Here is a 68458-nt window from a genome sequence, read left to right as displayed (position 1 = left end):
AGTTGGATGTACAGAGAGAGATGAGTCCACATCATCTGCTCTTGAACCAGAAGTCCCTGGTGTTATTTTTTCGTTTTACTTACGTAACTATTTCTTCAACGTATTTTTACAACGGCTTTCTTAAGATATAATTCACATACCATACAATTCACTCATTTAAAATGTACGATTTAATGGTTTGTAGTGTATGTGTGGGGTTGTGAAACCCTCACCACTCAATTGTAGAACACCATCATCCCCAAAGAAACCCCATACCCATTAAAAGTCAGTCCCCATTTCTTCCTCCCCTGAGGCCCGACAACCACAGATATGCTTTCTGTGTCTATAGATTTGCCTATCATTGACATTTCACATAAATGGAATCATTCAATATGTGGCCTGTGGGCATCTTTCCTTTGCGTAATGTTTTCAAGATTCACCCATGTAATTTCAGTACTTTGTTCCTTTGTTTGTGGACACATAACATTTTATCCGTCTGTTCATCAGTTGATGGCCATTTGGTTTATTTTCACTTACTGACTATTGTGAATAACATTGCTGTGAATCTCCCTGTACGAGTTTCTGTGTGGACATGTGTTCTCATTTCTCTGGCGTGTATGGCCAGGAGTGGAATTTCTGGGCCCTATGGTAACTCTCAGTTTAGCATTTTGAGAAACTGTGTCCAACCATCTTCCAAAGCAGAGGTACCTTTTTGCATTTCCTCCAGCAACATGTGATGGTTAGTTTCCCCATATTCTCACCAACACTTGGTATTATCTGACTTTCTTTTTTAAAATTTTTTACTTGGGAGAGAGAGAGAGAGAGAGCGAGCGAGAGAGCATGTGTGAGCGGGGAAGAGGAGCAGAGGGAGAGAGAGAGAATCCCAAGCAGGCTCCATGCTCAGTGTGGAGCCCAACATGGGGCTCTATCCCACGGCCATGAAATCATGACCTGAGCTGAAACCAAGAGTTGGATGCTTAACCAACGGAGCGATCTAGGCGCCCCATTATCTGACTTTTTGATTCCAGCCATCCTAGTGGGTATGAAGTGGTTTCTCTTTGTGGTTTTGATTTGCATGTCCCAAAACACCAATGATGCTGAACATTTTTTCATTTGCTTATCGGTCATTTGTGTATCTTCTTTGAAGACGTGTCTATTCAAGTTCTTTACCCATTTTTAATCTGTTTTTTTTTTTTTTTTTTTTTTTGGTTGTTGAGGACTTTGGCTTTTATTTTGAGAGAGATGTGGAGCCGCTGGAACGTTCGAAGCACAGAAGTGGCAGTATCACTTGTGCTGCTGTGTAGAGAAGAAGTACATAGTTTCACAGGTAAAACAGACACTAGTTAAGATACTGAGATAATCCAGGTGTGAGATAATAGTGACTGGCCCTGGCATAGTAACAGGAAGTCATGACACAGGGCTGGTTCCAGACACATTTTGAAGGGAGGGCCGACAAGATTTGCTAATGGATCAGATGTGCCCAGTAAGGCAATGCCTCTCGCGCAGGAAACACGGGGTTACCGTTTACTGAGAAGGTGGGTTAGTATCCTGTGGCTGCCATAACAAAGTGCCACAAACTGGGTGACTTAAGATAACAGAAATGTATTGTCTCATAGATTAGAAGCCAGCACTCCCTCTGAAACCTGCAGGGCGGGATCCTCCCTGGCCTCTTCCGGCTTCCGTGACTGTGAGTCTTGGCATTCCTTAGGCTTACAGCTCCATCTATCCAGTTTCTGCCTCTGTCTACATGGCCTTCTCATGGCCTGTGTCCAAACTTCCCTCTTCCCATTTTGACACCAGTCATTGGATAAGGACCCACCCCAGTGACCTCACCCTCCCTTGATCATCTGTAAAGACCCCATTGCCACAAGGCCCAATTCACAGCTACTGGGGTTGGGATGTCACCGTATCTTTTGGGTGACCCAATTCAACCCATGAGAGACGGGGGAGGCAACAGAGGAGAAGTTTGGGGATGAAGGCCGGGAGCTGAGTATCAGGCGTCTTGAGTTTGAGATGCCTATTAGACATTGTAGGGGGATACTGAGGGGAAGCTAGATATAGGAGCCATCAAAGCATTAGTTTCAAAAAGTTAAAAATATGACTCCACAGCTCTAAAGTGAGAATGCGTCAAAGATTTATTTAAATCATTAATGAGGAACCCGGCGCGATGATGAGGCTAGTTTCAAATACTGAAGACGGAAGGAAGTATTGACAGTGGCTGAAGACGAGCTTGCTTGAGTAAACCTGCTGATTTAGATTAAAACCGGGTTAATACTCTGTAGGGCCGTAAAACTGCAACCTCTTCTAGTTGTAATCATTTTCACCAGACAGAAATCATTTCTATCACTTACTACTGAGCAAAATTCATTTGCATTGTTATCAGACAAGGATCATTTTACCTAGCTGTGTGTTTTCTACAAGGTGAAGTCTACCCTCAATGAGTTGTAAAAAAAAAAAAAAAAAAAAAAAAAAATCATCATCGATAGTAAATAGCAAGTTGAACAGGTGCACATTCTAGAGAATAAAAACAAATTTCCCTTGGCAGTTCTGCCAGACGACATTCAGCCTCCCACCAAGGGACCCGCCACCATCCTTCTTACCCATTCTTAAGTTTTGGAAAAGTTTTATTAGTCCCTACTTGTGATGATAAATTCTCTACGAGGGTTATTCTTGACCACACAAAGCTGGTCTTCCCGTGTTTGGCCTTGATTCACCTACACAGGTGCTGTAAGATGTGGTAATTAACGTGTATGAGCCTCCTTTTTGGGCTGGCACATCTAAGTCATATGGTGCTACCCAAAGATCAAGGCCAGAAAATCAACTTCTGTTTGGAGATGTCATCATTAGGAATGTGAGGTTGAGCCTCTATTATGCCTGAGATTTTTCTCTCATTTGCCCTTCTATTCCTAGGTTAGGAAATGGAACCAAACTAATCTCCCTCTGATTTGCCTGCAATACCTGTGCAAATAGGGAAGTTCGTACCTTCTCAAAGACCATGGTGTCTGTCATAGTTCCCATTTTCCTTACTACTTGTACGACTAAGACATGGTACACCGTAGGACAGGCACCTGAGCAGTGCGGGGCAGAGGATTCTGTGGGCATTGACCCAACACAGATGCTACAACCTTGTGCCTAAGGTGGGTGGGTCATACTGAACGTATTCTCAAATGAGACACCCGCATAAAGCCTTGGTGGCAGTTTGTTTAATTATATCTTGGTAAAAAGGACTGATTTTTATTGAAACTATGCAAATAACTAAATTTTATTAAAAGCGTCAGTAGAAACTATTTTTCCTGAGTTCTGAAGTGAGACGTTCTGAGTATGTTGTGTTTGTTTACGGAAGCACAATCTACTATAGAGATAGATCAAGCACAAAGAGAAAGGGTATTATCTGACTTCTGCCAGAAAACAGAACATGACAAAATAACACCAATGCCCTCTCCTTGCTTTTGTGGGGCTCAGGCTTTCGGCTGTACATCTTTCGGAGGTGCATCGAACAGAGGCGGGGTGGGGGGTGGTGGTTGGTGTGTCTTGGGCCAACTTTCCGGCTGGTACAGCCTCAACACACGTGGAGACAGCTGTGAAGTGAATGCGTAGGTTTTTCATTGTTGAGAGAGTTCGACAGAAAGAGAGGATGGAATGAAATCTGTTGGATTGGAAGTAGAGCTACCAGTGTGAACGCTAAGGTTTGTTAACAGGTATCAAAAAAGATACGGGGTTTGTGGGTACATACTTAGCCACATATTTCCTACCTCACTCTGTTTAATTGTAAATGGAATCACACTCTATATTACAGTCCTGAGTTACTCCCACTCGGCACCGTGTCTGAGATTCAGCCACATGGCTCAAGTGGTACAGTTCATTCACTGAAGCCATCGTGTGCTGTTCCATTATATGGACGTACATCACCTTGTCTTATCGTCCAGGGACATTTAAGGTATTTTCCCTCCCAGTATTTTTGCTACTAAAAACAATACTGTTTTGAACTTTGATGCACATCTCCCTATGAACAAGTGCAGGCTTCTTTGGCATACTTTCAGGCACGGAAGTACCTGGGAATGTATCAGCTTAACCCTCGAGCTGGGAATTGGTGTGCACATGTGCTCATGTATTCCTTCCTCTTAAAATAGGACTTTGACACTTCTATCCCCAGGAAGCAGAGGTGTCTCTTGAATCCGGACAGGCTTGGCCAGAAGTGATGCTATGTGACTTCTGGGGCTATGGTATGAAGAGTGATAACAGGTCCTTACTAGTTCTCTTAGAATTCTTGCTCTTGGAACTTGGCCACCATCCGGCTCAGCCCATAGCCTGAACCGGCCTAGTGGCCATGCATGCACCATCTTGGACACGGACCCTCCAGTCCCCAGTAGGGATACCCTAGTACCCTAGGAGATCTGTGTGTAAAGGGAACGACTATTGTTGTTTTGAGCTATGAAGTTTTGCAGGTGCTTTATTATGCAGCAATAGATAACTGATACACGTGTCCAACTTCACTGGGTAATGCCTTATTTTTCACTAAGGTAATGGTACCACCTGACATTCCAGCCAGCAGGGTATGCATATTTGTTGATCTACCTTCCTGCCATCCCTGGGTTTAGTTTAACATTTGTGCTCATTTGGTGGTTTTAGTTTGCATTTGTGAAATTACTGGTGAGGTTATTGGCCCTTCCACATTCTTCTCTGCAAGGACCCTGATTATGGGTTTTCCCCGTCATTCGATTGGCTTGTCTTTTTCTTTAAAAAAAAAAATTAATTTTTTAAAATTTTATTTTAAGTAGGCTCCTCACCCGATGTGGGGCTTGAACTCACAACCCTGAGATCAGGAGTCATACACTCCACTGACTGGGCCAGCCAGGCACCCCTGGCTTGTTTTTCTCTAATGGATTTGAAAGTATTCTTCATATATTCTGGACACTGAATAATTTGCAAGGTATATATGTTGCAAATATCTTCTAGGTTTTGTTTTTGTCCATTCTCTTATGGTCTTTTGAGGAACAAGAGTTGTATGATACATACTTTCTATCCTTTTATTTTCAATCTGTGTGACTTTCTCAGATATATTTTTCTGTAAATAGTATTTAATGATATATGCCATTTCGAGAGTCTCGATCTTTTAATACATGAACTTAATGTAGTCATGTTTGTGATTACATGAATGCTTGGATTTCTTGTTGTCATCTCATATTATCTTCCTTTCTGATCATGCATTTATCTTTTTCTCTTTTCTGATTTTTGTTGATACTGTCAGTCTTCATTTCAATTCCCCACCAACTCTGAAGTCTTCTAACAATACAAGAAATTTAGCGTGCTTTTTCCTTCCTGCTCTGACCTCCCCTTGCCATATGTCATGTTGGACTCATCTGGGATTTTCTCTCCAGCTGTTATATGATTTTCTTTCAACCATTCCAACTGGTTTCTTTGCTGGCATCCATGTCTTACTCTTGGATACGCTTTTTGTTTTGCTAGAATCTATCTTCCAGCATTTTTTTTTAATAGACTTTGTGTATGGTGAACTTGGATGTTCAGACTGTGAAGACACCTTTATTTTGTGGTTCCACAAATGAGTTTCACTACTAGGAGTTCTAGGTTCAATTCTCTTACAATTTTGACAATTGTGCTCCCTTGCCAGTTGACAATCAGGTTCAGTCTGATTAAAGAAGATCCTTCTTCTCTGCAGGTTTTTGAGTTACTCTCTTTACCCTTTGAATTCCAGAATGTCACTCTGACGTGCCTCTGTGGGTGTTTTTTCTCCACGTGTCCTGGGCATTACTTGTCATTTGAGAAGTTTCCTGTGATCATTCTCCGTGTCCTATTCTGTGAGGTTCTCGTCGTCTTCTTCGTGAGCCTCTTACTTTTGCTCCGTGTTGTAAGATACTCCAGCCTGTCCGTTTGCATCGGGTCACCCCAGGTTGAGGACAAGGGATGCAGGCCCAGCTCGCTTGTCCTCCACTACTGGATGCCCTGGTGAGTTCGGATTGCGGTAAGCAGACATCTGCAGAGCAGAGGAGGTGTTCGTGGTGCCTGGGTGCACATGTGGTTGCAGCCCCCCCCGGCAGGCCAGCCCCTTCTCCACCCAAGGGTGTGTCTGGAGGGGGCACCGGCTTCAAGGGGGGAACCTTGGCTGCAACCCTAAGCGACTCTCCAAGCCGTGGCCTCTCAACCTACAGGCTGGGTGCAGTGAAGCTCGAGCAGCAGTCAGCAAGAGGACACGTGGGTGGTCAGGGCCAGCCCGCCCACTCTTGGTAAGGCCTCTGATGGACCCTGCCCTGTTTGCCCATATGAGGAGAAGACCGTATCAGCTCACAAGGACCCAGCCTCTGCCCTGGGTGGGGGGGTGTCCCTCTCTTCCTGGGGGCCTCCCCTGCAGCCACAAGCTGGGGGGCCCCTGCCAGGTCCTTTCCCCCAGCGCCCCAGGGTCCTTTCATGGTCACTGTGCTGACCGCCTAGGCTTCTCCCTGGACACCTCAGGCTCACCTCTGCCCAGACAGTGCCCCTCAGTCACCTCCACCTCAAAAATCCTCTCCCTCCCAGCCCAGGGTCCCCGTGCCCCTCCGTCCGCTCACCCCTCAGGCCCCAGCCCAGGGTCCCCGCACCCCTCAGGCCCCAGTTCAGGGTCCCCTCAGGCCCCAGCCCAGGGTCCCCGCGCCCCTCCGTCCGGTCACCCCTCAGGCCCCAGCTCAGGGTCCTCTCAGGCCTCAGCCCAGGGTCCCCACGCCCCTCCGCTCACCCCTCAGGCCCCAGCCCAGGGTCCCCGCAGGCCCCCAGCCCAGGGTCCCCGCGCCCCTCAGGCCCCAGTTCAGGGTCCCCTCAGGCCCCAGCCCAGGGTCCCCACGCCCCTCCGTCCGGTCACCCCTCAGGCTCAGCCCAGGGTCCCCTCAGGCCCCAGCCCAGGGTCCCCGCGCCCCTCCGTCCGCTCACCCCTCAGGCCCCAGCCCAGGGTCTCCGCGCCCCTCAGGCCCCAGTTCAGGGTCCCCTCAGGCCCCAGCCCAGGGTCCCCGCGCCCCTCCGTCCGGTCACCTCTCAGGCCCCAGCCCAGGGTCCCCGTGCCCCTCAGGCCCCAGCCCAGGGTCCCTTAGGCCCCCAGTCCAGGGTCCCCGCAGGCCCCCAGCCCAGGGTCCCCGCGCCCCTCCGTCTGGTCACCCCTCAGGCCCCAGCCCAGGGTCCCCGCGCCCCTCAGGCCCCAGTTCAGGGTCCCCTCAGGCCCCAGCCCAGGGTCCCCGCGCCCCTCAGGCCCCAGTTCAGGGTCCCCTCAGGCCCCAGCCCAGGGTCCCCGTGCCCCTCTGTCCGGTCACCCCTCAGGCCCCAACTCAGGGTCCTCTCAGGCCCCAGCCCAGGGTCCCCGCGCCCCTCTGTCCGGTCACCCCTCAGGCCCCAGCCCAGGGTCCCCGCGCCCCTCAGGCCCCAGCCCAGGGTCCCTTAGGCCCCCAGCCCAGGGTCCCCGCAGGCCCCCAGCCCAGGGTCCCCGCGCCCCTCAGGCCCCCAGCCCGGGGTCCCCTCAGGCCCCCAGCCCGGGGTCCCCGCGCCCCCTCCGCCCGGCCGCCCCTCCCTCCCCGGCCGGCGCCCCTCAGCCCGCCCCTCCCCCGGCGGCGCGCGTCATGGCGGCGGCGGGCGGGGCGCGTCTCGCACGCAGCGCGCCGGGCGGAGCGCTCGCCGCATTGTTTGCTTCGCTGGGGAGCGAGCGAGCGAGCCGGCCCGGGCGTCCGACCCTCCCCGCGCCCGCGCCCCGCGCCCCGCCGCCGCCGCCGCCGCCGCCGCCGCCGCCTCCGCCGTCGCCGCCGGCCGACCCCCCCCCCTCCCCGCGCCGGGCCTCCCCGCCGGGCCCCGCACCGCCCGCCGCCGCCGCCGCCCGCCCGCGAGACCCCGAGAGCCCGCGAGCCCGCGGCCGCCGAGCCGAGCCGGGCCGGGCGCCGCCGACAGGAGCCCGCGCCCAGAGCGGCGGCGGGCCGGGCCTGCGCGGCCGTTGGCGGAGGAGCCGCGGGCGCCATTAGCGCCGCCTTGGCCGCGCCGGCCCCCCGCGCCCGCCGCCGGGCTCCCGCGGCCGCGGCCCCGAAGGTGAGTGGGCGGGGGCCGGGGCCGCCGCCGCCGCCGCCGCCTCGCCTCGCCCGCCGGCCTCTCGGGTGCCTGTGCCGACGCCATGTTTGGCGGCCGCGGCGGGCGGCGCATTGTCCGCGGGCGGGCGGGCGGGCGGGTGGGCGGCCTGAGGGCGGCCTGGAGGCCGGGCCGGGCCGGGCGGGGGCGGGGGGGAGGGAGCCGAGGTGGCGAGGAGGCCGGGGCGGGGGAGATCGGGGAGGCCGGGGCGTCGGGGAGGCTGGGCGGGGAGGCCCGAGAGTCCGGGTGTTGGGGTCGGGCTGTTGAGGAGGCCGGGGTGCCGGGGAGGCCGGGCGGTGGGGGCCGGGGCGCCGGGGCGCCGGGGCGCCGGGGCCCCCGTGTCCGGGAGGCCGCCCCGTGCCGGCCGCCGCGATGGCGGGCGGCAGATCGGGACCCGGCAGCCGGCCCCGCGTGTGGGCCGTGGGTCGGGCGCGGCGGCCCCTCTGCCCCAGAGTCGGCGTTTCAACGCGGCCGGGAGTCATTGTGCCCGAGCGGGTCGCATTATGTAACAGATACAGTCGGTTTGTTTTGCCAAGACAGGAAACTCCCTGTAACAGGGCCGGACTTTAAACGTTTCCCAGCAGAGAAGCCGGGGAAGCCGCGCGGGTCTGGCCGTGGGGAGGTGGGTGGCCCCGGACCGGGCTGCGGGGACAGTCGGTCATCCCTTCGTCCCTCCGTCCCTCTGACTGTGGGGAACTGAGCCCCGCTCGGCTCCCTTGGACCCTCGTAGGAGAAGTGAGCTCACCGAGGTGTGATTCGGGGAAGACACAGCCCCTGTTAGGGCACACTTGAGTTTTGACACAAGTACGTCCGCCCAGGAAACTGCCACGCCCATCCCGAAGGTTTTCGTCACCCCGAAGTTTCACCCCTGCCTGGGTGGGCTTGGGGAGTTAGGGTGGTATATGCCCTCACCTGCTCCGCCAGGCGCTGCCCCGAGCGCCTCGTGGGAGGTCGGGCAGTGTTCGCACCAGCGGGAGCCGCCTCTGGTCCTGTTTCTGCTTTAGCGGGAGCAGGGCCGGGACAGTTGAAGTGACTCGTTCCCAGCCAGGCAGGAAATGAACTGATTTGAAGACGTTTGCTGCTCCTTAGCGTGCAGGCCTCCTCTCTGGCGGCCCACGCGGCTTTTCTGGGTGTATTTCACTGAATTACGGCTGGAAAGGCTTCTGGTCCTCGCTGACCACGTCCTGGTGGGACTGCTTGTCCCTCTGCAGAAGCGCCAAGTGTGCTTGGAGCCACATGGCAGTGACAGAGGGTGTCGGGAAGCCAGGAGGCGGGAGCAGTCGGTCACTCTGTGCCGCTAACTGCCCTCCTTCCCCGTCACGGTTCCGTCTTCAGACGCTGGAGCTGCCGTGACCGTTGTTAGGCGAAGTTCGTGTGCAGAGTGCTTGAGGGGCCCATCGGGAGAGCGTGGGTTGTGGAGGCTGGTTACAGATAGAGCTACCTGGTACTTTGGCGGCGAGGAGAAAATTACGTGTTTGCTTTTAATCCGCTGAGTAGCCGGTTGTCACTTGGACCCCGTGACCCCATCTCAGTAATGACGTGCATTAATGTAAAAATTAAAGTAATGACGTCCGTCCCGGGGGGGCATTAGGGTCCCCTCCGTGCTGACACCCCGGGGGCTGCACCCAGCCCCCTTCCGCGGGCACTGCTGGTGCAGGACTGGCTGGTCGGTGACTTTGTGGCCCATTTCTGGGGGGCCCGGGGTTGAGTGGGCGCCTGGAGACCCCTGCCACGCAGGTGAGTTGGGTTTTGGCCGGCCAGAGTGTTTTCCGGGCTTGCCCTTGCAGGGAATTCTTGTCAAATTTCAACGTAAAACGTGGGTTTGTATTTGACGAAGATCAGAAGGGTCTGTCTTCAAAAGCGCATTTAGGGTTCGCTGGGATTGCCTTTTGGGGCTTACCAAGCGCTCCTTGAGGACTTTTCCGGAAGATCAGCTAGGCTGCCTTGAGGCAGTCGGGTCCCGGGGGCGCCCCCGTGCCGGCTTTCCCAGTCTTGGCGTGCGTAGCAGTGGGCCTGGGGCTCCACTGTGGAATGTTCATTTGTAAGCCAGTCGCTTAAAGTCATTTTGCTTCCTGTCAGTACAGTGTAGTTGTTTGGAGGGCGGAGTCCTCATCCTCGGCATCATTTCCCAAGGTGACACTTGGCTTGGCGGGTGGTGGTCCAGACCCCGGAGTCTTCACATGAGGGAGACTGAAAATAGACTCGGTTACTGAGTCGGACGGTGGAGCTCTGAGAAGAGCAAGTTCTCCTAGAGCTCCGAGGCCAAGATTTCAGGCACCTGAGCCCCTGCCGGCCACCCCGGGGTGGGGGTTCCCCGGGCAGCGTGTGGTTCTCAGGGGCGGCCCTCAGTGTGGCGCGAGGGCAGAGGTGCCCCCTGTGGTATATGGCACGTCTCGTCTGGGTGTGCCGGAGGACGAGGAGGGCACGGCCCGGTGCCACCGTTGGGGCGGCAGCTGAGGAGTGGCCTTGTGGGGGCGGGGCAGGCTGGCTGGGCTGCGGGGGTTTCTGTGGTGGTCACTCTGGAAGCTGGGCGGGGGCCTCCCCGGGTGAGGTCGGCCCCCCGGACCAGTACGGGGCTCCTCTCTCTGGTCCCGATGTGCTCGAGTCGCCCTGTATCTCCACGTGGGTGTGGAGGGCGCGTCGTGGAGAGGACGGACGGCTGTGCTCTGTGCTGTCACCGCCTAGGCTCCCGGCACCCAGCGGGGCTGTTGCACTGGGCTGCAGGGGAAGACCCTGCGAAGGGGAGTGCTGGTCAGGGGCGAAGGAGCCGCCGAGCACGCCTGCCCTGCTGTCCTGCCTTTGGCGCCTGCTGGGGTCCGTCCCTGTGTGTGGGCTTCTCTGGGCTCAGGGCCGGGGCTCCCTACTCGTGAGGGATGTTGCAGTCATCGTGGTGACCTGTCAGCTGGGTCCAGGAAGGTGCTCGGCGAGCTGTGGGAATCACAGGGCGGCCCAGAGGCTCTTGTCCCTCTCAGAGGCCCCTCCTCACTCCTCGTCCTCTCCTCTGGTCCGGGAGGGACCTGGTGGGGAAGGTTGTCGGACACGATCGTGAGTCCCGGGGACGAGTGATCTGGGACTCCGCAGAGAGGTGTTAGCTGGGAGTTTCGTTTTGATTGAGCTTGGGTTGGTCGGTTAGCTCTGCCCCCGGCGCGTCTGGTGGTTTTCTCGTCCTGTGTCTTCTGCACGGAGCTAACTTGGCCTTTCCCTCTGTTTCAGGGAGTCAGTACCAAATGAGGAGGAAAGGACGATGTCATCGCGGCGCTGCAGCGAGACACCCTTCCTCCCCGTGCAGTACTAAGCACTCCCCCACGCGAGAGACCCTGACCTACGCGCAGGCCCAGAGGATGGTTGAGATAGAGATCGAGGGGCGCCTCCATCGGATCAGTATTTTTGATCCCCTGGAGATCATACTGGAAGATGACCTCACGGCTCAAGAAATGAGCGAATGCAACAGCAATAAAGAAAATAGCGAGAGGCCACCGGTGTGCTTAAGAACTAAGCGCCACAAAAACAACCGAGTCAAAAAGAAAAATGAAGCCCTCCCCAGTGCCCACGGCACGCTGGCTTCGGCCAGCGCGCTTCCCGAGCCCAAGGTGCGGATCGTGGAGTACAGCCCGCCGTCCGCCCCCAGGAGGCCCCCGGTGTACTACAAGTTCATCGAGAAGTCGGCCGAGGAGCTGGACAACGAGGTGGAGTACGACATGGACGAGGAGGATTACGCCTGGCTGGAGATCGTCAACGAGAAGCGCAAGGGCGACTGCGTGTCGGCCGTGTCGCAGAGCGTGTTCGAGTTCCTGATGGACCGCTTCGAGAAGGAGTCCTACTGCGAGAACCAGAAGCAGGGGGAGCAGCAGTCCCTGATCGACGAAGACGCCGTGTGCTGCATCTGCATGGACGGCGAGTGCCAGAACAGCAACGTGATCCTCTTCTGCGACATGTGCAACCTGGCCGTGCACCAGGAGTGCTACGGGGTGCCCTACATCCCCGAGGGCCAGTGGCTCTGCCGACACTGCCTGCAGTCCCGGGCCCGGCCCGCCGACTGCGTGCTCTGCCCGAACAAGGGAGGTGCCTTCAAAAAGACAGACGACGACCGCTGGGGCCACGTGGTGTGCGCCCTGTGGATCCCGGAGGTGGGCTTTGCCAACACGGTGTTCATCGAGCCCATCGACGGCGTGAGGAACATCCCCCCGGCCCGGTGGAAACTGACGTGCTACCTCTGCAAGCAGAAGGGCGTGGGCGCCTGCATCCAGTGCCACAAGGCAAACTGCTACACGGCCTTCCACGTGACGTGCGCCCAGAGGGCCGGCCTCTACATGAAGATGGAGCCCGTGAAGGAACTCGCGGGCGGCGCCACGACCTTCTCTGTCAGGAAGACCGCTTACTGTGACGCCCACACGCCCCCGGGCTGTACGCGGAGGCCTCTGAACATTTACGGGGAGGTGGAGATGAAAAACGGTGTCTGTCGGAAAGAGAGCTCCGTCAAAACGGTCAGGTCCACGTCCAAGGTCAGGAAGAAAGCGAAAAAGGCGAAGAAGACGCTGAGTGAGCCCTGTGCGGTCCTGCCGCCCGTGTGCGCCCCGTATATCCCCCCTCAGAGGTAAGTGCGTGCCAGCGTGGGATAGAGGAGGAGGCCGGAGGGGGGGCCGGGGCGCGGCGCGGCTGTGTCAGAGGATCTCGCGCCTTCTGCTTACGTGGCCCTCCGCTGGTCCCTGCCACGCGGGGCTCGGGGAGCCCAGGGCCACGCTGACTGCAGTAATTAGGGTCGGGGGCCCCCGAGCACTGCGGGTGCGGTCACCACCTTTGACGCGGTAAGATGCCGGTCCTCGCTCCGCTTCCCCACTGAGTTGGAGAACCTTGTGGCGCTTTATTTGGCTTTGTTATTATTATTATTTATTTTTTAACCTTTGTTTTTATTTTTGAGAGAGACACAGAGCACGAGCAGGGGAGGGGCAGACAGAGAGGGAGACACAGAATCCAAGGCAGGCTCCAGGCTCTGAGCCATCAGCGCAGAGCCCGACGTGGGGCTCGAACTCAGGAACTGCGAGATCATGACCCGAGCCAAGGTTGGACGCTTCGCCGACTGAGCCACCCAGGCACCCTTTATTATTATTTTTTAACGTTTACTTATTTTGAGAGAGAGAGACCGAGAGAACGAGAGAGAATGAGAATCCTAAGCAGACCCCACGCTGTCTGAGCAGAGCCTGACACGGGGCTCAGTCTCACGGACCATGAGCCCGTGAGCTGAGCCGAAACGAAGACTCAGGATGCTCAACCGGCGAGCCACCCAAAGCCCCCGAGAACCTTGTAGCGTTTAAAATGAATCTGTCGTAAAGTGAAGGAGGGTAAGACAGGCGCGGAGATCAGAGTGGGGCTGACGGGAGCTTCGCGGAGGGAGGCGCTGGTCTCCTTCCTGTTGTGACAGCCTTTCTGGGTTTCCTGGCCATTTCCTTCGCGGTGTGGATGTTGCCCGGTCCGTGTAGGGCTCTCCAACAGAGCAGTCTGCAGTGGTTGAGGATCGCAGCGGAGGGGGGGTTGGGGGGGTGGTAGTGGGGTGGTAGTGGGGTCAGGCCCTTGGCCTTGCTCTTACACGTGTCACAGAGGCCAGTCCCCGCCCAGCTGTGCCCACTTAGGTCCCTGCCCTTGTTTCCTCCTTGCTCCTCCTGCTGCCGACCCGCTCTTACTTCGTTCGGAATGTGAGGTAAGTCGTTTGGTCTTAGGCCAGAGCCTGAGGGTGGGACAGCAGACCCCTCGCTCAGACGCTCCTTGAGCTTTGAGGCTGCAGCACGCTTGATAATAGGGCACGAGGGCTTTAAAACCCTTCGGTGAAGGAAGCGAAGCGTTGAGGTGACGAAGTCCGCCCCTGAGAGCAGCTCGTGGGGTACCTGTTGTTGCTGGACTGCGGATCGTTGGTGAGTGAGTCGCGTGGGGATCGGACCTGCGCATCTCACAAATTGAGCGTGTGACAGACTCGCGGGTGTTTCAGTTGTTGAGAAGTAGAACGTTCAGCATATTGAAGGGTAGCTTTTGGTGTCGTGCTTCTGCGCATCTGCGGTGGGAACACCGGCACGTTGCGATTGGACATCGTAAGGTGGTTTTAACGGGTCCTGAGTTTCGTCGAGCTCACCGGTTCGGTTGTAAGGGGCAGTGGGACCTCACGTTGGAGTGCTGTTCGATCCCAAGACTCTGGGCACTTACTTTGTATTAAGAGTTAGAGGTGCGTTTTTTTTTTTTTTTTTCCCCAAGTGAAGTCTTCTAGAGCAGCACATACTTCTCGTAGAATCAGATTCAGACAGAAGTGACCAAAACTGCTCGTCCTTCTTATCCGGAGGAAACCATTGTTGAAACCAAGGTGTGTCTTTGCAGATCAGTCAGCTGGACTTTTAAAAAACCATTTCACTTGCGTTTCTAGCTGTGGGGCAGAGAGTGTGAGATTTGCGTCCAGAGCTTCTGTGGAAGAGCCCCGGGTCTTAGCGTTTGCTGTAATGGAAGTAAATGAAAGGGAAGCCACGTGACCTAACAAATTGAGAATCCAGAAGGGTCTGGTCTCCCTTGGCCGTGCCCAGCGCCTCGTGGTTGCCCGCTCCTGATGAGCGGTGCTGAGGAGGGGCTGGCCTGTGGGGCTGCGGGGCCACTTGCAGGAGAAAGCATTTCCAGTTGGAAAATGTGGGCGCTCGCAGGTCCTGGGTGACCAGCCCGACGGACAAAATGCCGGCTTCGGATGTGAATCTTTGAAAGCGGGTGATGTAGTTAGTAAACCACGCACTGAAAGTGTAGTCTGGCCCCTGTTTGTTTCTTTTCTTAATTTAGGAATAAAATTGGTTTCGGTTTGGAGTAGAGATAAAAGATGTGGCTGGGGAGAGATTCGTGGCCTTGCCGTGTGGATCGCCCAGACCTGCTGGGCGACCTTGATGTTTTGGGCCACAGCACCATCCTTGGGAGGTCTTCTGGTCGCCCTCGGCCGGTTGGTAAGCTGTTGTTGGACCACCCTGTGGGTGGTCGGGGCAGGTGCTGGGGTGGCCCGGGCTCGCCAGCCGCTGCGCTGATCCTGCCGTGGCCCACGGTGTGGCCGGTCTGGTGGCCCCCGTTCCTGGGGGCGTGCGCGAAATCCCACTCCCCTCCCTTTTTGCCTTCCCTTCCGAGAACGATCAGCGTCTTGGCTGTGCTGTGCTAGCTCTTGAGTAGCCGCTTTTCCGATTAGATCCTTCTCTGGTCCCTCCTCCGTTCCTCGCTGCTTCGTGGGGGAGGGAGGGACCGGTTGAGGCTTGTGAGGCGAGGGTGCAGGTGGGGGGGCGGTCAGGGACTCACTGAGTTGCCCCAAAGCTCCAGAGCTGGTAATTCTCTCTTGTTGCCCTTTGGTGGGAGTCGCTCTTTATATGTGGAGGAGAGTGGCCTCTAACGAGCAGAGGCTGATGTGCTGTGTTGGTCCGGACGTTAGCCTGGTCCTCTCGGCCACTTGGGTCGTTTACGTGTGCGTTGCTCGGGGCACGTGCGCCCCTAGTGAGTTACCTGAGTCAACGAGAAGGGTGGAGGGAGGATCGGGTCCACAGCCCGATTTCCCGGAGGGTGCTGCGCCCTCAGACACCGGGTGAGGACGGAAATGGGAGAGTGAATGCTTAGTAGCCATTCGACCGAGGGATTTTATGTTTGCTGAATAGAACTGTGGAAAGTCCGGACTTGAGTTTTGTATGTCTTTTTTTCCCCACGTTTCTGGCCCTTAGCGTGACTATGATTTAGAAAAGTTCTGTTGGGCTGTGGATTGGGGAAGTGAGGGAGGGGGTGGCTCGGCCCTTCCGGGCAGGTGGAGGCCCTGCTCTGGCCACCCCACAGCTGCACGGGCCCCTGGGTTTGCCTCCTGGACGTGGTGCCGGAGGCAGGTCACGGTGCCCCTGCCGGCATCGGGGGCGTCGGGGTCCTCGGGGGAAGGGCCTGCATGGTGTCTAAAGCAGCAGCTGCTCTGGAGAGAAGCACCGAGAACCAGACCGGAAAGCGAAGCGTTTGGTTTGTGAATCGAACGCTACATGGAAAAGCAGGGTGGTCGTCTTTGCCCCCCGCCGCTCGGAAGCTGGCACGCCGAGAAAGCGCCACGGTGGTGGGCTTCCCACGCGCTCTTCGAATATTCTCGTTCCCACCCGCCGTGACTTCACGAAGTGGACTTCCCCGCTTTCCTTGGAGGTGAATTCGGATGGAGGCGCTGGGCGTCTCATCCCGCGAGTACGTCCGCCCCGGGGTGCGGCTTCCCCCCGGCTCCGGGCGCCGCAGCCTGCGGAGGGTGCTCTTCCCGGGAGGCAGGATTGCGGCTGCCGTGCAGACTGGTTCTGACCACGTTGCTGGGGCGGGTGGGAAGAGTTCTGGTGGGGACTCGGTGTTTCGCGGCGTGTGGGCAGGTGTTCCAGCACCTTGTGCTCGCGAGGGCAGCGCTGCGGGCCGCGGTCCACGGTCACCCGAGCGTCTGGATACCTCGGCCTCTGCCCTGTGCGGCCCCTGCCTCGCTGGCCCTCGTCCTGGGTGCCTTGCTCGGTGGTGGTCTCTGCAGGGAGCTGCTGTGCTCTGCGCGTGCGTCCTCGCCGTCTCTCGGGGCCTGGGTCTCTCCCTCAGCGTCCCGGGCCTGCAGAGCAGGCGCTCAGTCCGTGGGAAGAACCAGCCGGAGTAGCGACTTTGGTCCTTTCCGTTCACATGCCTTGTGTTTGCTCACTTTGGGCAGAAACAGGATTGAAACTTTTTAGAAGTTTTCTTTAATACTAGCCGTGGACGAATGCCACCCAGTGTCACCACTGCCGCAGCCTGGGCGTCACCTAGGCTGATAAAGTGCAAAACGTGAACGGTGCGCACGCCGAGTCCGGACCCGTTCACCGCGGCAGGTGGACGGATGGTGTCAGGACTGCTGACGGGGCCTCACAATGGCGCGCTCTCCACAGGCACACGTGGAGACTGGGTCGGGTTGGGGGTCATCGTTTCGGTTTTTTATTTGGAAATAGCTCTAAATTTATAAAATGCTACAAAAATAAGAAGGAGAGAGACACTCAAATCCCAGGGTTCACCCTGTACACAGAGGTGGCCCACGTGTCCGCACGTGTGTGCCGGGACAGGGCCGGCCTCCGGGCGAGCACATGGTGAGGCTCGCCGTAGCCTCCCTGTCCTCCATTCGGGCCCCGTCCCGGTCAGGCTGGCCGGCTGTGATCTGGATGCTTCCGGAGCTACTCGAAGGTTCTGAGACTGGCCATTTTTGGAGAAGACAGCCCTTGTGCCTTCGCAGAGCCAGTGAGCATTGTTCTGGGTTTGTCTGGTGTCCGTGGAGGTGCCGTGTGCCCCCCCTCCCCCCGGAGGTAGTGACATCCCCCGCTTCTCAGTGACCAAGGTGTTGCTGGAGTCTCCACGGGACAGTTTCTGCTTTTGTGTTCTCCCGGCTCGCGGCCTGAGGTCTGGGAGGCCCTTGGAAGTGGCGCCAGCTGCCCGGTACCTCTTCACACTGGCCCAGGGTCCCGCCTGTTGGTCCTGTTCCCCAGGAGGCCCGGAGTCGACCACCTCAGCCCTCCAGTTTCTCATCAGTGGGCTCCTTCCCCTCTCCTGACCTTGTGATTTCAGAGGTCTGTCCAGCAGGACCTGGATGGGTGGGAGGGGAGCATCTGGTGGGTGGCCCAGCTGGCTGTCACTGGCAGCCTGACCTTGGGGAACTCGGCTCTTGGTTAGTTAGCTGCAGACGGCCACCTCACCGTGACCTTGGGTGACACATGCGCCCCAGCCATTTCTGGGCTTTGCGAAGGGGTCCCGAGAAGGGTCTTGACCTGTGTTGAACCGTGCAGGAGCTTCTCCTGGGAGCCACATGGTGCAGAACCACTTCCCTCCCAAGGCAACTTCTGGCCTTTGCAGGTCACAGGGGTTGGATTTCACTCTTGCCACCTTGACCTCCATTTGACCTCTGAGCTGTTGCAAAAGTGAGTTGTGTCCCTTGTAAGGACTCAAGGCTGTGTTCTTTGGGAGGGTGGGATCTAAAATCAGACTCTTCAGGGATGGCCCCAGGGCGTCACGAGCACCGTCTTTCAGTGACTGCCACCTGGAGCTTTTTAGTTGCATTTTTTTTGTTTCCCACAGTTTTTATATAAAAAGTTTTAAAACCAAATGAGAGGGGCACCTGGGTGGCTCAGTCGGTTAAGCGTCTGACTTCGGCTTAGGTCATGAACCGGTGGTTCATGAGTTCGAGCTCCACGTCTGTCTCTGCTGACGGCTCAGAGCCTGGAGCCTGTCTCGGATTCCGTGTCTCCCTCCCTCTCTGCCCCTCCCCTGCTCATGCTCTGTCTCTCTTCTCGCTCTCTCAGAAATAAACATTAAAAATAATTAAAAGAAAAGTGGAGACTGACACGCGTGTTTATCAAATGTAGCATTGAAAAAAAAATGCCGTTAAAGGAACACTTCCAAGTCCCTTTGGGCCCTTCCGCCCCTCACGGCAGCCACTCACTGTGAATCGGGGTGACTTCCTCCGGTCCGTATTCTGGTCTTGGTGTGCTTGTGCATATGTGGTCTGCTGCTGATTTACACGCTGACTTTGAACACAGTGCTGTCGTGCGTCTCATATTTTGGTGTCACCCTGGGTCTGGAGGTGGGTGGGTGGCATCACGGACGACCACGCTGCTGGTGTGGGAGTTCTCTTGGCTGGCTTCAGAGCCAGGCGTTTTTGGGGACTGGTGCGAGCTGGTGTGTCCTCTCGGCTGCAGCCTGCGGGGACGGTGGGGGTTGCGCGTGTGCGTGTGGCCGTGGAGGCCTGCGTGGCGAGGCGGCTACGCTGTGCTCATCGCGGATCTCCACTTCTCTTTCCCTTGACTTCTCATTCTTATTTAGGTCTGTAAAAAGTTTTTTTTTTTAAATGTTTACTGATTTTTGAGGGAGAGAGTGTGAGCAGGGGAGGGGCAGAGAGAGAGGGGACAGGGGATCCAAGACAGGCTCTGAGTTGTCAGCACAGAGCCTGGTGTGGGTCTCGAACCTTGAACCCTGAGATCATGAGCTGAGCCAGAGTCGGATGCTAAACCGACTGAGCCATCCAGGTGCCCTTGTCTGTAAAAAGTCTTCTCAAATTTGGAAATCTGCAGAGCAGGGAGAGCCTGCCCCCAACAGTCACTGTACTCGCGGCCACCCTTGCCTGTCTCTTCCTTCCCATCGTTTGGAGACAGACCCCGGTCATCTCGTTTCATCCATTAACACGTCCGTGTAGAGAACAGGTAAGAATTCTTAAGAACACGACCGTGACGTGCTGGTGTCTTGATGAACTGAACTTTGTTACTTTTACCGTCTCGTCCTGGGTCTGGCCTGAGGACTCCCTCCCCACCCCTGGACGTCCTCCAGCAGGGAACCCTCCGTAGCCCTCCTGCAGCCTAATGTTGGGGGCGATGGGGTCTGGTTTTGGGTCTTCCCCCAAGTACGAGTCCTTCCCGGCTGGTCACCGGGGCCAGTTCTGACGGCTTCCGGCGCTCACGTCCCGTCCTTGGACCTCTGGCCGTCCTGCCTGACAAGGACACCATATCGCTGCTGAACCCTGATCCGCGTAGGGCCGGCCCACTTGTTATTCAGTACCCTCCCCACGTGCGGGTCCAGGCCTAACTTCTCGGGATGGCCACGTCCCTGCTGAAGCCTGGACTCCGTGCCACTGGTCTCCCGTAGACACGAGCAGGCCTGCCTCGCTGCCTCACCAGGGCTGCTTTAATGTCTTGGGGGAGTTCATGGTGTTCTCATAAAAAATGTAGTGTGGTTTTTTTTTTAAGTTTATTTTTTGAGAGAGAGAGCAGGAGAGAGAATCCCAAGCAGGTTCCTTGCTGCCGGCACAGAGCCCGATGTGGGGCTCAAATCCGTGAACTGTGAGATCATGACCTGAGCCGAAAAAGAGTCCGAATGAGCCCCCAGGTGCCCCAGTAGTGTGTTTTTTCCAATTAGCTGTGTTTTTGCTGTTTGTATAGGTCCAGGTTTTTGTTTTTTTGTTTTTGTTTTTGTTTTTGTTTTTAACTCTTCTGGATTAGTATAATATGTTGTGGTTTATTAGATTATTTTTGTGGACAGCGTCCGAGAAGATGACGGTGTGAGCAGGCTTTGCCACCCGTTGGTTTTTCCGGTCTTTATCTGACTTCGGTGCAGACCAGGTCCGCCAGCCCGGAGTTGATTTGAGGGGGTTGGAGCGGACATGCTTGCCTCGGTCCTGGCACTTTACAAGGGCTTGACTTTTATTTTCCATCGGTGTGTATTTGCTTTATTTTATGGTTTGTGCCGTCATATCTTGTTTAAATAACCCTTCATTTCCCTGGAGACCTCGGGGTTTTCTTCTAAAAGCTTCCACACGGCTTCCCTGTCCATGTCCCTCCTGTCTCCTCTGGCCCCAGCGCTGACCAGTCTCCTGATTTGTTGGCTGTATCTTGGCTGTGCTTGGCCTCCCTGCAGGGGGTCAGCGCCCAGGGCGGCCAGTTCCCCGACGTGTCCCAGCACGTCCGTCGAGGCCCGGGCCACCTGTCGGATCTGTGTCTCTCAGTCCACGTCTGCAGTCACTTGGGGGTGCGTTTCTTAACGAGGTATGTGTGTGGCTCGATTCGTCACCGTGGAGAGCTGAGTTTTCGCTCGCCGTTGAGTAATTTCTCCTTTCCCGAGAGGTCCGTGAGCTCTTCCAGCCCCGGGCCAGTTTCCTCCGGTGGGCGGGCGGCTCTGCTCCCTCGGCCACCTGCGGCTCCAGGGCAGGCTCTTCAGATGCGAGTGTGGCTCTTGGTCACCTGTGGTTCCTTCGTGCACGGTTTGGAGGCATCTTGTCAGGTTTCCTGACGGAGCCCCTCGGGATTTGGGAATTCCACGGAGGGTGCAGACCGGTTTGGAGGCGATCTGTGTATTTCTTATGCCTCGTCCTTCTCTTGCCAGCACTGCTGATCGTTGAGCGTCTCCGCGGAAGTCTTCCTCGATGCCGCTCAGTGACGTTTTACACTTTTCTTCCCTCGGGAGGGCTTGCACTTCCGGTCCTTCGTTTGCCTCTCGTGCCCGCTGTTCTCGCGGGAGCCGGTAGGGTGGGCTTCTTGGTCTTGGTTCCCATCCTGGGAAGCATCTCCCTGCGTGCCTGTCGCTCCGGGTCTGGGGAGGAGCCTCTCCCAGCCCTGCCGGCGGGCCCCTCGCCCCTCGCCCCGCCCCTCACTGTGAGTCTTGGGTCGTGGGTGGTGGTTGACCTGCTGCTTTTCCGCACCTGTTGAGATCGTCATGTTCTGCCCTCGAGTCTGTCGCTGTGTGAGTCCTGATAGAACTTGTAATCTCAAGAGCACACTGGCTTCCTGGGACAGACCCCCTTGCTCGTGGCGGGCGGTGTCATTTTATACCCGAACGGACCCGGTTTGCTGCGTCGTTTCTGTTTCGTGAGTGCGTTCGCCCGTGAGCCGGGCCTCTGCCTTGCCCTGCGTCCCTGTGTCGGGACGTCCGCGTCCCTCGCCCCCGGCTGTCGGCAGGGGCTGCGTTGCCTGGTCCTCCAGTGGCCGAGCTCTTCTGAAAAACTGTCTGCTTTCCTTTTCTTTTGGGGGCGGGAGGAAAATGTGAAACTGTCAATTCCGTTCCTAAAATCAGTACTGCGATCGTGCTGAGGTCGTCTGCGTGCTTCCGCTCTGTTTTGGGGAGCTGTGTTTTCCTGCGGGTGCTTTTCCCACATCCGTTGCCACGATTGGCACTTTGACCGGGTCCCGGCTCCCCTGCCCTGTGCGCCCTCGTGCCGTGCCCAGGCCCTCCTGTGCTGGCCGGGCCGCCGGGCACATCCCCCAGCCGGGTGCTTCGCGCCTTATGGGTCAGCCTTTCTCCTTTCTGAGGCGTGTCACCCGCCAAAATAGTTCTGAAGAGCATTGTAGTGCCGTCCACGTTTTTGAGTTGAAATCCAGCGTTTTCACCCTAAGAGCGAACAGCAGAGAGGTGCCACCTGGCATATTCAACGTAGGCGCGTGTTACGAGGCTCATCATTTCTGAAAGTGAGTCCAGTGGAACCTGGGTCGTCGGGCCTCGTGCGTCGGTATCTTCCCGCCAAGGGCGACTGCCGTCCCGCGGTTGTCGCCGGGCCTCGAGCGTGGAGGTTTCTTCCTGATCGGCTGGCGTCGCGTCTGCCAGCACGCGCTTCAGCGGGATTCTTCCGTGAGCGGTATGTGCTGGGCTCAGCTCTGAGGAAATGGGCTGAGGTGACTGCGTGTTTCATGGAGGGATGTCCTTCCTGCTCCGATGAGACACGCTCTCCCTTAATTCTGTTCCTGCTTCCCGCTACCGTGGACGGGAGTCTGCTTCCTGGTCACATACGTAAGTAGATGGTGTAAGAGCAGTTTTATCGTAGCAAGGTGCTCACTTTATTTATTTAAAACAAACTTTTTTTATTACATTTATTTATTTTTGAAAGACAGAGAGAGGCAGAGCACAAGCAAGGGTGGGGCGGGGGGGGGGGGGGGGACACAGAATCCGAAGCAGGCTCCAGGCTCCGAGCCGTCAGCACAGAGCCCGACGTGGGGCTCGAACTCAGGGACTGCGAGATCATGAGCTGAAGTCGATGCTCAACTGAATGAGCCACCCAGGCACCCCCGAGGCGCTCACTTTAAGCTGATGTTTCGTCATCTGCCCTTCGTTGGGTCCTCCCTCAGTTTTTCCAGAAGCCTGGTTATCTTTCATCTGGAGGCACGTTGTGTATGAGATCTGTTCAGAAAGGCTTGAGAAGATCAAACTTTTGATCCTTTTGATGCCCCCTTGCCAAATACCAGATTTCTTAAAACAATATTCAGAGTAAAAAACAAAACAAGAAAGAAACATAAAACAAGTGCATAATTACAGGGTAGACACCCTTGTTACCACCGTGTGCTGGAGAAGACAGAGCAGCCCCCCAGCCCTTCCCGCAACCCCTTCCTGTCCCCGGGTCTACCCCTGTCTTCGCCCGTGTGGTGCTCAACTTCTTACCCTCTTTCTGAACCCCAGGCTGGGCTGTGCTTTCAAAGTCACACGAATCCTTTCTGTCTCTCCTCTCGTAACGGCCCCTTTTGGTCTCTTTCCCTTCGGAGTTCCACTGTTGAGGGAGGGGGGCCCCGTCCCTTGCAGGCTTGCGTGGGGAGCGTTTCTCGTGTGGTTTAGCGCGTCCCTCCGCCCTCCACTTGCTGTGCGCCGGTCGTGGGGCCGGGGGCTCGCCGGGTGCAGGCCCGAGGGGGGTCTGCTCGGGGCTGGCCCCGCTGCGTCCTAGGAGGCACGTGCTGGGTGCCTGTGCCGCTGCCTCGGTGCCCCATGCCTGCCCTGCTTCTTTGGGACTTGGAGCTCGTGAAGCAGAATCCGCTCAGATTGCGGTTTTTCGGCAAATACCCTGGGACGCCTTGTGATAGGTTTTCATCAAAGCCTTGTTGCTCAGGTCTGTGAGCTGATTGTGGCTCAGAAATCCTGAGTCTGGTGGCTTGTTTCGTGAAGTTCAGAATCTTCATGAGCTGTTGTTAAACAGCATTTCTTTCTGTTAAGAAATACTCTTATTTACGTTGCCTCGTTTGACCGTTGAAATAACGGAGCGTGTGCTTGTGTCAGAACACCTGTCTGCGTATGTACAGATCCTCTGAACTGTGTCCGTCCGGTCCGTGCACCTCACTGCATCGGATCACGCCTCCGCTAAGGGTGGTGAAGCAGACAAAGACCCCGCCCAAGACGGCACCCACGGGGTGCCCGGGACTGCACAACCCCACCTGCGGACGAGGAGCGCTGCGGGTAGGGCCTTGAGCAGAATCCAGGTGCCCCCCAGAGGCTTCTGCTGGCGCCCTCGGCAACGTCCGAGATGCTCTGGGCTGCTGCCGACAGCTGTCCTCCTCCGGCCTCCTGCTGAGGCCGTGAGACCCAGCGTCCTTGAATGTGCAGACCCGTGGCCCCGTGGTCACGGTCAGGCCGTGGACAGACCCGAGCTCGGGTTCTGCATCTGCTCCCAGAAAGCTCTCGGTGTCTTCCTCTGGGATTTGACAAGGCCGCTCTGGCAAAGCCCCTGGCCTGTGTCTGACACGGGGTCCCACACGGGGACCCGATACCGGTCCCCTAAGCCGGTTCCTTGGTATCGGGTCCCCGTGTGGGACAGACACTGGAGCCGCGCTTTGCAGTTGACACGGTACTCGTTCTCCGCATGGCGTGTGGGTCTTACGCCAGGAGGAGGGCAGCCGTGCAGGAGGCGTGCCCTTCGCCACCTCGGCACAGAGGCCGACCGACAGCGTGATTTGGAACGGTCTTGGAAATGAGCTGGAACTATTGTTTTTTTTTAATTTTAAAGTTTATTTATTTTGAGAGAGAGAGTGGGGGAGGGGCAGAGAGGAGAGAGAGAATCCCAAGCAGGCTGCATGCTGTCGGCACAGAGCCCGACGTGGGGCTTGAACCCACAGACTGTGAGATCATGACCTGAGCTGAAACCAAGAGCGGGACCCTTAGCCGACTGAGCCCCCCGGGTGCCCCGTAGAGCCATTGTTTTTAAGGGAAAGACCATTGTGGGTCTGGACACAGCAAAGCTGGGGGTGTTCTGACTTTTTGTCATCGATTATTTTGTAAAACTTAGATTTGCATTCTATAAAAAATGCAGCCTTAAAATTTCTCGTTTTCGTCCTGACATTTTGATGTTTGGTGTTCAATGAGGAACATCTTGTTTCATTTGTATTTTCATTAAGTGTTTAGTTTATGACCGAATTTATATTCTCTTTCGGTGTCCTTGTGAGTCAAATTGATGAATCATTGCTTTGATTCAGCAGGAAGGATAACAGGGCTGTGGAAACGCTTTGGCCTTTGGGGGTTTTGAAGTGAGCACTCCCTCCACACAAGTGTTTTCACACACCCTTTGCATTTTATGGCCCCTGCAAGGGTCCTGTCTCCCGACGGTCCTGCAGGTGCCACCGTCAGCCCTGGCCCCCAGCTGTCCCCTCTCTTTCCCTCTTGAGGTGACTGGAGGGGACACCCGTGCCCCCCTCACCCCCGCCCTTGGCAACAGTTTTAATCGGTCGCTGGATGCGGTCGGCACGTGTGGCCTACATAACGCGTCAGGACCTGAGAGGTTTGCTCGGCGTATTTCCGTGTCTGGTCTGGTAGGCCCTCGAGTGAGTTAGCAGCGGGTGGAGGCTGTGGGCGGCTGCAGGTCGGGCTGGGCCCAGCAGACGGGGGACAGCATGAGACAGCAGTGTGCGTGGCTGAGAGTGGCCGCGAAGGTGTGGACGGCGGTCTGTGAAGAGCGACCCCGTCATTTCTAGTTTCTACGATGAAACGTTCATGCGCTCCTTTGAAGCTAAACTCTGAGTTTTTCCGTGTTTTAGATTAAATAGGATTGCGAATCAGGTGGCCATTCAGCGGAAGAAGCAGTTTGTGGAGAGAGCCCACAGCTACTGGCTGCTCAAAAGGCTGTCGAGGAACGGCGCCCCCCTGCTGCGGCGACTCCAGTCCAGCCTGCAGTCCCAGAGGAGCACGCAGCAGGTACGTGGTCGTCTGCCCTCAGCGTCGCCTGCCCTCCTGATGCGCTGAGCGGTCCCTGCGACCCCCGGGAGCAGCGCCTGCTGGAGGCTGCGCGTGTTGCCAGCCCGTCAGGCCCCAGGCCCCAGGCTCCCCGTCCGCGAGCCCCGGTCCGGGCCGCTTCTAGAAGTGCAGGAGGACCCTGTGTGCCCTGGGCTGTCTCAGCTGCGGGTTGTGCGAACGACTCTCCTCTGTCTGTGTCACCTCGTGTGTCTGGACATGTTGGGGATGCCCAGGGAAGTCATTACCGTGCTGGCCACGTCGGGTGGGAGCCACAGGAGGTGAGGCCTGGGCCCCTCGGACGCATGCCTGTGTGCTGGGCTGGGAGTTGGGGTTTGGATATGTGCAAGGAGTGGTTCGTTTTCAGGGCTTTGCTCTGAAGGCCGTTTCGCGGTGACCGCAGTGGGCGGGGAAGGAGAGGAAAGCTGGGTGAGTGAGAAGAAACGGGGCTTGCTTTTTTTTCTTAAGCTTCTTAATTTATTTTTTGGAGCGAGACAGTGCGAGCAGCGGAGGGCAGAGAGAGGGAGAGAGAAGGAATCCCAAGCAGACTCCGTGCTGCCAGCATAGAGCGCGATGCGGGCCCCCAGCTCAGGAAACCGTGAGATCATGACCTGAACTGAAACCAAGAGTCTGACTGGGCCCCCCGGGTGCTCCAGGAGTTGCTTTTTTTTTTCTATTTATTTATTTATTTTTAATTTTTTTTAATGTTTATTTATTTTTGAGACAGAGAGAGACAGAGCATGAATGGGGGAGGGGCAGAGAGAGAGGGAGACACAGAATCGGAAGCAGGCTCCAGGCTCTGAGCCATCAGCCCAGAGCCCGACGCGGGGCTTGAACTCACGAACCGTGAGATCGTGACCTGAGCTGAAGTCGGACGCTCAACCGACTGAGCCACCCAGGCGCCCCAGGAGTTGCTTTTTAAAAGCAAAATGAAACAGGCCGTTGAATTTTAGTAAATTTGGTTTGTAGAACCATCTGATAGTGTGAAGCAGTTCTGAGAGAATGAATTTAGAAAGTAAGAAATTGGCTCTGTGAGATGTCACAAAAATAAATTGAATACAAAAATGGCTTTTCGGCGCATCGCCCAAAATTTTGGGTTGGCGCACTTGATGTTGAGGGGAGCGGGCGGCTCTGTAGGGGGGAAGAGCTGTGTCCGCGATTGGCCTCGGGCTGCGAAGCCCGGAGGACGCAGCAGAGAGCGGGCCCCCCTCGTTGCCTGTCCGCCCCTCTGGGCACGTGCGGGGACTGTCCTTCCAGCACATTCACGCCGGATGGCTGCGGCTGCCATGCTGCCGTCACCTCGGAGGCTGTCTGCATGCTCGCTCTCTCTCTCGATCCTGGGTTGCCAGGTGGCTGAGTGTGTCGGAGGGGACACAGATGCGGTTGGACACCGGATCCACCGGGGTCCCGGTCGGTGGGGTTCTCCGGGCTGGAGTCAGCCCCTCTGCTGTGCTCTGGGCTTGGGCCACAGCTTCCCGGAGGCTGCTCGGCCGTAGCAGGTGCGAACCCGTCCCTCCCAGTGCGGTAGAGCCGCGGCCTGGAGAGCGTGCGGCCGTGGAGCGCGCGGACAGCTCGTTCGCCCTCTCCCCTCCGGGGAGAGGCCCTCCCGTCTCTGCCGATCCTCCTTCTGGTCACGGCCGGAGACCCGGGCGAGCGTGTCCCTCTCCACCTCCCTGCCCCTGGCCTGGGGGATGGGGCCGGCCCTAGGGAGCCCGTCATCTGGACTTTTTCTGATCCTATGGTGACACAAAAAGGTGAAACGTGAACACGTTTAAATGCTCGGTTAAAAAACCTTACGCATCTTAACATCTTTTTTATACTTTCGAAAACCACAGCTAAATCGAAGATTCTGGGCCTCTCTGGGGTTGCTCTTGACCCTCTTCCATCTGGGGGAAGGAAGGGTGTGCTTCTTGGGCCCGATGCCCTTCTGAGGGTGTGGTGGTCCGGGCCAGTGCCTGGTGCCTGCAGCGCCATCCGAGTCACGTCCATGGACGGTCCCGCGTGGCTGGGGCAGAGGTGCTGGGTCGAGCATTCCAGTACACTGAAGGGGGCCCACTTAATCTGAAGTCTTGGCTACGCTGGGCGCATGTGCACGTGAGGCCCGGCCGTGCGAATGTCCCGAGGTGCACTGGGGTCGCGGACCGCTGTGGATACATCCCTTGTGTCTTAAGCGTGCTGCCCACCCTGGGGACCGTGTGCATCCCACACACGCTTGGGTCTGGGGGTCAGGATCCCCGGTTAACCTTACGTCGCACCTGGGGGTCTTTGTTAGCGACGGCTGCTTCGATCACATGCTGTGTGTCCCTCCTCCCTTTGGGAATGGAGTTGGTGTTCCCCTTCGGGGCTTTGTGCCCATGGGACGGGTGAGCCAGTGGAAGCGACCGGCCTGGGGCTACCACGTATGAAATCAGTGTGTAGGGACAGGAAGATGACATGTGGGAGTGTTCGCGTCCTTGGCATGAGGAACCGCGTGGATTTGAGTCTGTATGACTCCAGCGTTGACCCCCTGGAGCGCACCTGGCTTGGCCTGCGGGGGCGAGTTAGTGGCACGGTTGTCGGAAGCTCCCCCGTGTGGCTTGCACAGGCACCCCCGTTTGCCTCCCTTTGCTCCCAGACGGTGCTTTCCTGCGTCACCCTGTAGGGGCTGACTTCTCTGCAGGGTCCGGAACAGTAATGTTCCGCACAGAACATGTGGGGCTTGGTGTGATGTTCACGTGGTTTTGAAAATTCAGAAATACTTGATGTCAGGGTTTAACTTTGTCTGTATTTCTGGACAGCCGCTCTGAGCTGGGCTGTGGAGGAGGTCAGGGGCAGCCCTTCCCTCCCGTGGCTGACCTGGTGGGGGACAGATGGGTGGACGGGACGAGCTGGTTTGAGGGTGAGGTCGCTCACGTCCGGGCAGACGAGGGGCGTCAGGTTGGCCTCCCGGGTGCTGCTGGGCACGGCAGTCTTCGAGGATCCGGCCGGGCTCTTCTGGGCTGGCCTTGAGCGCAGGGTCCCTGTGGGCACCTTCCTGGGGACCTTCATGGCGACCCCCTCCAGAGCCTGTTCTCACTGTCCTGAGATCCTGGTTTGGGTGAGGTTCAGTGGGCAGGGGGAAGGCGAGGCTCCTGTCTGTCTTGTTCTCAGGCTCTGGAGCCAGCAGTGCCTCCTGCTGTCACAGGTGCGTCTCTGGTTCCTCTCTGCTGGCTTTAGGACAGCACAGTCCCCCTCCTGTGCTGGGGGCACGGCTTCTCGCCACCCATCCTGCTGCTGCAGGTGTGAGGCTCAGCACTGTGACCTGGTTTCCTCCGTGCACCCTGCCTTAGGGGCAGGGAGCCCTGCCTCTTTGGGGTCTTACGTCCTTGGTACCACCCTGGGACTCGGGTAGATGTGCTGGGGCCCTCACCCCTTGGGGCTGGCCTGGCCTGCCCCCCCCCCCCCCCCAGGTGTCCTCCCATTTGTCAGGTGGAAGGTGGCTAACGTGATCCTCTAGCATTCTCTTTCCTGGTAGCGTTTCGGTACCAGAAACCACTTGGCCTTTCTCCTGCTTTCTGGAGTCTTCCGGGATAGGTTTTTATGTAGGAAACAAAGATTGCTGAAGAGCAGAGTCCAGAAACTCAGGCCCTTTTATGTAGGTGAAGCCGTGCGCATTGGGGTCAGGTCCTGTGCTGCAGGCCGTCGTGTGAGGAGAGCGGCCCTCGGCGGCGGCCCTGTCGTCCCCCGTGCGGGGCATGAGTGCAGCAGGGACACGGCAGGTGGCACCCACCAGCTCTCTCCTGCTGCGTAGGGTCACCAGGCTGAACACCCTTTTGGTTGATGTTTTCAGACTGTTCATTCAGACTAATGGACAAGGTGATTTTCAGATGCTTTTGGGGGATTTGGTTTTCTAAATCTACTTTTTTATTTGCTGACCAGCTGTTTATACAGCTGCTGTTAATGTTAACTTAATGCCTGAGATTTTTACAATTTTTTTTTTTCTTAAAGTAGGCTCCAGGCCCCACGTAGGGCTTGGTGGAACCCACATCCTCAAGAAGAGACTCTCTTTCTACCAGCTGAGTTAGCTAAGTGCCCTGTTCCATGCCTGACGCCTTTATTTAAAGTTTCTTTATAATCTCTACACCCAACGTGGGGCTTGAACTCACGACCCCGAGATCAAGAGTCGCACGCTCTTCTGCCTGAGCCAGCCACGCACCCCCACCTGAGACTCCAGTAACATTAAAAGAGGTTCTGTGATTCGCATCTGGCGGATGGATGGTGAGGCAGCCTCTCCCTAGAGCCAGAGAGCGCCTGGAGGGGAGGCTCCGGCCCAGCCTTCTTGTCCCCTTGCTAGTGGGGAGAGTCTGCGTAGCTTGGTTGATGGTCGTCTGCCCACAGGCCCTGTGGTTGGGGCATCGTGTCGCAGCCCCGTGCTTGTGGCCTCAGAGGCAGGTGCTCTGCGCTCGGACAAGGAGGGAGGGGCATCCAGGGGATGGAGCCCTGCCTGGTGGGTGTGCTGCTTTAGCTCTGTCTGGGTGGGGGGGGACTCCAGGGGCAGAGTGGTCCAGAGAGAGCGAGAAGGGGGTTCGATGAGCGTGGAACACGCTCCGGAATCTGATGGTGAGCACCCTGCCCGAGGCCGTGGGTGTGCGTCCGTCCGCAGGAATGGTGAGGTGATGCCAGCCGAGGTGGGGACTTTCTCTCGGCCCAGGTCACACGTATGCGGTTGCAGTAGGCGTCCTGGGCTGCTGTGGCCTGGAGGCCCCAGGCAGCTGTTGGAAGCCCGCATGGGGACAGATGGGAGCGTCTTAGTGGAGCTGAGGTTCGGGGACAGGTGGAGGGGTGCCCTCGCCACGCCCCGACCACCTCTTCCTCCGCCGCCTGCCCCGGGCCTGCCCGAGAGCTGTGATCTTCAGCTGAGGCGCAGACCGAGAGGGGTCTCAGCTCCTGGCACGTGGTGGTGCTCGCCGTGTGCCGCGGTGGAAGGTGGGGTCTGTAGGTGAGGACAGGAGGCCGCCGCAGGAGCAGACGGTGGCCCCTCGGCCTGGGCAGACCTCGAGGGACAGGGAGGGAAGGGTGGGCTGCGGGGGAGCCTGGAGGAGGGCCCGGCGCCGGGCCAGGCAGTGAGGGACACTTGGATGGGAGCACGGGGGGCCTTGGGTTGTAACTTTCTGGAGGTGGAGTGTCCCCCCAACCCCCGTGCGGGGAAGTCCTCTCTGGCCGTCACGGGGACGTCCTCGGCTGCCACGGGCCTGCTCACTGGTGGCCCTGTCTGGTGTCGTAGCCCGAGCGTTTCTTCCTGGCGCTGCGGTCGGAGGTGCGCCGGGCAGGGCTGCCGTCGGTGTGCTGTCTGCCGCCTTCCGCCTCTTTGCATTTTGGAGGTGGCGTTTCTGTGTTTGAAGACGCCGGAGTAGGGATGGTCGTCTGAGGTCGGTGGCACGTGTGTTCCTCCAAGGAAGCACCGAGTGGCGACCACGGGCCGCCGGTTTCAGAGCCGTTGGGCGTGGGCGCCCCCCCACTCCCCTGCAGCAGTCTCGGCCCCGGGCTCTGCTCCCCGGGCTGTCCCGGCCACTCCCGGTTTCCCATGACCCCTGCTCCGGTGCCGGGGTCGGGATGCCCGTGTCCGTGCGCGCGCGCGCGGAAGCTCCCCCTGGCCCAGCGGGGCCGGCAGACGCCCCTTTGGCCCGCGGAGACCCCGTGGCGCTCCGCGGGGCGAGTCCGCGCTGGGTGGGCGCCCCGGCCGGCTCGCGGGGCCGGCACGGTCGGCGGCTCCCCCGGGAGGGTCTGAGGCCGACTTCCGGTTAATTTCCTCAGAGAGAAAACGACGAGGAGATTCAAGCTGCCAAAGAGAAGCTGAAGTACTGGCAGCGGCTGCGGCACGACCTGGAGCGCGCGCGGCTGCTGATCGAGCTCCTGCGCAAGCGGGAGAAGCTCAAGCGGGAGCAGGTGAGGCCCGGCGCCCCTCGCGGGGTCCCCGCGGGCAGCGTGAGGGCTTCCGGGCGGCGGGGCGAGGGGGGGCGTCGGCCCCCAGCCTGGAGGCGGCCGGGGGCGGGGGGGGGGGGGCACCACGCGGGGCGCGCCTGGGGAGAGGCCGCGGTGGGGGGTGGGGCGCGGCCTTCCCCGGCGGGCGGTGCGGGGAGCGCGACCGCGTGACCGCGGGCCGTGTTCGCAGGTGAAGGTAGAGCAGATGGCCCTGGAGCTGCGGCTGACGCCGCTCACGGTGCTGCTGCGCTCCGTGCTGGACCAGCTGCAGGAGAAGGACCCGGCTCGGATATTCGCCCAGCCGGTGAGCCTGAAGGAGGTGGGTGCTCACGCGCTGGCGTCGGGGTCGCCCCGCGGCTTCTCCGGTACCCGTTCCCTAGGTAGCGCGTTAGCCTGCTCAGCTGCTAGGCGTCGGTTTCTACTGGACGCGTGTTTAAGCTCTGTCTCGTTAAGACAGTGAAAACGAGAGGTGAAAGTCGCCTCTCAGCGAGCAGCCGGGCAGCAGCCGGTTGGCGGCTGTCCGCGCAGATGAGCGCACCGGTTGCCGTGTGTTGGGTTTAAGGAGCTTGAGTGAGCGGGGCCCCTGGCGGGACGTGGGGTCTATACGTGGCGCCTGTCGGCGCCGCCCCCGGGGGTGCGAGAGTCCCCAGGGCCGTGCGCGTGTGCGTGCGCGTGTCTCGTGTGTTACGTGGCGGGTGTATTGCTTGTGTAGGATGAATAAGCGTCCTTCTTTGTTTGTAAACGATTATTTTTCCTCCCTGAAATTAGGTACCAGATTATTTGGATCACATTAAACATCCCATGGACTTTGCCACAATGAGGAAACGGTTAGAAGCTCAAGGGTATAGACACCTCACTGAGTTTGAGGAGGATTTTAATCTCATTGTAGATAACTGCATGAAGTACAATGCCAAGGACACGGTGTTTTATAGAGCCGCCGTGAGGCTGCGCGATCAGGGCGGTGTTGTTCTGAGGCAGGCCAGGCGCCAGGCCGACAGCATCGGCTTCGAGGAGGCCTCGGGGATGCACCTGCCCGAGCGGCCTGCTGCGGCCCCTCGGCGGCCTTTCTCCTGGGAAGACGGTAAGCACCAGCCCCGGGCGCGGGCGCAGGCGGGCGAGTGTCCTTCCCCGCAGGCTGTGTCCGCGAGGCCCGACGGGGCTAGCGCGCGGGCCGCACGCGTACTGCACGTTTGCTAGTAGCCTTGTGAGGAGTGGAAGGAATTGACTTCCTAGACATGTTTTTAACCCAGCACTCCCGAAGTACCGTGCTTTTAGCACGCCATCCACGTAAAAATTGCCGAGCATATTTTTCACGGGCGTTTACTTTGTCTTTACCACGTGCTGTGTATTTTGCACGCCTAGCACCTTTCTGTTCCCAGCGGGCACGTTTCGGGAACCTAGAGGGACCCGTGTGGGCAGTGGGGACAGCCTAGGTCTGCCTGCTACAGGCCGAGAAGCAGGTCAGCTGGGGTTTGCACCCTGGGCGGGCCCCAGTCTGCTTCCGAGGATGCCTGCGGCTGAGGAAAGGCCTCAGGAGTGGCCGTGTGCCGAGCCCGCTGGACTCCGGCCGCGCGGGCTTCCGAGTGCGGGCGTGTGGCCCAGGTGCGGCACGGTGGTCTGTCTGTTCACTTGTTCCCGTCCTTGGGGACGGGGGCTGGTCCCTGTGCCTTGCTCTGGCCATCACGCCGCAGCCGCTAGGCCACCTCCCTGGAATAAGAAGGGGCTCGCAGGCTGCCGCGGATCGGGTCTTTGAGGAGACGGGCGAGTGGGTGACTGGTGTTTCCTCAGCAAAAGTCTGACAGTCAGGTTTCACTAGGGGTAAGTTCATGGCTGAGAAGTCCTAATGTGTCTCCTCAGCGTTCGTGCGGGGAGATGGCCGAGCTAGCGGGATGCACGTCACATCCAGTCTGCTTGGGCAGCGGCCGATTTCACGCCGTGCCGACGCCCACAGGCCAGGCCATTATCTTTAGGGCTTCAAAGGACGTGATTTTTGTTTACGTGAATGGTTTTGAGGCTCTGTCATTTGTGAAGTGGTGCTGGAGACAGCAGGGCTGCAAGCCGGCCTGTTGTGCTTCAGGCTTCCTTACGTATTTATTTCACGGTACCGGTGTCTCGTTACTTCGTGAAAAGCACAGACATTTTAGCAACACTTGTTTGTGGAGGAAGGTGCCGCTTGCTCCTGGTGGTTGTGCCGTGGCTTCTGTCTCCCTCTCGCTCCCCGTTTTATCTTAGATCTAAAGAGTGGTTTCTTTCTTGGCCACCTTTCACTGATCTAAGGTAATTTTGTGCTTCATAAGTTTTGTCGTTTTGTTGAAACCAAGAACCCTAGGGATTTTTGTAGTAAACGTGCCCGAAATGGAAAACTACCAGCGTATGGCGTGGCCCAGTTTTAGTAGAGCCACACGGCGGTCTGGGTCCAGAGGTGAGCTCAGACAGGAGCTGCGGTGGCCAAACAGAGTCTGCACGGGTGGCCCCGGGCTTGTGGTCAGCGGAGCCCGCCTCCCTCGGGGGCAGCCCTGGTGGGCCTCTTCCACCGGCCTTCACCAGACAGCGTGGTTCGGGCGCGCGCCGGGAGAGGCGCTAGCCCTCCTTCCGCGCACTGTGGCCCTGTGTGCCTGGCCAGCCAGCCACAGGCGTACGAGCTTTCCTCCAGGGGAGTCCGGACAGCCACGGGGTGAAAGCTGGTCTCCCTGTGGCAGTGCCCGTCGCGGGTTTGGAGTGAGCGTGGAGGGGCTTGTGGGGCTCCCCGCGGGCAGGGCCTGTGCTGGCGAGGTGGTCTCGGGGGGCACCGGTAGCCGATGACTGACGGGGTGTCCTTCGACTTCAGTGGACAGGTTGCTGAACCCAGCCAACAGGGCCCACATGGTCCTAGAGGAGCAGCTAAGGGAGCTGCTGGACAAGCTGGACCTCACGTGCGCCATGAAGTCCAGCGGGTCTCGGAGCAAGCGGGCCAAGCTCCTGAAAAAGGAGATCGCGGTCCTTCGGAACAAGCTGAGCCAGCAGCACAGCCAGCCCCCGCCCGCGGAATCAGGTATTGGAAGCTTTGAAGAGGAAAGTGCTCAGCTGGGGCAGGAGACGGGGGAGGAAGGTAAGCACACGCTCAGTGTCCGTCCCTCCCTGCCCGGGGTCCCCACCGGGCTGGTTTCCTGTCACAGTCGGTGCCACCGTGCTGCATCTCGGCCTTTAGGTGGTCACAAAGTTGAAGACCCAGAATAAGCCCTCTTTTTCCAACTCGTTGCTGAAAGACTATTTAGAAACGGTGGTTTAGGCCTCGTACGCCTCCCAGAATGGTCGTAGGGTAGACGTGGCTTCTGTGACAAGAGTGATGGCTGTTTTTGTTGGTCGTAGCAGCTCCCGAGAGGGCCGTGATGCCACTGTCACGTGAATCCTCCCCTCTGGCGTCCAAAGGGTGGACGGTGACGCACGCGCCGTCGCCAGGGAGCGGGGAGCTGACCTGGAGCTGCCTGGTGGGCCTCCGACGTGTCACACACACAGCGGTGACAGCTGGCGACCTTAACTGGGGCGTACGTCCGGGAGAGGAGCTGGACACTGGGGACGGGTCCGTGGATAGGAAGTAGTTGGGAAGAAGCGCGTCCCCCCCCCCCCGGTGCTCACGTGAGCCTCCGCCCAGGTGGCTGTAGGTGGCGGGCCTTGTGCTCGGGACACGCGCCGTCGGTGGTTTGAGCACCTGGAACCTGGTGGAACCTGCTAGAAGCAGCTCCTCGCTGTCCTGCGCTCTCCTGATCGTAGAGTCCGCCCCGTTCGGTGTCCCGGAAGGGAAGGCGCAGTGAGATCTCACACCGGCTGCTGGCGGTTCGGCTCGGAGTCCGAGCTTTCTCTCGGCGCGTCCAAACTCGGACCGCAAGAGCAGCGGGACGGGCGCGCGAAGTTGTTCTAGTTGGCTCGTGGGAAAAGGGCTCACGCGGGCCGTGGGCGTCTGTCGGCGGGGGCGGCCCCGCGTGCAGCCAGTCCCAGGAGGGGGCCGTTGGTGATGACCTTCCGTCCCCCTGAACCTGACCCGGTCCCCCTGTGGCGCTGCCCCGCGGGGCGGCTCCGGCCCTCGAGCTCCTCTTTCTCCTGGGAGTGGCCGCTTGTGCGCACAGCTGAGACTTGTGCGGCTTCCCCTCACACCAGGCCTGGTTTGTTTCCGCTCGCAGGGCCTTGGCCTGGGCCCCCCGAGTGACAGATGCAGGCTCTCGGTCCTCCCTTGTGGGGGACGAGAGGAGGGGCCGCGTTCTTCGCCGGGGAAGGAAGGACAGGTCTGAGCACTTGCTCGCAGGGGCTTTGCCCCCCCCCCCCGCCCCCGCCCCGCCCCGTTGGCACCCACATTGCCCTTGGGGGTCAGGGCAGCCGCAGTCCTTAGGCCTGCAGTGGGGTGTGTGTCTTCCTCCCTTCTGTCCACCCCCTCCCGCTGCCCGACAGGCGCTCCGGCTGAGCTGCTCTTTCGCTCGTCGTGGAAAAACCACTCTTGGCACGTTAGTTGCCCTGAACAGAGTGAGTTGGGGGAAAGCTTGTCGACCGGTCATTCACGGTCGTCGGGAGGGCTGGTCCGGACGCGGTGTCTTCCCCAGTCGGCCGGCCGTCTCGGTGCACGGCTCGGGGTCCCCACCGGGCGGGCGCCCCCCCACTGCAGCCCACGTTTGCTGCTCTGTGGTGCCGGGGTCATTCTGAAGGAAGACGGCGGTGAGGTCTAACAAAAGACGGCCTGGAATCCGTGTGGAGCATCAGGTCTCTTGTTAAAAGTGCGTAAACACGCAGAAAGGGTGTCTCCCTCGTGGCTGGGGGGAAGGGTGCTGGGGAGGACGAGGCCGCCTTCAGGGAGGCCCTGAGGAAGCAGCAGGGCCTCTGGACGGGGGTGGGGGGGTCCTCCCGCGGAAGTTGGAGAAGACGGGCAGGGCAGACACCGTGAGCGGGGGTAGAGGGCAGCTCGCCATCCTTCCCGTGAGGCCAGAAGCAAGCGTCTTCCGAGAGACCGGGTGCGGGACGTCGGTGGCATCCGCACACCTCAGGACGCGGTCTGCGTCATAACTGGGCGGGGGTCGTGCCTGGGTCGGGCCCGCCGAGGCGCCCCCTCTGAAGGGGGTCCCCGGGGACGTAGCCCTTCCTCCCACCCCCCCGTTTTGGGGCCAGGGCCCCGGCCTCGGCTCTCCGTGCCGATGGCGCAGCTGGGTGGGCCCCGTCCCCGCCGCAGGCCCCGTCAAGGCGCCGCTGGGCTCGTGAGCTGCTCGGGGCGCTTGGCCCGCTTCTACCCGGAGTCTGGTTCCAGGTGACTGGCTGGGTGCAGAGCAGTGAAGACCGCGGCTTTGGGAGGACGAGCTGTGGGGCTGGAAGGGCTCAGGGCGCTGTCACCGAGCCGCCGACCGGGGCTCTCGTGTCCCGTCACTGGGATCTAGGCCGTACTTTGAGCTCTGTCGTCACAGGCCAAGGCCGTGCCTTTCTCTCTTCCCGAAGATGCAGCCGGGGTTCTGCTCGGCCGCGGGGTTGCGCTTTGCGGGGCCCTGCTTTCCCTACACGAGTGACACTGGAGCGTGCGAGGGCCCCGTCGCGTTTGCGAGAGGTCTCCCTTGGTCTGCGGTGTTGTGTCTTTTGCTTTCTTCCCTCTGGGATCGCGAGCGGAGGAAGCCCGAGGCAGGGGTGCTGGTCAGACGGCGCGCGGTTGTGGGTCGGAAGCGGCCGATGCTTCACACGGGAGTCTTCCCGAGCTTCCCGTGGCTTCGATGCAGACGCGTTCGGCCGGTGTTGCCGGGGAACAGCTGGTCTTGCAGACGTAACTGCGTTTTTGCTGATTTTTCCGGAGTAGCTAGTTTCAAGTAGGCGTCCTGAACGGGGAGCCGTTGTGTTGTGAATGAGTGGTCGCTTAGGTTTACAAACGGAGAGGTGGATAGAGTTCATTCTAGAAGGTAATTGAGCATCTCTCAGATGCAGTAAGATGATACAATTCTTAGCAGCCCGTGAGCTTTCGTGAGAACATTCGTATTTGTTATTTTTTCAAAAGTTTGTTTGTTCGAGAGAGAGCACGAGAGAGAGAGAATCTCAGCACAGAGCCTGACACAGGGCTCCAGTTCACGAACCGGGAGCTCATGGCCTGAACTGAAATCAAGAGTCGGACGCTCACCTGACTGGGCACCCCCCCCCAGGTGCCCCACGTTCATATTTGTTACGAACTCCAGTATGGTTTCTGCTCAGGGTCCTGACTGGGATGCCGCCTCTGAAGGGCCGGGCAGCGCAGGGTGTTGGCTGATGGGGTGCCGTGGGGTTCACCAGGCACCGGTGCTGTCTTCTGTCTCACCGTACAGATGAGGAAAGTGAGGCTCAGGGGCTCAGCGACCCACCTGGGTCTCGCAGCTGGAGGTGGCGGTGTTTGTACCTGGTCATCTGAGTAGCCCTTGACCCCTGGCCCCCTCCGCCTGCCCCGTTCATACCCCAGAGATGCTTCCAGTGAGCTGCCCAGGCCGACCGCAGAGCAGGGACGATGGACAAGCAGAGTGGTCATGGCTGTGCCCCAGGCTGCCTTTGGGTAGAAGGAGGGGTAGGGAGGCCCTTCTGATGAGGCCTCGACCTTTGCTCCTGGCGAGGGACGCGAGGGCAGGAGAACGCCCAGTATGGGCCTAGCATGAGAGGCTGGAGAAGGGGTGGGTGACCTCGGCGGTCCAGGGCCCCTGTGTGCCTGGCAGGGACGTGGGCACTCGGGGTGGTGCTGCCCAGGCAGGAGCAGGCAGGCCGGGGGCCTGAGCCAGGATGGGAGTCCCAACTGGTAGCGTGGAGATGGCTCGTGAAGAGGGGCCCGGAGGGCCTGGCGAGGGACGACGCTCCCTCGGCCTCTAGCGGTCACCGCCTGGTGTCGCCGAGGACATCGGCCGCAGGGAGGGGGCAGGTGCTCTGGTGCAGGGTCAGGACGGGGCCTGGTGTGCGGGCCCCAGGAGAGGCTGGAGGCGGGGACGGGAGGTGGCGGGTGAGCCGAGGCGGTGCGCGGGGAAGGGGTGGCCGAGGCTCCTCGTGAGAGTGCCCCGCCCCGGCTCCCGGTTGTGGGAGCAGCTTTCCGGGAGCGGCTCTTTGTGCCATGCGGGTCCCGTCTGCTGAGCGCCCCCTGCGGGTGGGGGGTTTGTAAATGCCGTTTGCCTGAACCTGTTGGTGACTTTGAAGTGACGAGCAGGAAGGCTCTCACGTGCCTCGCGGTTTGCTGGGCAGCGGTGCGGCCACGGACCCTTTATACGGCTTTCTGCTGAGGACACGCTCCCGTGGTGTTTGGGTCACCTGTGACGTGCCCGGCAAGCTTCGAGTGGCCCCGCAGAGCTGAGGCACCTGTGACATTGTTAAGGGAGGATTCTCAAAACGTTTGCTCTGAGACGGAAGCGGAACTTAGTAGCTTCCCGTTTTCAGGATGACTGGATTGGATGTACTGACTTGTATTTTTTCAAGTGGCCTTGGGGCAGTTTGCAGGTTCAACGAAATAAAAACTATACCTAGTGATAATATATCGACTTAGGTCGTATGAATTGTTATTCTTGGTTGTAGGTCACGTGTCTTGTAGCCCCAGGCAGCGGCTGGTCCTAGAGGCTGTGCCCTTGCCGGCCAGCCTGCCTCGCCGCCGCCGGAGGGCCTCCTCTCCGGGCCCTGGTGGCCAGCAGACCGACCTCCCAGGGCCAGGTGATGAAGTCGTGTTCTCTGGGCTTTTCAGGCTTCTTGTGTTTATGTCGGTAGCGTCAAGAAGCCTTTTAAATGAGGCTAAAATAGTCATCTTGTAAAGACTTCTTAGTTTTAAAGTCAGATTCTAGAAAAACTGCCCAGAGTAGAACATGGCAGAACGTGGCATAGAGGGTGAAGGATCTGGAGAGCTGAGTGCGGGTTTTCCTGCTTCCCTGAGCCGTTCACAGCCACTCGCCACTCGTCAGATGGGTTTATCATCGACTTAGGACACCCCGGTCAGAAATCACACGGACACGCTCGTGTCCTCCTGTTTGCTGACCGTGTGACCCAGGTCAGGACTGTGTGGGAATGCCGCGTTAGACTCCCTAGTTGAGTGAACTGTTTTTCTTCCTCAAGGTAAGTGAATTGTTGGTCTCAGAAATTGTCATGAACTCGAATGATGTGTTACTGTCGACATATGTGACGGAGTCGTTCACAGTTGTTTTCAGAGAGGAGCTTTCTACACCTGCGCACCCGGACCCGGGGCGCCAGGCCACCGCAGTCTTTGGTGTTAGGGAAGCGCACACAGTGTGACCCGACGGGCCCTTCACTGCTTGCAGCCAGTATGTGTGATGCTTTGTTTCCTATTTGAATTAGTGTTTTGGTGGACTTCACATTTGTAGTAAGTTTTATAATAGATTTTATAATTATCAGTTTTCAAAAATCACTTTATTTATAATTTTTTCAGGAGATAAATCTCCCCCTAAACTTGAACCATCAGATGCATTACCTCTTCCTTCAAACTCGGAGACTAATTCAGAACCACCAACCCTCAAACCAGTAGAACTGAACCCAGAGCAGAGTAAACTATTCAAAAGAGTCACATTTGATAATGAATCACATAGCACTTGCACTCAGAGCGCACTGGTAATCGGACACCCTCCAGAGCCCACCCTCGCCAGTAGTGGCGATGCGCCGGCGGCGGCGGCCTCCGCGGTGGCGGAGCCATCAAGCGATGTAAACAGACGCACTTCTGTTCTCTTCTGCAAATCGAAAAGTGTAAGCCCCCCAAAGTCTGCCAAGAACACTGAAACCCAGCCAACTTCTCCTCAGCTAGGGACCAAAACCTTTTTGTCTGTAGTCCTTCCGAGGTTGGAGACTCTTCTGCAGCCAAGAAAAAGGTCGCGGAGCACCTGCGGCGACTCCGAGGTGGAGGAGGGGTCCCCGGGAAAGCGCCTGGACACAGGTAAATGCCACGGAGCGCCACGGCGCCGCCTTCTCTCCCCCAGGGTGTCGCGGAGCGGCTGGGCCCTCGTTCGCAGCCGACCGTCCAGGGGCCTCTTTATCCCCAGACGAGAAGCCAGACGCCGCAGCGTCCTCCAGGGTGGCGCCGTCACGGGCTGGCCGGGGGGGGGGGGGGGGGGGGGGGGGGCGGGGGTGGTGGGGGCGGCCCGGCGTGGTCGCGTTGCACGCCCCGTGCACCCCGGGAACCCGATGGCGCGTGCGCGGCGGCGTCTGGCTCATGGAGCCCGCCCGGAGGGACGTGCGCGGGGGGTGCCGGTGGCGCGCGCCCGGGGCTGCGAGGGGCCTGCCCGTGGGCTCCAGGCGCCCCTTTGGGCAGTTGCTCAAAGCACGTGGTGACGTTTCTCACTGTTCTGTGGCTCTGTGGGCGCGTGTAGGGGGAGGACCGCTGTCTGCGGAAATGACGCGAGGTCGCGTCACTGCTGAGCTTTTGCAACTTAAATTTGTCGAATTCACCGGGAGGTTCCCGCTCACGTGCCGCGGTAGTGGCTCTTTCGGGGTCTCCCCTGTGCTGGGTTGGAGGGAGGCGGCCTGTGTTCTGGCACAGCCTCCGTGTCCCCTCCGGATGAAAGCCGAGGAGGCCCCGCCAGTTCCGCTAGACCGCTGTCACCCTTGCGTCGCGCGAGGACGCTGGCTGTGCCTCTGTCGCCTCTTCCCGGAGGTGGGACTGGACGTGCCTGTCCTCTGGGCTCTCGCCGCGGACCGAGGCCTGGGGTGCGTGCTGGTCCACCCGTCACATCGAGACGCGGGAGCGCCTTCGGCCGCCCGAGCGTCAGCGTGGTTTCTGGTGCGGGCGAGGGGTCGCGCTTCCTGCTCCGCGGCGCACGGTTGAATTCTTTTTGTTGCCCAAGTGACGGTTTGTAAGTTCTACCTTGATTGCATCTTTAACTAATTTTATAGAAGTTCTGTGTTCACGTGCTTGTATTTGGATGGGTGGATACCGAGCCGGTCCTTTGAAAATAATTTGTCAAAGCCTGTTTTGTTTCTGAGCGACGTGCGGCCGCGCGGGGGCTTCGTGGACGGCGGACGGAGCTCGTCTCCCGCGTGCGGTGCGGTGCGGTGCGGGGGGCACCGGGGTCCGGTCGCGGCGCGAGGAGGCGAGCCGGGAGCGCGCCGGGCCCGGGGCTGAGCTGCCGGATCGGGCGCGCCGTCGGGGGAGTGGTCCGTGGGGGCCCCGCGGCCGCCCTCGTGTGCCAGGCGGGTCCCGCCGCGGCCGCGCTGCCGGGGGCTTCGCGGGCACCGGCGCGGAGCGCCCCTCCTTCCGCCGGCCGGCCTCTGAGCGGGGCCCCGCAGGTTTCTGGCGCTGCCGCGGCTCCCGCAGGAGCGTCCGCGAGCCGGCCGCGGTCCGGAGCCTGACTGACACGGGGGTGTTTGCTTTCTTGTTCCAGACTGGCAGTAGACACGGTGGACGCGGGATGAGCCCTGTCGCCCTCCCGTGCGGCCCGGGAGTCTTAGTAGCACCAGGACCTGCTCCGCACGCGGGCCTGACGCTGCGCATCCGGCTCCCATTTCTGGCTCCACCTCACCTCCGCCTCCGTGCTCTCTGCGCGCCCCGGATCGCTCGCTCCGAGCGGCGCTCTCCGCCATCTGAGGACTCGAACTGTTCTGAACCTTGTGATTTTTCCAAAGATTCATCCGTGCGCTCTGCCTTGTAGGGGTTCTTCTGGCGTCCCACAGCACGCCGCAAGATTTCCGAGTTAGAGTGAACACAGATCCCTTCGTTTGGAGACACTCGGCCCCCCCGGGGGCTCCCTGCTCTTGAGCTGTGGGCGGCGCCGCGGGCCGGGGTTAGAGCCCCCGACTCCGCTCTTGCGGTGCCACATCGCCTGGGGCCTGCGCTCCGTCCCCCGCTTCCTTCTTCCCTGACGCTTCTGTGATTCCCAGAACGGGCTTCCGGGCCGGCACTTTCCTGCTTCTGGTCTCTGCTCCCGAGACTCCTGCTGTGTGCACGTGGTGTGTGTGTGCGTGGGAGAGAGAGAGGGACAGAGTCAAGGAGAGAGAGAGACTGAGAGACAAGGAGAGACAGACGAGACAGGGAGAGACACAGAGACAAAAAACAGTCAAAGAAACAGACACAGAGACGGAGAGAGACGGAGACAAGGAGAGACAGACAGTCCAGGAGAGAGACACACAGACAGAGACGCAGAGAGACCGAGAGGGAGTCGCGTTCCTCCTCGGCTGCTCAGGGCGGCGCCCCCGGTCAGACTAAATGGCTTTTTCGCTGTTTTCCAGGTTCTCACTCTAACTACTAACACGCTGGGTAGCTCACTCTTTGGACCCTAATCACTTTCTCTTGTTCACCTCGGACGGAGTTCTGCTAAGCGGTCATTTTGGAACGCAGAAAGATCGCTGCACCCTTGTGTGTCACTTAACTCTTGTGGAGGAGCTGCAAGCATCGGTTCAGCCTTTTTCCAAACAAAAGCCCAAACACCAACACGTGGAGGAGATGTGCCCCACCCTGCCCACCCCCTCCTGTAAGTCCGAGCCAGACGCCCCGGGAGTTGCCGCCCGGTGCCCCTCCTGGAGCTGGCTGCAGCTGGCAGGGACGCCTCCCTGCCCGTCCCGGCCCCGTGGGTAGGTGTGAACGATGCCAAGGGCGGCCGCGGAGCAGGGTACTTCGCCTGCGGCACCTGCCGATGACTTACATGGACAGAGATTCCGATCCCGCCTTCGGCAGGCACAGTACCGGCCCAAAAGGACCGGGGGTCTCGGGCCGGGCACGGGCGCAGGAAGGAACCCTGTGCGAGGCACGCGGCCCAGCTGGAGGATGTGTGAAGCCTCCTTCGCTCGTTAGCATCTTTCTTTTCTGGGTTTCTACCCGGCCTCCCCCCTCCCCTCGCTCTCTCTTTCCCTTCCTTCCGGCTGGTCGGCCCTCAGGGAGAATTGAGCGAGCTGGGCAGCTCGGTCTCTGGTCACCGTGCCCACTGCTGCTGCAGCGAGCGGGAGTCCTGCCCGTGGGGCCTGGAGGTGTCCTGTGGGAGCTTCCCCTGCCGCGGCTGTGTCTTCGAGGAGTTGGTCTAGGCAGAAGCAGGGTGGTTGGCATCTTATCTGCCGTGTTTTCACGGAAAGGTTGAAAAACGCACAGAAATGCAGTTCTGTCGCCAGTAGTGAAAATAAAGATGTAGAAACAGGTTAACGGATGGCCCCAGCACTTGAGGAGGCCCAGTGCGGTCACCGTGCCCACCCGGCCTCTGAGGCCGGTCCTGCGTCGCATCCCCGATCGTCCTGTTTGGGGAGCCAGGCGGTAGCCTGGGTGGTGGCGGGGAGATCGCTGGTGTCTACGCTGCACGGCCTGTAGTGGACAGCAGCGAGTGCGGCCCACCCTGCTTGCTCGGCCTCTCACCGGGTGCCAGCCGGAAGGTTCCTTACGGAGCAGCGAGGCTGTGGCCGGTGTGGGTCTCGGCTGCCTCTCACCGGGGGAGCCGCCAGCGGCTTCTTGCCACCTGGCTGATGTGAGCCTTTCACAGCAGAGCTCGCGGCCTCAGGAAGCTTTCTGTAGGGCTTTGCTTCTGGCACTGCTGGTCGGCTGTCTCAGGAGGCCCCTGGGGCCCCCCCCTCGCCACGCGGCCCAGCCCAGGTGTCCCCTGGGAAGGCCTCGACTGGGTGGGGAGGGGCTGGGCCAGGGCCCCCTTGGCTCGGGGTGTGGTGCCTGTGGGGCGGAGAGGGAAGGTCAGCGTGTCTTTTGCCTCCTAAGAGGTCCTCATGAGGCCCGGGTGCTCCGGGGGCACTGGCCTCCTCCAGATGGCCACCTGTCTTTCAGTTTGGTTTTTGTAGTGTACCAGTTTGACTTACGCCATTGAAAAAATTACTTCTTGTTGAAATAGTTTTGTTAAAAGTAGGTTTTAGGCTGGGGCTCAGGCGCCGTACGGATGCCTGCTGTTTGCACATGATCCGTGGGCCCGTCTCTGTGCTGACCCCCAGAACCTGATGTCATTGCAAGTCCTTGCAGGGTCTCCAGGGCGGGGCCGGTGGGCTCCCTGGGCCGCAGCCGGCAGGAGGAGTCTGTTTGCACAGGGAGCCTGTCGGCCTGTCGAGGCCAGTGAGGGGGCAGGGAGGCGTCGGGGCGCCCCGGCCACCGTGAGGCCTGCTGCTTTGGGTCTGTCTGTGGTGCCTGCCGTTTAGTGGGTGTTTGGTGACGTTTCCTGGGCACCGGGAAGAACCGTGTGTAGGAACTAGTCACCGTGGATGTGCGTGTCCTCCTAAATCCTGAGGGAAGTCGAGGGAGACGTGGTCGTTCTCTGGTTTCTCAGACCGAGCACTGAGCCGCGTTTTCATCTCTCCCCCTTAGCGGCGCGTGGGGGGAGTGGCTTCAGCTGGCTCTCGCCAGGCATGCTGTGCAGGTGCCAGGTTCCGTGGTTTGGTTCCGTGGGTGCCGGGCGTCCTTGGCCGTGGCTGCCGCTGCTCGGGCTCCCGGCCTTAGTCGGACCTTTGCCAGGTGCGCTCTGGGTGCCGCCTGCTCGTCCTCTCGCTTTTCCGAGCGATCACGGCAGGACAGGAAGAGGCCCCCTGCAGGACTCTTCCTGGCGCACCTGGTCTCCTCCGGGCCCCGCTCCCCCCCCCCCCCCCCCCCCCCCCCCCCCCCCCCCCCCCCCCGCCAGCTCTGCTCGGAAAGGCTCGGCTTTGCCGGCCTAAGCGAAGCTGCCCCTAGAAGGCTGAGGGGGTTTAGACGCGGAGTGAGGCCATCGAGAACCACTAGGCCTCAGCTCCAAGTTGATGCTGCGAGAGGTGTGGCCTTGCGGCCGTGCCTGCTGGTTGCCACAGGGTGTGTCTGCACCGGCCAGTCGGTGCCGTCCTTGGGCTTCCCCTGAGGGCGCAGGCTGCGTCCTCGTAGCCTCGCTGGTTCTGGGTGCTGGACACGCGCCTTCCGGACTGCTGCCCCTTCTCTCGGACCTGGATCCTGCACCCCGGGCTCCCTCCTTCTGTCGGCGTGTCTGGCTTGGGCGGGCTGTCTCTGACTTGCCTGCCTCCGAGTTGGGGTCTCTCTGCTCTTGGGGACCTGCCGCCTTCTGCGTCTCCTGAGACCTCTTGGCCTTGGGGGACCCTGGGGGTCGCTGTACCTCTTTCTGGTCCCCCGGCCTGCTGGCGAGTGTGGCTGGAACCGGCTCTCGGCCCTGGGCCATCTGCTCACCTGCTGCATTTCACGGGCCCACGGATGTCCAAATTCCACAAGTGAGTGTGGCACCCCCAGCCGACCACAGTTTCTGCTAGAAAAATGTGAATTAGATTTACGAGTGAAAAATAGTAAGTTTTCTTTAAAGCGGGTGCTGTTGAGTCTAACAAGTGGAGCGAGATGTCTGATGAATTTACTTCAGGAAGACGTGGCTTCAGCCTGTGAGCAGCCGCGCTCAGCCACTGCTCGCGTTTTCATTTCTTAGCCACCGCCAGAGTTGGTTCGTTGCCCTCGTTTAACATGTGTTTTTGTCACTGAGAAAACACAGAGAAGCACGTAAGGCAGATGAGAAAATCCTGTAATCTGGCCTCAACTTCTAAAGAACTGGGTTTAAATTTTTTTAAGTGTGGGAACGGGATTCTATTTGGGGAAAGAAACGTGCACACGACTGTCTGGTTGTGGGACCCGGAGGGGGCGGCCCGGCTCCCCGTCACCACCCCGTCCCATCCCGGCGTCGAGGGCGGGCGCGTGGACAGACGCCTTCTGTTGCCCGACGTGAGGCGGGGCTTTTTTGGAGGAAGTGGTTGGACTCTGAGACGTGCCTTGAGTTTCAGACACTTCCCAGATCGTGAGTCGACGGGTTCTGTTCGCTCCCGTGGGCTGTGGGAAGGAAGCCCGGACGTGTGGCCTCGGCCCTGGGTCGCGCCCCCCCCCCACCGCATGCTAGTAGCTGCGGTGCTTTGGGACGAGGGCGGCCCCGGCTAAAGAGAGCGCGATTTCTGCTTTGGAGGGTCTCGGGTGTTTGAGGTTCCTGTGTTCCTGGCGACGCGCCCGCGAATGAACCCGCTCTTGGTGGTGGCGTCACTGCCCCGGGAGGGGCCGGTCCCCCCGCGGCGGGGGCCGGTCAGGCGAGTCTGCGGGTCTGGGGAGGAGTCACCGCACGCTCTTAGCTCTGCGGGGCCTGTCGGACGTTTTGTTTCCTGGGAAGAGCACCACCCTCAGACCGGGCTGCTCTGAGCGCCGAGCGAGATGTGTCGCGAAGCACTCGTGTGTCTCCCGTGTCGTCGGCGCCGCGGGGCCGGGGGGTCAGGGAAGAACCGCCGTGGGCCCGCAGACGGGGAGAGCCGTGGCGCGTCGTGGGCCCCGGGGTGCTGAGCTCAGGGGCCCGCGTGCCTGTGTTGCAGGTCTCACCAATGGCTTTGGGGGCGCACGGAGTGAGCAGGAGCTGGGGGGCGCCCCGGGGAGGAGAGCTGCGCCCCGACGACGCTGCGCCTCGGAGTCCAGCATCTCGTCCAGCAGCAGCCCTCTCTGTGACTCCAGGTGGGCACGGCTTGGGGGGCCCGCTCCCACCCGCCCCGTCCCTGGGCGACTGCCCTGTGCCTCTTCACCAGAAATAGCCACAGAGGCGGTTGATAGATTTTCAGCCTGTGGTGACGTTTATCCTGTCTTTCCCTCCCGAAGTCTTCCCTTATCAGAAGGGTGGCGAGCGCGGCCCTGCCCGTCCGCCCCGTGGACACCTCTTTGTAACCGGGGCCCCGTGTGGGTCGCCGTGGGGCCCTCGGCCCGGCTTCTGCAGGGCCCGGCTCCGGGGCCGCCGCCGGAGGGAGGGGAAGGGGCAGAGCTTTGTGACCCTGCTCCACTCTTGTTCCCAAAGCTTCAGCGCGCCCAAGTGCGGCCGGGGCAAGCCCGCTCTGGTGCGCAGACACACCCTGGAGGACCGCAGCGAGCTGATCTCCTGCATCGAGAACGGGAACTACGCCAAGGCGGCCAGGATCGCCGCAGGTGAGCCCGCCTGCCCTCCGTGTCCGCGTCTCCGCGAGGTGGCCGTGGCGTGGGGGCCGTTCTGCCGGGAGGGCTCCGGCTCCCCCACTCCCTGGGCCTCCATCCCGGGGTGTCTGTGCGAGACGCCCCTTCCCCCGCCCCCGACGGGGCAGCGGTCACAGGGGGACAGCGAGAGTCTCATCCCGCGGTTTGTCATTTTTTGTGTGGAATGCTCCATTCCTCTGTGCAGGCCACCCGCACCCGACGTGAGGCTCGCCTGTCAATTGCAGCCGGATGTGGGACGTGGCGGGGGGGTGGCTCCCCAGTTGCAGCACCTAGAGGAGCACCGAGGACGGGCTGGTGCTGGCTTGTCAGTGTGGGGGGAGCTCTCACTGCAGGAGGCAGCCCCGGGCCGTGGTTGGGCCGGCTGGCCCCTCACGGCGCCCGTTCTCTCTGCCCAGAGGTCGGTCAGAAGAGCATGTGGATTTCCTCCGACGCCGCGGCCTCTGTTCTCGAGCCTCTGAAAGTCGTGTGGGCCAAGTGCAGCGGCTACCCCTCGTATCCGGCCCTGGTGAGCCTCGGGGTTGCAGGGCGTGGGGTTTGGGCGTGGGGGTCCGTGGGGCCGCCCTCTGGGGAGCCGGGGCACCGAGCGGTGTGGCCTTTGTCCCAGGTCCGGGGCTGTCCCGCTGCCCTCGTGGGACAGGTGTCCCGTGAGCGCCCGAGAGCCGCCCGCACAGGGCGTTGGTGTTGGGAGAGCTGCTTCAGAACCCACCTCGAGTCGGAGCCTGGGGAGAGAGCTCCGGGGGCACGGTGGGGGGGCTCTCAAACGTGACCCACACGTGTCCTCCCTCGGCAGATCATCGACCCCAAGATGCCGCGCGTGCCCGGCCACCACAACGGGGTCACCATCCCGGCCCCACCGCTGGACGTGCTGAAGGTCGGCGAGCACATGCAGACCAAGGCTGACGAGAGGCTGTTCCTCGTTCTCTTTTTTGACAACAAGAGAAGCTGGTGAGTGCGGGTGCCCGGGTGCCGAGCTGGCTCAGAGGCCGTGGGGCGCGTGTGGTGTGCGGAGGCCACGGGGGGCCCGTCCCCCTCCGCCTGTGAGCCTCTCACGGAGCCGCGTGCGAACAGCCAGGCCCGTGGGGTTCTGCCGCCGGCCCGGCCCGGTCTCTTCGCCTCTTGTGTGTGTGGGTCCCCATGCTGCTCTGGGGTGTGGGCTCCGGACCCCAGCGCGCTGCCTGGAGGCCCTCCCTGCTTCAGACCCCGACGGTCCCGGGTTCCGGTGCTGCCCCCCGAGCGCTCACGAGGTGCGCGTGGCCCGTGGCCCGTTTCTCGGTCTTAAAGCTTGCTGTGCTGATGAGGGGCCCCCGGTGACCCCGGCGTAGGCTCTCTGCCCCCAGGACCGCGGCCCCTGCGGTGCCCGAAGCAGAGCTACCCGGTGTGGGTGGCCGTGGGGGCCCGGCGGCGGGGCGAGGGCCCTCCCAGCGCCCCGGGCACCCCCGGCGCTGGTGAGTACGGCTGGGTCGGGTGTGTGCGGCCACGCGCGGCCACCAGCGCTCCGCGCCCCGTGTCTCTCTGCCCCGTGCCGCGCTCCCAATCAGACCCCGTGGAGGCCTGTGCCTGCCTTGTCTGGTCCGAGGCCCGTCGGCTGCCCCGCGGCCGGGCCCCCTGCCCACCCCCACTCCGTACGTGCACCTGCAGCGTGTGCGTGCGTCAGCGTTCCTGCGCGTGACCCTCGGTGGCCACTCAGGGAAGGCGTGGAAGGCTGCTGGGTGGCGCCTGTCTCCCGCCAGCCTCCAGGATCCAGTGGCCCTGTGGGGAGTGTTGTGGATGAGAGGTGGGGACGACTTGATGGGGACGACTTGATTTTCACGCCTTCCCCGAGTCCCCCGGACTCTCCCGGGGTTGGCAGGAGGGTTGGGCCGTGCCCCTGTCCTGTCCTGTGGCCCGTGAGGGCTGGCCGATGGGGCCGCGCCCTGGGTGGGGGGGGGGAGGGGGGGGAGGGGCGCGGGTTCCAGGGCACGAGCCTCTCTTCCCTCCCTTGGCCGCTGAGCGCCTGACGTCGGCTGCTCTTCCCCACTGGGGGCTCGGAGCTGCCAGGGCATCGTGTCAAGTGCGTCCGAGTAGCCGTGCGGACGGCTCCGGCCACTCCGGCTTTTCTCTTTTCAAAAGGCAATGGCTCCCCAAGTCCAAAATGGTCCCCCTCGGCATGGACGAGACCATAGACAAACTGAAAATGATGGAGGGGAGAAACTCCAGCATCAGGAAGGCCGTGAGGGTCGCCTTCGACCGCGCGATGAGCCACCTGAGCCGTGTGCACGGGGAGCCCACCAGCGACCTCAGCGACATCGACTGACCTGCCCGCCTTCCCGTGGCCTTGTCCATAGTGTGGATAAGCTGTATATGCGTGTATATTGTTCCAGACTTAACTTATTCTGATCTCTAGGCCTGGTTCTTTAATTCCCCCTCCCCGGGGAGGGCAGGTTTTATTTCCAAGTTCTCTGTGAAACCGTCCCCGTCTGGGCGCTCTGTGAATGGCGCGGGCGCGTCTGCTGAGCTCCTCCCGTGCCCGGCACGGGTCACGCCGGAGGCTGCACCTGCGTCACTTTCTTTGATCTGTAGCTTTTTTTTAAAGACTTTTGAATGTTTAATAATTTTGTAAATCATACTCTTTACACGGAGTACCACTATTTAATAAGACGGGATGTAAATTTACAATGACAAATGTGTATTTTAAGAAAGAAAATGACATTATTTTGAATGGTACTTTGTGGAAAGAGGTGGAGAATAGATTTATGCTGTGTACATCACTTGCAAATCACCAAAAACACTCCGCCCCCCCTGTGGGGGCTGGGGCAGGCGCTTACCACCCCCCCCACCCCTCCCCCGTGTCCTCACCGTCCTCGTCCGCCTCCTCCGCCCGTCTGCCCCAGCTTTCCACGGGTGTGCCTCCAGCGGGTTATTTATTGTAGAAAGTGTATTCATTTGCTTTATAATGAAAAATAAATTTGCAAAAGTATATTGATATGCATTTTTATACAGGCACATACAGATTCGACTTGCTTTGGGAGCAGGATGTGTTGGTTGTTGTGTAAATGACTCTGGCTGTGTGTTCTTTGATTTTGTAACTTGTAATCTTTTGTTTACAATGAGGGGCTTTCTGTAACTTGTTTTAATTTAGAACACTTTGGTAGCAATAGAAACTTTGGATACATTTTTGTATGGTACATGTGATGTATATAGAATTAGTACTTTATTTTTATTTTTAAGAGGTAAAGCATTATGTTAGGGGAAAAGGTAGGGTGGGTTTCCAAAAATGCAGTTTTTATATTAAAAAATAAAGTCAAGATTTGGATGGTGTGGCCATTTCATTCCTCCATCGCTAGGATGCCGGGGCGGGCTTGCAGCCCGGAGGCCAGGTGAGGGTCAGGGTCCCAGCAGCCTGTCCCCGGCCACCTCATTGAGGCACGTGACATGCCTTCATCTTAAAATTGTCATGGATGGCATTATTTATTATTTTATCTAATCATATTTTTATTTTAAACTGGTAGTTTAAAATTTTTAAATGTCTTCCCCCCGCCCCGCCCCCCTTCAGTCTCCATTGTTTGTAACATCTCCATAGAAACTTGAAAAAATAAAATGTCTTCCTTTGATAGTCTTGTCCTGTGTCTGACAGACGCTTTCTACCAGCAGCGGCTCCCCCAGGACCACCGGCCCTTGTGGAGAGCCTGTCGGGGTGGGGGGGAGGGTGTCGCTGTGGACAAGGCCCAGGCTGCGGTCAGGGAAGGGCCGGGTCTGCCGTGGAGTTAGGAGCTGGGGTTTGCCCCAGAACTCCCACTGGTGATGGTGGCTGGTGGCCTGGAGTGACTGCTCTGTACTACCTCCTCCCACCCCCCACCACCCCCCCCCCCCCGGGCCCGCTGGTCCCGATCCTGGTCCTGGTTCCGGTCCCGGTTCTGGTCCTTGTTCCAGTCCTGATCTTGGTCCTGGTTCTGGTCCGGGTTCCGGTTCTGGTCCTGATTCCGGTTCCGGTCCCGGTTCCGGTCCTGTTCCCGGTCCCAGTCATGCTGGAGGTCCCTGAGTCTGAGCAGAGGGAGCTTTTTCTTAGTGGCATCTCCTGGAGGGACTCTTGCCTCCTGGCGCCTGGCCGGTCACCTGGGACAGGCTGCGGGGGTGTCAGGGAGGAGGGCAGATGGTTCCCCCGTGAGGCCGTGCCCCAGACACCCCCACCCCCACCCCGGGTGCTGCTCTGAAGGTTTCATTAGAAACCAGCCTGGCCCCCCGGGCCCTTCCCTGGGCCACGCTCAGGGCAGGGGTCAGGGACGGGGCTGAGGGAGGTGAGGAGGCTCCTCCTGCCTGCCCCCTGCTGGAGCTGGCACCTGCCATCTCCTTAGGGCTCCGCCGGGCCACCTCCTGGGAGCGGCCCGCTCTGCACCCACCGGAAGGGGGACCATCTGCCCTGCTTGCCCAGGACTTGGGCATCAGCACCACATCCTGGGAGCCTCCTCAGTCCCAGGTCACTCGGGTGGTTGGTCCCTCCACACCTGGGACCCCCAGCAGGCAGCACTCTCCTGCCTGGGCTCTTTTGACCTTTTGGGGCGTCTCCTTGGAAGCCTCCCGGAGGGCCCTTAGCGGGGTGTGGCTGTGCCTTGGCCCAAACCTGGGGCTGGGTAGGGCTGGCGGTGACCAGCTGCCCAGGGCCGAGGGCACCGTTTGGGACCTCTGGGACCCCACTGCCTGCTTCGGTGAAGCACCAAGGGGCCCTGGGCTCTTGTGGCTTTTTTTTCTTTTTTCCTTTCTTGAGCTGTTTTACAACACAGGTACGATGTGTCTGTTCCTTCTCCCCCTCCTGGAGTTTATAAAAATGGGATCGTGGCGTCCGCTCTTCAGCTGCTCATTACCTTGTTACTATTTCAGACATGAATCCCAAAGTGAAATGATACAGACGCAAAAGCAGGTGCAGTGAGATCGTGCTCACCCGTGTGCGGGTGTCAGGCTCCTTGGTCCTTCTGCAGGCGTCCCCGGGGGTGGGGGGCAGTGGCACTTTCCACGGGTTCTTGCTCTTTTCCACAAGGGTGTGTGTGCGTATGTGTGTGTGTGTGTGTGTGTGTGTGTGTGTGTTATCTCTGACCCACTTTTCAAGCTGATTTGAGGCATTTCTTGGATTCGTATCTCTTGCAGGGTGATTAAGGCGGGGACACCCGTGTCGGGGTCTCCTTTGGCTCAGGGCCAAGGGGGTTGGTGTCCAGGCACTCAAGTCCCTGTCGGGCCCTCTCCCTGGCCCCAGGGTCCCGGGTCCGCCCTGCACCCTTGGCCGGTGGAGACAGGCCCCGCCTGGGCAGGGGCGGTTGGGGGTGGGCTGCTGGGAGCTGCTGCTGGGGGCGTGGCCAGAGCTGGAGGACCTCTGGGCGAGCGGGCAGGGAGGGGAGTCCCCCGGGACGACTTGGTGTGCTGGTGTGCAAGGGCCCAGCAGAGCCCTGGAAGGCGGGGGCCTGGGCAGCCCGGGGTGGGTAAATGCAGGCACCAACCTCCCCTGGGAGCCCTGCTGGCCTGCTCTCCCGTTAACCCGGTGCAGGGTCCTGCGGTCTCAGCGGACACTGGCTGGACACGGGGGCATCTGGAGTCACGCCCGGACCCACTCAGCTTCTCCTCGCCGGGTGGTGAGGCTCTGCTCCGAGCGCGAAGGAGCAGAACCACGGCCCAGCCCCTCGTGTGGCGGTGGTGTGTGCGATGCTCACCGTGTGGCTTAGGGCTCCCGCGTCCCCTCTGCCCTGGTCAGGCCCCTTCCCCAGCTCCCCGTGGCAGACGGGGATCCCTGTGTCTCCTCTCCCCCTGGTCGTGCCCTCTCTGGGAGCCCCCCACCCCCCGCTCCGTCCTTTCTGGGGTCTCCCCCTCGGTGGGAGCAGGCTCTCCTTCCCACAACACCATAGCAATGCTTGTGGCCCAGATCCCAACTGATCCTCCCCGCCCCGCCCCCCTCATTCTCTAGTGAAGCCTTTTGGAATAATGCCTAGATCCCCCTAGGCTCCCTTGTAGCAGGTGAGGCCGAGGAAGCGTCCCCGTCACCTCAGAGAAATGCCCTCTGCAGGAGGAGGAGTACTCCTCCCTACTGGTTTTTCTTTTCTACTGGCTGGAATGTGGACGTGGTGGAAGGCGCTGGGGCCGCTGTTTTGGGCCATGGAGGATGGCAGAGCCTGGGTCTTCGGGAGGCACGCAGAGCTTTCCTACCGGTCCTGAGACTTTTTTTTTCTTTTTGTGATAGAAACGTACATGTATACCCCTTTAAGGCCGCGATTATTTTTCTTTACAGCAGGTAAACTTCAGATGGGTCAAAATGAAATCATTAAAATTCCAGAAGAAAATCATGAAGTGTCTATAACCGTGGAGGGGGTGTGATCTTCTAAAATATGACCGCACCTCCAGAAACTATAAAAGAAAATAGTAATATATTTAGCAAGGTAAAATCAAAAAATTTGTGCATGCATGGCCCTCCAAAAATGTTTTACAATGTCAAAAGACAATTAGAAAGAGTGTTTGCAATTCAGACCACTGGAAAAGGGCTTTCCTTAACGTATAGAAGTTTACAAATCGTGTTCAAAGGATAGAAAAAAAGGGGCAACTATGGACTCATTCCACAGAAAAGTATCTAACATGGCCCCAAACATCCAAGAAAATGCTCAACCTTGGCCTCCTGGGGCCCCTCAGCCCCCTGGGCTGTACCGTCCCCAGGACCTACGGACTCTGCTTCTGAAGATGCTCCCACTCGGCCCTTTGGGCACATCTACTGCCCCCCGTCGCGGTCCCACCCCTGGCCCCTGCCCCCACACGGCCGCACACCCCGTGCCCCGCTCAGACGCAAGCCAGGGGCCCCCGGCCGCCCACAGGCTTCCCGCTGCCTCCAAGGGTGGTCCCTTCAGCGTCTTTGCCCCGGACACCCCCTCCCGCCTGGCCCCACTGCCCACCCCCCCTGCTCCGGGGCATCGGGGCGGTGCAGGTTGGGAGCCGCAGAGGGGAGCCGGGCTTGGGAAGCGGGCAGGAGGCCATCGACAGACCGCTGACCAGCCCCGCCACGGCCTGCCCGCCCGGCGAGGCCGCTGGGCAGGGCGCCTGGAAGAGGCTCGTGCGGGCCCTGGCAGCGGGCTGGGCCGTCTGGGGGCCCTGGGGCTCAGTGGGCTGGGGTACGAGCCGGAACGGTGGCGGGCGCCGGCGATGGGGACTCAGCCCCTCGCTGCCTGAGCCCGCTGCCAGAGGCCGCCCGCCTCCGCCTGCTTTCGGCCGAGGCCGAGGCCGGCCTGAGCTGTGGGGGAGGGGCTGGGGGCGGTGGCCAGGGCGGGAGCCCGCCACACGGGTCACCTCATTTCCTCTAAGGCCTTAACCGTTGCGGCCCTGGTGTTCTCACCCCCGTGTTCCAGATGAGAAACGGGGGCCGGCGGGTGAGGTTACGTGCTCAGGGGTGTGGGGGGACCTCGGTGTCCAGTGAGCTCTCTGTGGGAGTGACATCACGTCACTTGGCCGTGTTCTCTTTGTAGGAAGCGAGCCTCCAGGCCCGGCCCTGAGGGGGGCCGAGCCCGAGGGCTCCCACGGCCGCGCGCGTGCTGACCCCTGCCTTCTGAGCCGAGCTCAGCGCGGCCCCCGAGAGCCCTCGGGCCCGTGTGGGTCGCTGCCCACATCCTCTCAGTGACATTTTCCAGACGTAGAGAAGCACGGGTTCGTTGCTTAGGTCGGTGTTGGGTTTAGAAGCCCCCAAGCTCTTTGTTCTGACAGTTAATTGGTCCCGTTGGTTTTCCGTGTAAACCCGCCACGTCCTGTGTGTAATGACGGGTCCGTCTTTTCCTCCAAATCTGTACTTCTTTTAGTGTTTTTCTTGTCCTATCGCTTTGGCCGGTCTTGCGCTGCCACGTCCCCCCACGTCTTGACCTCTCGGTGGCCAACGCCCCTAGGTCGTGCCCCCCGAGGGTCGGTCAGTGTGCCCTCGTCCTGAGCGGGCCTCCCCTGTCGGGGACCTCCCCTCGTGTGTGCGACAAGCGAGCTCACGGTCGGGAGGGGCCGGCAGGGGAAGACGGGCCGGGACTGGCCGCAGTGGAGCCGTGTGGACGGGCGGGACGAGGGCTGGGGGGGGGGGGGGCGGGGGGAACACTGGTCACCCGGGAGGGAGCCCACATCTGGCTTGGGGGCACCAGGGACACCAGTCACTGTTCCCCAGACCTGCCGGCCAGGTCCCAGGTTTTGTCTCTCCTTCTCCTGGGGGGGCTAAGCGACACTGTCCCTGCCGGCCACCGGCCCCAGCTGCCTCCCGACCCCGCCCACCCTCCATGCCTGTCTGTCCTGGGCTTTGTGTAAGGCCCACATCCTGCATAGTCTGGCCCCTGGCCTGGCTCCCGCCCGGGTGGCTCCGTCTCTGTCTTCTCCCTTTGACCTCCACCTCTGGCTCCTTCTCAAGTCTCCTATATCCCGAGACTCCCTCGCTCACTCCTTTCACGCATCCGTGCGGGTCCACAGGTGTTTCCTGTGACCTCCTGTGTGCCAGGCTCTGCGTCAGGACAGCAGATGGGGACAAAGGGTGAGCGTCCTCTGTCCCCTCCCAGAGAAGAGCTGAGCAACGAAGGAATTGCCAGCGTGCAGGGCAGGCTGCCTGGAGGAGGCGTCTTACAGCACGTGCAGGCCAGGGCTGCTCCTGGGCGGACGGCCTGAGGCAAGTGGACCGGCCTGAGGAGGACAGAGGGAGGCTGGGTGGCAGGAGCCCCTCGGAGAAGGCCGTCAGGCCCCCAGACAGGCGGGTGGGGCACCAGGCCGCCCCAGCTGTGGACACCGTCCTGCCACCACGGGGTCCCGGGGCAGAGGGGCTCGGACAACGCAGCAGAGGAACCCCATGAGGGCGGGGGGAACCAGCCAGGTGGGGCTATGAGGGTAGGCATCTTGAAATTCTTAATGACTTTTGAGCCAGGGACCTTTTCATTTTGCACCTGCAGGTCACGTGGCCAGTCTTGGGGAGAAGGCAGGCAGGTGCAGAGACCCCAGGGGGGACTGTGTTCGGAGCACTCAGCGAGGGGGCCGTGGGGCAGGCGGAGAGGGAGAGGGGCTGGTGGGGTGAGGCCGGGAAGTCACCTGCCGGGGCCCGAGCAGGGTGACACCATCTGAGTTCCGTGGGGGCCTCGTGGCCACGAAGAGATGGCTCCGGAGGGCAGGGGCTCGGGGGCGCCTGGGGGCTGCCGGGCCGCGGGGGTGTGACGGGTGTGTGGAAGGGTGGGGCTCGCGGAGGACGGCGAGGTTCTGCGAGCCGCCCTGCCGCCTGGGGGCCGCGTGCTGCTGGCGGGCGGCGGGGCAGGGGGTCCTCGGGTTGACTTGGAGAGGGGACGGGCCGGGAGGCAGGGCAGGGGGCGGGGTCAGAGGCGGTGGTGGGCCCTCCCCCACTCTCCTGCGCACACGCATGGCTCCCCCAGCCTGGAGACAGGTGTGCGCCCGGCTGGTGCAAGGGCAGGCCCGGTGGGGCCCCCCTTCTCGACTCCAGGCAGTGTGAGAAACTGGGGCGTGCCGGAGGTCCTCCTGATAGGTTCCCACAATCAACTGAAAATAAACGCACCGTCTTTCCTCCCGATGAGGAAAGGCAGGTTTAACTGGAGCTGGTCAGCAGTGGGGCCAGAGCCAACGCAGAGACGTGGGTGGAGAATACGCCTGAAGGCGTTTGAAAGCGATCGTAATTCCCCAAACGATGTGCATCGTGACGCCTTCGTGTGGCGAACGTGGAGCGACGCGGACGCCTTGGCCGCCAGAGCCCGGCACCCCCACACGGCGCACTTCTCCATCTCACGGTCGCTATGCCTCCGTTAAGTCATGTCGGGGGTGGCGTTTGCTGTCAGGCTCACAGTGACTGTCCCAGGACGCGGTTCTGGGAGCTGGGAGGTGGGGCCGCGGGTGGCTGGGGATGGGGGGCCAGGCGCCGCGGCCTCGTGGGACCCCCACCAACCCTGCTGACCCCACGTGCGTCATTCCACTCACGGGGATGGCCCGGACCCGTTCTCTCTCCCACTTCCTTCCCGTAAGGACTCAGAAGCCAGCCCAGCCGCAGTCCGCGATGGCTCTTGGTGCTGTGAGTGTCGAGTAGCGTCGAGGTGCCCCGTGGCATTGGCCAGGCTGTCCTCGACTCCACTGAGGTTTCTCAAAGGCCATCGGAGCCCTGGACCTAGACACCAGCTGCATGAGTGGTGGTGCTCACTGTCCTTTGCTGTGAAACCAAACAGCCACAGAGGCAGCAGCTCGGGCAACGCTCGCTTACCGTCTCGGGGTGTCTGTGGGTGGGCGGCCGGGCACACAGGCTGGGTCCCCCGCACGGGACTCGCGCGGCTGCCATCTTGTTGGGAGCTTGGCTGGGGAGGACGGGCTCCGTGCTCACTCAAGATGCTGGCCCCGTTCAGTTCCTCTCTGTCGTAGGACGGTGGCTCTGGTTTCTTGCCAGCTGTTGGCCAGAGACTGCTCCTTGGTCCCAGCATGTGGTGCTCCCAGTGAGGCTGCCTCCCTCAGCCGAGGAGAGAGCAACCCAGGAACATGGGGTTGCAGTCCAACATAATGTGACCACGCGCACAAATCCGTGTACCCCCATCACTCTTACCATATTTTCTTGGTTAGAAGCAAGTCACGGGTCCCACCCACACTCAAGGGGAGGGAGCCACACAAAGGCATAGACACCAGGATGTGAGGATCTGGTGCTTGTCTGCCAGGCTCCTCCAGGCGAGGCTTACCACCCGGTGGTTTGAGCCCCCTGCACAGCTCCATATGCCTCCTGGGGATGGAAAGGCCATGGCACCCCTTGCTAGGTTTGCCAAACTGGCCTGAACCGCACCTCGCTCCCTGCCCAGCTCCTTCTCCCTGCCCTGCCTCACTTTCTGGGCCTGGTGCCTCTCCCTATAATGCCTTCCCCTCCTTGACTGCCCTACCTGTCAGCAAATGTAGACATGTATGCGCCTAACAACAGAGGGTCAAAATATATAAAGCAAACCCTGACAACACTGCAAGGAGAAATGGACCAGTCTGCTGTTAGAGTTGGAGATGGCCACAGCCTCTACCAGAAGTGGACGGAACCAGCGAGCAGAAAGTTGTAAGGGTAGGGTGGAACTCAACAACACCATCAATCAACTGGATATAGTTGACATCTGTAGACAACTTCATCCAACAACAGCAGAACACACATTTGTCTCAAGGTCACATGGAACATTCACCAAGATTGACCAACATCCTTAACACCTTAACAAAAGCCTAGAAATCACACAAAGCTTGTTCTTAGACCACGATGAAATTAAACTAGAAATCAGTAACAGAAAGATAGCTGGAAAGTCCCCAAATAGTTGGGGAATAAACAACACATAGGTCAAGGAAAAGTCTCAAGAGAAATTTAAAAATTTAAATGACAATGGAAATACAAGTTATCAGAATTGGTAGGATACAGCAAAAGCAGTATTTAGAGGGACTTTTATAGAAGAAAGCACATGTTAGATAAGAAAGAAGATCTAAAATCAGTAATTAAGCTTTCACCTCAGGAACCTAGAAAAAGGAGAGCAAATTAAATCCAAAATAAGTAGAAGAAAACAGGAGAGCAAATTAAATCCAAAGTAAGTAGAAGAAAACAAACAACAAAAAACAGAGCAGAGGGGCTCCTGGCTGGCTCAGTCGGTGGAGCATGTGACTCTTGATCTCAGGGTTGTGAGTTTGAACCCTGTGTTGGGTGTAGAGACTACTTAAAAATAAAATCTTAAAAAAAAAAAACACAAAAAACAGAGAAGTTAATTAAATTAGAAATAGAAAAATAAAGAGAAGATTAGTGAAACTCAAAGTTGGTTCTTGGAAAAGATTAATAGAATTGATAAGCCTTTAGGCAGGCCAACTAAGAAAAAGAGAGAGAGATTACACAAGTTACTAATATCAGAAAGGTGGTACATCACTACAGATCCCATAGACATTAAAAGGATAATAAAGAAATGTTAATGAAGAACTCTATGCCACAAGTTCGAGAACTTTGATGAAATAAACTAATCCCTTGAAGGATGGGATCTACAAAAAGGCACACAGGAGAGGTAGACGATCTGAATAGGCTTATATCTATTAAAGAAATTAAATCAATAACCTATAAGTTTCCAAAACAGAGAGCACCAGCTCCAGATGACTTCACTGGTAGATTCTAGCAAACATTTAAGGAAGAAACTTTTATCAGTTTTCTACAATCTGTTCCAGAAAATAGAAGCAGAGAGAACACTTTATAACACATTCTATGAGGTCACATTACCCTACTACCAGGACAAAGTCATTACAGGAAAAGAAAACTCAGACCGATATTTCTTACCAACATAGATGCAAAATGATTAACAAAATATGAGCAAATCAAACCCAACTCATAGGCATGCGAGGCTAGATCAACATTCGATAATAAATGTACGGCATCACATCGTCAGGCTGGAGAAGAAAGACCACACGATCATACTTGTAGATGCAGAAAAAATATTTCACAGAATCCAACACCCACTTATGACAACAGCTCTCAGCAAAACAGGAATAGGAGCGATCCTCCCCAACTCGGACAAAAAACCCACAGGGAGCGTCATCCCTGATGCTGAGAGACTAGACGCTTTCCCACTTGTGTTTGAAGGCTCAGTGCAGAGTCACCACCTCCAGGAAGGCTCTGGACACCCTCTCCCTCTCCCTCGAGTGAGGGGCCTCTCATCTGGGGTCCACGGCGACTTGTCATCCGTATGTCCGCTGCTGCTCTAGGCTGTGAGCTCTTTGATGGTGGGCTCGCCGTCCCTGAGCCTGGCGGGGACTCTGTGCAACAAATGTGTGCTGAAGGAGGGGTGACGCCACCCCAGAGGAATGAGGTCAGTTCTGCAGGGCAGTCCAGGCAAAGAGTTTTTGGAAGGAGGAGCCAAATCTGGGTGAGGGGCAAAATTTAGACGTTTATTGACCGGTGTCAGAACGCAGCGTAAAGGGATTTATACAGCGCGTTGCCTTTTGAGTCTGGCTTCTCTCTTTCAGCACGACGCCTCGGAGACGCATCCACGTTCCTGTTTGCCTCGGAAGTTCATTCTGCTGGATTCCACCGTATGGACACCTGGGGTTATTTTCTCATTAGCTTTGGGTTGTTTCCAGCACTTGCCATGTGCACGTACAGATCACGTGCAGGGTGCGTGTGTTCATTTCTCTTGGGTCAACACCCAGGAACTGGTGGCTGATATGGCAAGTGTATGTTGAACTTCAGGAAAAACCGCCAATCTGTTTTCCAAACTGGCTGCCTCATTTTACGTTCCTGCCAAGGATGGAAGAGACTTCTAGCAGCTTCGCTTCCTTGCCAGCACTTGGTATTTTCAATTTTTTAGAGAAATAATGGTGGAAAATTTCCCCAATTTCATGAAAACTACAAAACCACACATTTAAAAATCTCAATAAACTCCAAGCACATGAAGAAAATCATGTCAAGGTGCACTGCTTAAAACAAATGCTAAAGAGAAAATCCCAGAGGCGGTAGAGGGACGCAGGTAAAAACGACAGGCGATTTGTCTTCAGAAACAACGCAAGCCAGAAGACAGCGGCGCCACGTTATTAAAATGCGGCAAGACAAATGCTGCCAACCTAGGACTCTATCCTGTCAAAATATTTCTCGAAATTGCAGGCGAAGTAAAGACTTTGTAGACATATGAGACCTAAAGAATTCGTCTCTAGGACACACAACGTGGCCACGAGGCTGTCTGCTCATTTTGCGGCTGCCCCGGCTCCGACCTGGGTCTCAGTGTCCGGCTGTGGGGGACACTGACCGTGGCTGCCCTCCTGAGGCATGGACGCCAATACACAGAGCCCAATAACCAGAAAGACGACCTTTCTTGGGGGAGCCAGGGACCCCGAGACGGTCCGTTCCCTGACCCGCACCCCGACACTGGAAGGTCCCACGGCACCGAACTTGGTCTCCTCCTGTTGGGCCACCAGGCTTGCTGGCTGCCGGCTCTTAGTTGTGTCCAGTTACATCCCTGTCCATCCTGCTCGTCTTCTGAGTATCCAGCCGTCTGCCCCCCGGAGTCCAGACAGCTGGCGGTTCGAACCTCCTTCCGGGCCCAGCCGCCTCCGAGCCCACCCACGCAGTTCAGTGCTTGCCCTCCTGGGCTCAGGTGGGGGCTCCTCCCCACCCACCCCACCCCTCCCCATCCCTCCTAACCCCTCCCCACCAGTCCCCACACCTCCTCACCCCTCCTCACCCCTCCCCACCCACCCCCACCCATATTCACCCCATCCCCACCCCGCCCCACCCCTCCCCACTCCTCCCCATCCCTCCTCACCCCTCCCCACACACCCCCACCCCATATTAACCCCGTCCCCACCCCTCCCCACCCACCCCACCCGTATTCACCCCCTTCCCCACCCCTTCCTACCCTGCCCCAACCCCTCTCCACCCTTCCCCACGCCTCCCCACCCACCCCCACCGCATATTCACCCCCCTCCCCACCCCTCCTCACCCCTCTCCACCCCTCCCCAACCTCCTCACCCCTCCCCACCCACCCCCACCCCATAATAACCCCCTCCCCACCCCTCCCCACCACTCCTCACCCTTCCCCACCCACCCCACCCATATTCACCCCCTCCCCACGCCTTCCTACCCTGCCCCAACCCCTCTCCACCCCTCCCCACGCCTCCCCACCCACCCCCACCCCATATTCACCCCCTCCCCACCCCTCCCCACACTGGCTTCACCCAATTACCAACCCGCCCCACCCCCCCACTCCTCCCCACCCCCCCACTCCTCCCCACCCCCCCACCCCTCCCCACCCCCCGCACCCCTCCCCACACCGGCTTCACCCCATTACCACCCCGCCCCACCCCTCCCCACCCACCCCCACCCCGCCCCACCCCTCCCCATCCCTCCCCACCCCTCCCCACCCCTCCTCACCCCTCCCCACCCCTCCTCACCCCTCCCCACCCACCCCCACCCCGCCCCACCCCTCCTCACCCCTCCCCACCCACCCCCACCCCGCCCCACCCCTCCTCACCCCTCCCCACCCATCTCCACCCCTCCTCACCCCTCCCCACCCATCTCCACCCCTCCTCACCCTTCCCCACCCCTCCCCACCCCTCCTCACCCCTCCCCACCCCTCCTCACCCCTCCCCACCCCTCCTCACCCCTCCCCACCCCTCCTCACCCCTCCCCACCCCTCCTCACCCCAGCAGGAGCCCTTTCAGGCTCAGAGGCTGTAGTTTCATCTGAGGCTTTGGTCTTGATTCTTGTTCTCAGTGGGAAACGCACCCAGGTGAGCTTTGGAGCAAGCTGAGGGTGTTTGAATCCTGTCCGTTCCTCCGGGAGTCCTGCCAAGTCGGCCACAGGGTCTGTTTGCTTGTCCCCAGCACACGTGGGGCACACACAGCCTGGAGTGTGAGATGGGGCCACATCCGGCTTGGCTCCCCGGGGGCATCGGCATTTGGACCCTTTCCTCCTGCAGCTCCGATCACCACCTGACATCAACGTCACCCTTCGGAAACAAACGCTGCCTGTCAGGTCAGGCCAAATGCCAAAATGCGCAACGTTCACGGTTTAGAAAGTCTACTAAGACCCCAGCTCTCGGCTCCTCCCAGATCTTCACTTAATTTGCTCATCTTGATCCCTGAGGATGTGGTGAAATTTGCTCCTCTGCAAGTTCACACCTGTCAGGCCTCAACACTCAGCAGGTGCACACTTAGCAGGCGGCCCTGGGACTACGGGGACACCTGCCCTACAGCCCGCCCACTGCTGTCTCCGAGAAAACACTTTGAAGAGATTTTAAACACGGTGCGTCCGCCTCGATTATAAATCACATCCTCATTAGTGGTCCACTTCCAGCTTTGTAGACAAATAGCTGTTTCGATCTCTCAGTCCCCGTGCCGTGATCACAGGTGAATAGGGAGGTTCCAGTTCCCCTCGTCTGTGGGAACGTAAGTCGCCACCTTCAAATACACTATTACTTTCCAAGGTATCCTGTTGGAGTGCGGGGGCTGCAGGGAGGCAGAAGGCACTGAGTGTGTGCTCGCCGGTCAGCAGGGGCTTGTGGGGGCGGGGGCCTCCTCGGATCCCTCAGGGCGCAGTGAGGGACATCGGGGCACTGTGGGGGGCGGTGCCCTCCGACAGGGAGAGGAGCCTCTGGCTCTCTGCAAAGCTTGCAGCCAGCTGGGGAGCATCAGGGGCTCCCTCCCTCGGGGACAACCGGATCCTGCTCTGTGTGTGGTCTTTGTGGCCTTCAGAAGCCACCACCCCGAGACAACTGTCCACTCCCAGATGTCCTCCCCCAGGCAGGCCCTGCGGCCCCAGCTGCAGCCAGGGCGCGGGGCAGCCCCGGACTCCGCGAGGACAGGCTCTCCAAGGTCACTGGTGTTGGGTCGCTTTCTGCCCCTGCGGACGTGTTATTTGCCCACTGGGTGCTGTGTGGACAGGACAGGGCCTCCCTGCGCGGGCCTCCCTGAGCCCTGAAAATGTCACTGTCACAAACGCGGTCGGGCTGCTTATCGTCAGATGTGTGCTTTGTGGGAAAGGTTGTGAAGTTGCTCAGGTCTGTTTAAAGTCGATTTAAAGAAGCTCCTTAATTGCTATGTGGACATGCAGTGATTTTTGTTAATAAAAATACGTTTTGCTTAAAAGTACGAAAATATATCAAAGATGTTCAGAATCTTGCATTTATGTGAAGCAGCTGATCTAAACACGAACCAGAGAAGAGAAGAGAGTCAGGGTGAGTTCTGTGGGGAGGGACTGGGTTTTCCGGGGCTGGCGGGCAAGCTCTCTGGCCCGGAGCGGGTGCCTGGGCTGGGCTCTGGGCAGAACCCCCACCGCTGGGGGCCCCCCTGCGTCGCTCGCGTGGTGGCTCTGAGCGGGGATCACGTGATCCCCTCCTCACGCGTTGGGCCCTCAGGGGTCGGCCCGGCCTCTCGGGGGCCCACAGACTGCACCCCCCCCCCCCCCCCACCGTAGGCATTCAGGGCCGGCTTCGGGGACAGAGGTGCCGCGGCTCCAAGACCCTCTCCTTCCGGCCCCTTTGCCCGACGCCCCCCAGGCTCCCCGGGGCTTTGTCTCGCACACCCTGTCCCGAGGGCCTGCTCTCCCCGATTGGCTCGGTGCCCCCCAGGCTCAGGCGTCGTGGGAAGAGGCCCAGGGTGGGGTGGGCGGCCGGCTGGGGTCCCCCAGGTCCCTGGGGAGTGTCGCGAGCAGTGGGTGTTTACTGCGGCGTCTGAGAAGCTGGGTGTGGGTTCTTCGAGCCTGCCGCCCCCCCCACCCGCCCCCGCCCTGGGGACGCCCCCACCTCCCCCGGGTCTGCAGGGTCCGCTGAGCCCCTGGCCCGGCAGCGGCTCCCGCACGGCCAGCAGGTGGCAGGAGTGCTCTTCGCCGGCCCTGCTCGGCTGCTTTGCCCAAACCTCCCACCAAGTGATTCTGCGAATCCCGAGTTCGGGGTGGGGAGTGTAAGATGTTTAACAGGAAAAGGCTAAATGATAACTTGGGCAGAATTGAAACGTGGCCTTGGACTTTGAAATGATGCCGATTATGGACTAACCGTTTGGGGAAGGACAGGGCAGCAAACCTGGGGGGTCTTGGACTCTGGCCTGAGGGTGCAGGTGGGGGTGTGGGGGCGCCCCCCACTCTTCCTGCCTCTTTTGAGTCTCACGGGCCCCGTGGGCTTTTCACACCCACATTGGGGGTGTTCTGTGCTAGGCCCCCAGGGCGAGTGGGGTGCTGCAGACCCAGGGGACACCCCCCAGCCAGCGACAGGGCTTGACCCAGGTTGGGGGGAGCAGGGGGTGGGTCGGCCTGGTCGATCACGGTGTCAGGGAAACTCCTTCTGCGGAGGGTGTGAGGCTGGGAGGGTGAGGACCCCGTCTCTGCAGAGCCTGGAGTGGGGGGCCTGAGGAGGGGTGATGCAGGGCTGGGGGCACTCGCGGCCTCTCTGCCCCGCACCCGTCCCCGGGGGGGGGGGGAGCTGACCGCACGGGATCCTTCTCATCGTCATTCACCCCAGGAAGCCCGCCCTTGGGGCCCACATCAGGGGAGGGCGTCACTGTTTGGGTGGCTGACTCGTGTCCTTCGTTCCCCCCAGACTGCGGCCTCCGGGGCGAGGCCGCGCGGTGAAGCCCCCTCTGCACCCCCGGCACAAGGCCTGGGGCACAGAATGTGTGCAGTGAACACAGCTACGAGCATGGGGGGTCCCCGTGCCTCCCAGGTGCTGTGGACACGCCCACACGGTGGCCCCCCGAGAAGCTCTGTCCGGGGACCGTGGCTGAGGAGCGAGCCCGGGAGTCAGGAGCGATCCAGGAATTCCTGGTGGGGTCACGGGGACCCCGGAGGCTGCAATCAGCCTATCTCGGTCCCCCCACCACCCCGGCCCGGGTTCCCCCCTCCACCTCTCTGGTCCCCCGCTCCGGTCCCCCCGCCACCCCCTCTGGTCCTCTCCCCCCCACACTGGTAACCCTCAGGCTCTCTGGTCCCCCCTCCACCCCCAGCCCCGTCCCTGCTCCGTCCCCATCCCATGCCGCACACCTGCCCCCCAATTTGTCCTGCTTCCTCAGGATACACAGGAAGGTGACTCATTGCTGGTGGGGCTGTTTGCTAGAGAGGCTCCCGTTCTGCGCAGCTGCCCCACCTGGGGACCTTCCGCGCCGACCCCGGGCCCCTTCGGCTGTCAGGATTCTGTGCGCCGGGGTCTGGGAGGGGCTCGCTTCCCGGCAGGTTAATGGAGGAATCCGAGCGTGTGAACGAGGGACGGGGAAGGCGTCTTGGCCGCGCTGTGAGCTCACCGTGACCCTGTGCCCTCAACCCTCTGTGCCGCTCCCGGCACCAGTCACACACCCCTGCTCACGCGCCCCGAGACCAGGGGAAATTGGCCGAGCTCATCAGGGAGGCCTCCGACAGGAATCCCTCGCCGAGGTGTGACTTTGGGTGTGTCCCGGGGCTGCTGGGAGTTAGGGGCCCCCTGGCTGCGTCCCGGCTCTGCGGGGGGAGCACCCGGCAAAGGGCAGGACCTGACCTCTGACCTCGGAGCCCCCCGGGGGCCACGGCGGTCTCTGGCCCAGCTTTGCACGGGCCCCTCCGGGGTGAGGGCGGGCCCCCTGTCCCCCGCTCTCCACCAGACAGCGCTCCCCTCCGGGGCCTGAGTTGCCCTCCGGGCAGGGCGCGTGTGCCCTCTGCAGGCTCAGACCCCGGGCAGCCTCCTGCAGCCCGAGCCTGGTCGTAGTCACCGTGCACAGCAGGTAAGGCGAGCGTGTCCACAAGCGTGTCCACGCACACAGACCCGCCTCCTCTTGCCACCGCCTTCCCCGTTCCCTCGCCCGGGCTCCGTGCCTCAGCCGACCTTGCTTTGTTTGGGCTGTGTCGGGGCTCTCTTCCTCCTGCGACCTGCCCCACCTGTCCAGCTGCTCAGGCCGGACACCCGGGGTCTTCTTGGCCGACCCCCACGCGTCCCCGCCTGCACCGTCCAGACACGGCTCCTGCCTGTCTCCTCCGCCTCCCGCCCCCCCCCCAGGCCGGGGCCACCCCTCTCTCGCACACGCGGCACCTCCCTGCGTCTGTCCCGTCCCTGCAGGCCACCTCCACAGGCCGCCCAAGGGGCCGCGCCAACCCTCCCCTCCGCATGGACCCAACGAGACTTCGCGGCCAGCGCCCTGACCCTGTGGCCCTGACGTCCGAGCCCCCGAGGCCGCCCTTGATCCTGCCCGCCACCTCTCTGTGCCCTTGCTGCTGTCCTTCACGTGGGCCCCACTGGTCTCCTTCGTGTGTTTGCTCCTGCCGGGGCCTCCCGCCCCCAGGACGGTTCCTCAGGCTCTTTGAGGGGCCAGCTGCTTCCCACGCAGGCTGCCTCTCAGAGTTCACCCCGGCTCCGCTCACTGGTCTGCCTGCGCAGAGCCCGTCGCGGTGGCCCCCTTGTCTGTGGCCTCGAAGCTCCCCGGGGGCCGGACCTGGTCTGGTTCCCCCTGCGTGGAGCCGGGAGCCTGCGGGTCTTTAGTAAGTGGCCGTTGCAGTGAAGGCTTTCTCCCTTCGGACCCCAGAGGACCCCTGCCATCCACATAGCAGCCCCGGGCCACTCGTGTCTCCCCACTGCAGCGGGGTGCCCTCAGAGGTGGGGTGGGGCCCACGTGCCCGCTGATGTCAGCTTGGTTGAGGGGAGTCTGGCATGTCTGTGAAATACTACAGTGAGTCCTGGGGGTGGTGAGCCCTGGGGAGGGGGAAGTGAGCCCTGGGGAGGGGGAAGTGAGCCCTGGGGAGGGGGGTGAGCCCTGGGGAGGGGGGAGGAGCCCTGGGGAGGGGGTGGTGAGCCTTGGGGAGGGGGAAGTGAGGCTTGGGGAGAAGGGTGAGCCCTGGGGAGGGGGTGTGAGCCCTGGGGAGGGGATGTGAGCCCTGGGGAGGGGGAAGTGAGCCTTGGGGAGGGGGAAGTGAGCCCTGGGGAGGGGGGGGAGTCCTGGGGAAGGGGGTGAGCACAGATCCCGATGCTTCCAGGGGTTCTGGATGCTTCATGTGTTCTCTCTTCCTGCAACCAAAATGCTTCTAGTAGAAAGGAAAAGATGCCATTTACACCATAGTGTGAATTTATCACTAATAATCTTACATTTTTTTCCTTCTTTTATTTTTCAATATACTTTTTTAATGTTTAAAAGTTTTCATTTTTGAGAATGACAGAGATAGAGCATGAGCAGGGGAGGGGCAGAGAGAGAGAGGGAGACACAGAACCCGAAGCAGGCTCCAGGCTCTGAGCTGTCGGCACACAGCCCGAGGGGGCACACAGCCCGAGGGGGCATTTGAACTCGTGAACTGTGAGATCATGATCTGAGCTGAAGTCAGATGCTCCACCGACTGAGCCACCAGGCGCTCCTAATCTTATATTTACTTAAAAAGGCTAATGAAATATTTCAGTTATACAGAAGACTAGAGAAAATAACGTGAAAGAAACTCACATGCCCGCCACGCCTGTGAGCGGGTATGGACGCTTGGTCACATTCGCGTGGCTGGTTTGCCGCTTCTCTGCAGGGAGTCGCGCGTCAGAGGCCGGTCTCTGCCTCCTCGTGGGAACACCTTCTGGAGCGGTGAGTCCCTCCCACGCTGCTCGTGGGGCGACCCTCGATGATACGGTGTTGTTTGTGTGATACACAAATTTGCATAAGTGGGATCACACCGTGTGATTCCTTTCTCGCCTTTTTTTTTTGCCACCC

The 68458-nt window shown here is 59.7% G+C and overlaps 1 protein-coding gene across 6 annotated transcripts; it reads left to right on the top strand.

Annotated features, from left to right (window-relative positions):
- Positions 1 to 7996: 7996 nt before the first annotated feature.
- On the top strand, positions 7997 to 50633 carry BRD1 (bromodomain containing 1). 6 transcript variants are annotated; one of them, XM_042993561.1, is made up of 13 exons: positions 7997 to 8031; positions 11281 to 12661; positions 25344 to 25500; positions 31309 to 31440; positions 31667 to 31795; positions 32245 to 32557; positions 34304 to 34564; positions 39851 to 40348; positions 46699 to 46834; positions 47169 to 47296; positions 47737 to 47846; positions 48132 to 48286; positions 49451 to 50633. In XM_042993561.1, the coding sequence occupies exons 2-13, from the start codon at positions 11295 to 11297 to the stop codon at positions 49632 to 49634; spliced, it is 3570 nt and encodes a 1189-aa protein (XP_042849495.1). In that variant the 5' UTR covers positions 7997 to 8031; positions 11281 to 11294; the 3' UTR covers positions 49635 to 50633. The 6 variants fall into 6 exon arrangements, 5 of the variants coding, with proteins under 5 accessions (XP_042849495.1, XP_042849497.1, XP_042849494.1 ...); XM_042993563.1 differs by lacking the exon at positions 7997 to 8031 and having other exon boundaries at positions 34304 to 34507; positions 40244 to 40348; XM_042993560.1 differs by lacking the exon at positions 7997 to 8031 and having other exon boundaries at positions 34304 to 34507.
- Positions 50634 to 68458: the final 17825 nt, after the last annotated feature.

Source organism: Panthera tigris, chromosome B4 (genome assembly GCF_018350195.1).
Source record: "Panthera tigris isolate Pti1 chromosome B4, P.tigris_Pti1_mat1.1, whole genome shotgun sequence".
Taxonomy (NCBI): domain Eukaryota; kingdom Metazoa; phylum Chordata; class Mammalia; order Carnivora; family Felidae; genus Panthera; species Panthera tigris.
The sequence above is the reverse complement of the archived record's forward strand: the minus strand, read 5'-3'. Positions and strand labels throughout refer to the sequence as shown.

Excerpts from the sequence above, each read along its gene's own strand:
- BRD1 (XM_042993561.1), top strand. The coding sequence starts at position 11,295 with ATGAGGAGGAAAGGACGATGTCATCGCGGCGCTGCAGCGAGACACCCT. Across the intron at positions 25,501-31,308 it reads CCCAGAGGAGCACGCAGCAG|AGAGAAAACGACGAGGAGAT; the intron begins GTACGTGGTCGT and ends TAATTTCCTCAG. Across the intron at positions 40,349-46,698 it reads GGGAAAGCGCCTGGACACAG|GTCTCACCAATGGCTTTGGG; the intron begins GTAAATGCCACG and ends CCTGTGTTGCAG.